Genomic DNA, 70247 nt, shown 5'->3' with positions numbered 1-70247 from the left:
GGACACCACCCTGGACATCACTCTTGTTAAATACTATTTACAGCACCACTGCTAAGAGTCAGAGCAGTCATTACTGATGGCTGAAGTATTTTGCAACAGTGAATGTTGAACATGTGATGTTTTAGGGAAAATAAAGATTCCATTAGCTGGTTTTAAATCACGGAATTCAAAACAACTGCTTTTTAATGGCTATTCTTCTGGCCCAAAGACAACATGTGAGCATACAGGCCTACACTATCAGTCAAAAAGTTTCACAATGTCATGAAAACAAATGCCATTTACCTGCCTGCTAGTTAGGTAAGTCAACCTAGGAATTTCGGAAAGTGACCCATTAGGCCTAGGCCTACCGCCCGTGCCCAATTTTTGTGTCGGCCTATGAGTCACTTAATATTCATTTAACCAATACGGCGGATTCCTAAGGAAATGCAAGCACCCAGCCCATTTGGGTATCTTACTATATTTGTACCAAAAATAACATTGTAGCCTACAGTGTTTTGAAGAGCAGTAAACAGTGTTGTAAGGCTGCGTGTACCGCTTCTTTACAGATCAGCTGGCTAACGCTGCTTTTGCCAGCTGCCCGTTACGTCAGGTCAAATTTTGTATCATTAATCATTTTATTCAGACGAGAAAGATACGTTTAGATTCCCATGTGAACAGTTTAGGAAAAAAGTACCTATTTTGAAATTTGCTTTGCCATTTTTTCTACTGTCCCAGAGTTGTTCCAGACATCATTCTATTGTGTCCTGGAAGCATTTTTTATGGTCCCCGGGACGTCGGGACATCGTTAATTTCGAGCCCTGAGCATACTTGAAACAAGATAAACTATTTAGCAATAATAATAAGTCATGGCGTTAGTATATAGAAGTGTACGGTATTTATACTGTAACCTCAAATGACCGTGCTTGCGGTCTCCAAAGACGCAAATGTATTTGACTTTTGACTGGCAGTTTAAAATGAGACCCTCTCAATAATTAACACCAGTGATGTCCCAGTTTTTTCTCTCTCACCAAATGTCTTTAACAACCTCAGTCTGTTTGGCTCCAACCTTCAATCAACTGACTCACTGACATTTGAGATTTCATCACCACCCCCCGCAAAATTTATACAAATAAAAAACCCAAAGATAAATCAGGATCAACGCTATTTCAACACCATTTCCCAGCATTATAACCAAAACAATGCTTTCTAGCCACACCTCGGCCCTTGGTTTTGCAAGACCTTATGTCCCCCTCAGGATGTCTCTGTAGTTGTTGAAGAAGTTGAAGGGGGCTATTCAGCCCTGGCCAAACTGCTGTCCCTTTGACCCTGCAGTTGTGAGTGCCAAACAATTATTGCACTTGAGGCACTAGCCTACAGCTATGAGACTTGCTAGCGCGCCATGCTGGTGGCTGTGCGCTGTGGCCAGTCCTCTGTGGTGGACGAGTGATTTGTTTGTGGGGCTCTGTGTTTACAGTCAATCGATAATCACTGTCGGTGACTGAGCCTCAGCATTTTGCTGTGGCCGACATTCTCTGACAGAAGACAAACTTAAGGGTTGAATAATTGAGTCAATACAGCAAATAAATGGACTGACAGAGAGAATCATGGGATAATCAACTCATGAGGAGTATAATTACCTCTCAATTAAACAAACAAACACAGAACTACGGGAACTGAAGCACAGAATGGAATCCCCCATGAAATAAATGCCCTTGACGTGTTCGCCGACAAATTGTTTACTCTACAGGCTGCAGTCATACCTAAAGAATTCACTCTGCTTGAGTCATTCAGACTCACCTGTCTGGCAGGACAGGTGGTGTTTCTGATGAGCACGCTGTGAGGCCCAAAAATGCTAGACAGACGCTGAAACCTACAACATACCTCTGAGCGGGTAAACACATAATGCTTTGCAGAATGGGTGTTCCCCAAAAATGTCACAACATAGTATGTGAAGGGAGATTTATTGATTTTTTTTTTACATATTCTTGGATTCTTTCCAATGGTGACCCAAATGCCACAACCCAAGCTCAAATAAATTTGAAGAGTGAATGCTAATGTCAATGCACAGCAATTGACAAATGAGTCTACAGAGACTTCCTGAGACTTTTTTCTAAGGAACAGAGTTATATAATTATACTGTTAACTGTTAAGCAGCTTTTGAAATAAGTCAAATCACTGTGTATACTGTACATGTGGAAACAATTTTAAATGTTAACCAATCTAAAAATGGCTAAGATTTAGTGGGAGACTACATGCAAAGCATATCTTGCACATAAGTGGAGACAATCAGAAATGCAGAGGGCATCTAATAACCATGCAGGGAAAGAACAACATATCTTTTTCTCTCTAAAGAAAAACAATGCCACCACTAAACCATTAACGTCTTCTTTGGTGATGGGATGATAGTAATCGGAGTCCAAAGTCATCATACAAAATCCACAAGGATCTAAACAGGAAATCTTTATTCCCACATTTAAGATCATATTTCCATACTGAGGTCGATAAGTATTTGGATATGGTCCTGGACCTTTAGACCCAGTCAAGCAATTACCCTCTCAACATCACCAGCTGATAAAGGTCTGTTTCCTGCCTTCAAACAAACCCCTCTATTTGGGAAGCAGTATGTCTCTCCTCACCAGATATTGGGCAAATGACAGACAGACAGAACAAAGGAAAGAAGTGTTCTCACCAGAAAATAGGACATACTGTTTAATGGGCTTCAAAGTCTAACATGGTGGGAAATTTAATATGGATCAAGTCACTCTTTGACATTCTTTCCCAAATGTTTGTCAGAGAGATGCTGATTTACAACACACTGCCAAGCTGTATGCTTTATTAAAAGTGAGAAATCACAGGTCACATATCTGGCCATATTGAAATGTATTCCACAAAAACCTTAAATGGACTAGTGGGTATTGCTGAGACAGGTGAAACCAATGACTCACAGTTCCAAGCAGCCTAGTTGAGACTGTGAGAAATAAGAGAAAGGAGACATGATAAAATGAGACAAATAAATAATTCTAATTCTGCTTCAGCCAAAATTATATTAGCCACACATAGTCTGTATATAAGCCTACTATGTATAACAGGCATTCAAGAAAACAGGACTTTTACTATGGCCAGCTTTCATTTGGTTTTCAATCCATCTCCACAAACAAATGTGCTCTTAAAACCGAAGTCATATGGCAGAGAGCCATAACACTCAGTCTATATGTGTACTACCAGTGCAGTCGACAGCGTAATAGCTTTAGCCATTACATCACCATAAGGAACCAATATACCAGCTCCATCAACTTGGAGTGCCTTGTCAAAATATGGGAAAACTTTCCATTTGCTATATGATGAGAGGGTCAGGCATGTGAGAACCTTCCACCTCTGAGCGCATTACATCAGGTTTGCCCAGTGATCTGAGCTCTACACCTGGAACCAGAGGGTTTCCTGGGGCAGGTCCCATGGGGTCATGTATGGAAAGACTGAGCTAGTGTCCACGGGATGGAAATCCAGTGCCATTCATTCCCCCCTGGGTCACTGGGTTCCTAACCTCCAGAAATATTCCCTGGTGTTTCCCCCGTCCGTCGGTCTGTCTGCCTGCCTCTCCATGTTTGCTATCTGTCTCCCCACTCTCTCAGGGCGTCACTGTGTTCACTGTGGTTCTCAAATGCTCTACACTAGTTAAATAAATGTTAAATTTAGCAGTTTGGGTCATACACACTCCATACACAGTCCATTATACCTCACAAACATGCACATTTCACAAATAACAGTACATTTTATTTTATTTTTCAAAAAGAAGTGATGTATAGTACTTCACACTAGTACTATGCTTCAATGTTTGTTTCACTTAAATGGAATTCAATAACATACAATTTAAATTTGTCATCATCAGACATAAAGACACTGATACAAAACACCCAATTGTTCCAATGAAGTTCTACTGGTTAATCCAACCAAACCACAGGAAACTAAAGGACTTGGAAGGTTCTGGAATTTGTCTGGAACCAAGCTGTCACAATGGCCTTAGAGATTGATAGCATTCAAATAGTTCAAAGTGACTAGGCCTTTTTATCTGACACTGGATATCTGCCTCTTTCCATTGCTTCAAACAAAATTGATGTCTGACAGGCTCTGATACATGTGATGTTGATGTCACAACAACATGATCAGTATCACAGCCCATCGGGCACAAGTCAGGGCATGTAGGTCTTTAGGGCCAACATGCTTCACCACCCAAAGGCAAATTGCTTTCCACTTACGAACCGACACCTAAACATGAGACACTAAAAGCACAGCACTGAAAGGTACTAAAAACATGACAGCAGCCATTCCTGTCAGAGCTGAAGCTGAGGGCGTTGTGCTGACCAGAGCTGCCTGTCCCTATTCATTCACTTGGGCTTTGAGGGCAGTTATGAATGGCATAAAGGGCCATTGAGACAGAGAAACCTCTATGACTATGTGTGGGGTTGGTATAGACTCCGCTTGGATGGCTGGTCTATAACGGACACACCTCAAGTTTACAGGCACCATTTCATGTTGCATGTTTTGCTAACAAATAACCCCTCTCTTTTAGGAGGGCCAGATTTCATCCACAGTAACGCTACCCACACGCTGGGGGAGTCAGTTAATTTCAGCCGAGGTATTTATTTGAATGCGGAGCTAAATACGCCGCATCACAGAGAGACTCTTCATTTGAAAAGTCTTCGGTTTTTTTTTCCAGTGGTGAAAAATGGAAGGGGTCACTCTGGTCCACCCTCCCCAGAATCTCATTAGGGCGCTGCACGTTTTGACGTCACTCTCGTACCACCTTGCCTCAAACAAAGAGCACTCAGTATGGACGCATATGCTGGAGCCGCTGCTCCACAAGCGGGTGGTTACGCGGAGAGCTACTGAACCAATCCTAGCAGCAGGCCTCAGGCACCTGGAAACACTGTTGCCAATAGCCACAGGTCAGCCTGTTTGAGTCCATAATGAATTGGAGTTAACTCATATTTCTGGAACTGTAATTGGGATGTTGGTTTACTGTCATGGGATTGTCAGTCAAAATTTGTAAATTTAGAGTCTTAGATGCAAGTGAAACATTTGTTAAACCAAATAGTCTGACATACATTTGCCACTGACCTTGATAATTCCATAAAGCATACTTTGGATTTGCAAAGACTAAAGCATTAAACAAATACACAATGTATTCTACGTATCTTATACTCTATATACATATCTAACCCTCTGACCAAAGGTATAGAGCTTCAATTTATTCTGTTCACACTTAATCTATTCTGTCCACCTTCAGTTTGTTCAAATAGAAGGAGATGACTTTCACACAAAAGACAACATTGTTAGATTTCCATTCAACCTTGTTATACCCACTATTGACTCTTCATGTCATAATTTAATATCATTAGTTGTGACATGAATACTACTATCAATGATTGTGTTGTTAATAACAATAACAGTTCTAAGAATAATACAGTAGGCCATCCCACTTTCTGACAGCCTATGCCTACTCAGACTTGGGGCTGAACCACACTGTCATCTTCCGTTTTAATAAATCACAATATCTTCTTGATAGAAATGAAGGAGAAGCAGTAAAATCCTATGATCAAAGCGAATTGTTAACTGTTGGTGGTGTGGAAGGGGAAGTCAGGAGTGAAATTGATTTGACACAGGTGGATGCATGTGGCGAGTCCATGGTTAAGAGCAGATCAAAGGTCACTGTTGAGGTAACATAGATGAGCCCCCCGTTTATAGCACAGGTGAAAGGTCAGTCACGCTGACCAGTGACCACAGGTCTAAATCATGAAGCAGTGACATGCATAGCATCAATGTTAACCTCAAAGCGTGTCAGTCACTGAGTTCAACTTGATACCTAAACCCTTGGTTACAAAACATGGCTGTGTGGGGGCGTTGATGGGCCAATCCACTAGAGGGCATGATGTACACATGAATAGCATTGTATACTAGTAGTAAGTATATTTGGAATCATAGTAATATCAGCTAAGCGTTATTTAAACAAGCACGTTATCACACAGGCATTATACACAAAAACTGAAGTGTCCCAGAAATCTATAGTAAAATCAACCTCAGATCAGCCATGCCACCGACAGCTGTCATGTTACAAGCTCCTTTACATCCTGCTTGAGCCCTAGAGGTTCGCCGGCTTTAACTCATTTAGCACTGCAGAATGCTCCATTCACCAGCCCAAGAAAGAGCTGCATTATTAATTTACACTATGACACACTCTGTGCCCCCAATATTTGTTTTACCAGCTGTTTCCTCCACCAAGCTTTCAAACGGCATTGAAGTGGGCTCTCTGTGCGTGCCCCCACCCAGTCCACTTGCCCCCCCACGCCCAAAAGAGCACACTCTGTCCCTGCGACGGGCTACAAGAAGCCTTTTCACTGGTGCGAGTGAGGGCTCCACTCACTCACTGGTTACACTGGAGCCAGCCAGTCTCATAATTCCTTGCGAGGACACAGGGGGAAATTGTCAGACTTTGTAAGGACAAAATAAAAAACAACTGGCGGAGTTAATTAGACTAATTGCAAATGCTGGATCAAGTTCTATGGTGCACCGCTGGATTGGGTGGATCAGATGAAGTGGGCTCATTCCTGTGCATTGGTGATTTATGGGTTTGACAGGACCCTGAAAATTAAACTGTTTTCTTTCCTACTCAATGATCTGCTTTGCTTTACAATAACTGGCTCATTCATGTGTTACATTCCAAGGCATATACTGGCACTTCATAATCTAAAATTCTTCTCAACTGTTATTGATTATGATAATGCCATCACTTTCTTGTGGAAGTCACTTTTCTATTGCTCAATAAGCGTCCCAGAAAACCTTGTTTTGAAAATAAACTTACTTGGGACATCTAATAAGAAACGAGCATATTTGCCAAAGATATAGAAACCATTAAAGAAAAGTAGATATTGACCATCATGGCATCTCTGATAATATACTGTTTGTTCAGTTACAATAAAGCAACACAAAACCTCTATGGGCTGTTCAATACACTAGCATATTGATTTGTAGGCTACTTAAGTGATGCTAAAACATTTTAAGATGAATTAGCGTTGGCTCAGAGAGAACAGAAAGGAATAGGCACAAATCAAGGTCAAAAAATAACCTTCAATCAACGTTAGAAATATTAGAGATAGTGATTACATTTCCCCTATGAGAAGGCAAAAAGAAACAACTCACCATAGAAAGTTGGGCTCCTAAAGCTGAGTAGGCTATGTGTTCTGCAGTGTGCAAGTGGGCATCCAAACTGAATGCTCTTTCTCAGTCGGAGGGGACCGACGTCACAGGCGGTGCAGCGAGTCCACAAAATTCTCCTAAGGTAGCCTACCTCTTCTGACTGGCCAAACTCTAACTGCCCTAAGACACACCCGATTACAGGAGGCGATCTTTTTTTTCTCTCTTAGGCTACTTCATTTTCCCGTTTTTCCAAGACATAGGATTTGAAAACCGACGTCACTAGTGGGCTACTTAAAAGTTACCTAGAACTTACTACATCAGTAGCATCCTTTGGTAGCCTGTTCGTCAATTCGCAAACAAGAAAAAATAAGTTTACACGGACATTTTCATGATTATCGTCGATGTTCTTCAGGTCCCCGAAATCTTGAAAACTGTAGTATCTTCTTAACTGTCTTAAAAACACTCAACAAGTGGGATACTAGCCTACTCTGTCTTCTCACATCTCCATCACGGCCATTTCAGTCCGTCATGTAGGCTTATCTTGCGCCAGAGGGCGATATTTTGTGAATTATGATAGGATACAGGCATCTTGTTGTTAAAGAATATGTATCAGATATACATAGTATTTCAATACTAGGAAATGCCGATTGATAAACAGCAGATGTAGCCTACAGATTGTTCATTATTTCTGAGAAATTACGCACTGTCTTATTCTCTCTCCGCCCTTCGCCTCTTGTCAGTGCTCTTTTTAAGTTGAACTAGGGTAGTGCTTAACTAGGCCTACTAAATACTACAAAGTATATTGTTAACTATTGTCTCACGGGGGAGGTCTTACATGATCTTATGTGATAATGTCAACAATATTCAAACCAAAACAACTGCACCCAGACTAAGCTATGACACTTTTAAACAAAAATGAGAAAAACAGTAGGCTAGGCTACAAAACATTATTGTTTAAAGAAAACATATAGGCTATACATAGCCTACTATGTGCAGTATAGTAGGCTATAGTTACATGTTAACTCTGTAACTCTCCTAGGCTACATATTACCATAAACTGAGTTATTCTACAAATCTGTCACTTGTGGTTTTGTATTCTTTGTGAGCATATGCCTGGACGTTTTTTTTCTGCACTTGTGCTATGATGTGAGGGAGGTGAAGAGTTGAGATACAACAAAGACCATTTTTCCTTTTCTCTGCATTCACCTGGGTATGACCCATTGTTTCTTTTTAGACCTCTAATTGCAGAAAGGGATATGACATCATGCTTAGATTGTGCTAGTCCGGTCCTTACACTATAAGTGGAGTGTTTAAGATCCAGTGCGAAATCACACATAGGCTGACCTTTCCTTGATTATTTCCCTAAACTGACTTCTCTAAAGCTTCTTAGCACAGTCCTCCACACCAGGCACTGGCCAGAGCGTAGAGCAGGATTCATCAGGGTTGAACAGTGCCTCTCTTTGAGTGATCCTGCCCTCTGCCTCTGGCTATTCACCACTGAGGTACACACTCTGTTGGCCCAAGTAGTGTGATTACAAACATCCTTCCCCGTTGGCCCCATCTGCAGAGATATGAACTCACACATGTGAAAAATGTTTGTTGACTCAGGCGGCGGGCAGCTCTCTCCAAGTACATCATGTTTGAGCCTGGAGTTTACTGATATAAATATGTCATTTGTTTCATAAATATCTTAATGTATATTTACTTTTGGAGTAATAATTTTGGAGTACATTCTGGTTTGTCTCTCTTTCTCTCTCTCTCTCTCTCTCTCTGTGTGTGGGTGACACTGTGTGTCTTCTTGTATGATAAATGTACAATGTCAGTAGCAGCAATAGAGTATCAAATGTTCCTAACTGGTCCATCTTTGTTGTAGCTTTTGCCATGCACACTGACTTGCATATGTCCCATATTCCCTACAGTGAGCTTGTCAAATGTCAACTGAACTCACAGTCAGTGCTGTATCTCTTAGACTCTCCTGTATATTTCAGTAAATAAACACAGATTTAAGATTCTAGAAGAACCTAGTAGCCCCTGCTGCCTCATACCCCTGTGGCGAGTGTCCTTGGGGGCTTCTCGGAACTTGCTGGCCAAAAAAGATTGGCACAGAGTAAAACGTTTCATGTTCTCCCAGGGTTGGACTGGACTTGAACCCCATGTGTGCACTTTCTGGATGGGGGGCGTATGAGTACCACTACTGTTTACAATCAGCGGGCTGCACAAAGACCCCATTTTGGGGGGTCTTGAAGCCATCGCAGGGGAGAGAAAAAGAAACACACACACACACACACCTCCCCCTGAAGGATTTCATCTGCGGTTCACCTAGAGCAGGCAGAGGCTCAAGGCTCAGGTTTTATTTGATAAAGCAGTCACTGTGTTTTCTCCACAAGGTTGGATTGATTTGGGAGAAATCCACTGATGGGAATTGCATCAGAGGCTGCTGTCAGTTAACTTTAACTTTACTCTCATGAGTCAAATTTTAGAGTCCTGGACACTCGAAGCAGAGAAGCTCTTTCTAAGTTCAGATGTTTTCTAGGTGGAAATATATCATATCAATGGCACATCATAAAGAAACATATCATTCTTATATAAAGTACAGCTTTCTCCTCATTTGTATCTTGTTCATCTGTAAATATATTCATATGTGTTTATGTGTAAATGTCAAGACATGGCAACTTGTTTAGCTCACAGCAGGAGACTTTATGACAAATTGGGTGTATGAAAGGGAGGTGGTTTACCTCCAGATTTTTTCGCTGAATGAACCTAATTGGTCCAAATAGCTACGGACAAAAAGAAAGTAGACTTTGTGACCAGAAAAGAGGGGGTGCTGAGCAGCATTTGGACTGAACGGTCAACAAACTATGTTGGGACACTGAAACACACCTCTGTGTATTTTGAGATCAGTCACCACACTCCAACCACTGGCTCTTGTAAGTTGTGTAATTCAACCAGTGTGTGTACCACAAGCCCATCTACATACTGCTTCGAGCACTAAGGACATCTTTCAGATCTTTCCTTCAAATGGGAATCTTGGTGTCACCTGCCGCAGCTTTGTCATCAGACAAATTGTATTGGCATAGGGAACAGACAAGGAACATACTGACAAATGGCACAGCACATTCCTTAGGTAAATATAATCTTAGGCCACACTAATTAAATCAGATTCATTTTATAGTTCATTTTCAACATTTTAGTGTGTCTGTATATTTCAGTAAGTGCAGTAAGTCTTTCAAGGCATAATACTGGCAGTTGGTATGACTTTGAGCAAAATTACTCACTCGTTTCTAGGGAAAGGGAAGCTTGTTTGTTGCCATGGGTGTTTGTCCAGCAGGATGGGAATGTTAATTGACTTTCGGAGTCAGCAGTTTTTCCGTGGACACGCCTGGTGAAACGCTGACACACAAGGTGCACTGATGACGGCCTGACGACGGAACAGCCACACTGGCTTTTCCACTCCGCCGCTGGACACACACGCCTCAAAAATCAACAAGTGCACTTCTGGCTGGACTGAAGGGGCCATTTGTGTGGACTTCCATGCTGGCCCGAGGTTGGCTAAAAACGTACAAGGGAACAACATTCCACAGGCGTGAGGGTTTTGCGATTTAAGCTGCACTAACAGAAGTGAGGCCAAAGTTAGTCAGTAGTAGGACCACAGAGGGGCACTAGTGAGTCACTCTCTCTGGGTGGTTTCAGTGTTCCATACTGTGTCCCTAAAGCAGCCTTGCTGACACACTAGGCTTCTTATGTTGCAGTACATGACAGAATGTTTCTCTGTTTGTAACTATGTTGTAATACAAGTACACCAAACTAAATTTCACACTACGGTCCACTTCACACAAGCTACAAAGCACATGGGGAGGTTCAGATGAGGACGTAATTATCAGACTCTTACTTTACCTTTCCTCTTCCGGGTGTATATCTCCCTGGTGCTCCAGAGGGTGCTTAAGGGAATGATTGGGGTATTTCCAGTGAGCTCATAACATATAGGCCTATCAGTGAGAACCAGCCGCTTCTCACAGCCTTATCTCGAAAGCAAAAGACATCAGGATATTGCTGCCTGATAGGGTGCCTGGCATCTCTGGCTATCTGGGGCAACAGGGGGCCAGAGAGACCCAAATGTTTTGCGATATGGGAAGAGGGGACCCTGGGGGAGCGTTTGTTGTCTGTGAACCGTCAATGTGATTTCTGCCCCAAGGTTCCTGTTTGGGCGAGTTGTGGCCCCATCACATCCTTCCTTTGGGCCAGCAGCGTAATTTTGACAGACAGCTCAGCCACGGCGAGGTTATCTGTCCCTGCTGTCGAGTCATATGCTTACAAAGAAGCAGCAGCCCACTCAAATTCCACCAGAGGTAAGCAATGATAACCTGCCTCACAGTAACAGAGGACAAAGCCTCAGAGATTTGGCAATGATATAGGGTCAGCACCCTTAAAATCAGATATCTTTGACATTCCAATAGTTTGGGATTTCTAATATCACATTAGTTGGTTTGCCTGTGCACATGCATCATTCTGGCTTAATTTCTTTTATTTTCTGTAAGTCTCTCTGGATTGAAGTGTAAAGGCTGAGTCCTTTCTATCACTGCATGGATTTTTTTCTGTTCTATTATTCTACATAGCAATCATCACTATCTCCTCTGAGACAGAAATACAAACAGACTTACATAGATGTCTCAGACAGGAGAGGGTGCTAATGTTCTCCTTTCTCCTTTCTCTACTCTACAGTGGCAGAAACTCAAAAGGCTACTCATTTGTTTTAATGTGGCATCCTCACACACACACACACACACACACACACACACACACACACACACACACACACACACACACACACACACACACACACATACACACACACACAGACACACACACAGAGAGAGAGAGAGAGATACACACACACACACAAGAAAAAAATCAATTCCTGTCATAATGCTGCATATTAATACATCTGCTAGCTTGGCTTTGATATGCAGAAATAAAGGGGCCTGCTTTCCCATTTTAAATACCTGATATTTGCTCTTGTGAGCAAAGCAAGTCAGAGACCAATCACCCAGCCTTTCATAACTGAACATGGGGGTCCTAGGTTGCTATACTGTCTCCATGGAACAACATCTGGTGAAATACTGTCTCTGTTTTGGTGAGTCAACCTGGGAGAAGCATGTCAGAGTCTTATTACTCGCCTAGGTTATCTCCAAGTACCCCACTGAATACTACTTCCTTGGAATGATTTTCTGAGGATAGTGTCAAGGACAAACTGCTGTAATAACCTACTGCTAATTGCCTACATATTAGCATGGGCAAGGCGAACTGTATGCCTAAGTATACAACATTTAAAGGGCAAACTCCTAGTTTCTGTTCTCTCAGGCACTTTTTCGGTTGTAAGTTAAGAGCTAGTAATTGGCTAAAGACTATTAATAGAAAAATTATTCATTAAGAAGAGAGGGAAAAAAATCCAGATTACATGCAGTGCCAGTAATTACCAGAGGACAATATGACATCATTCCACTGGTTAAATGAATGCGTCATGGTAACAATGATTTTTTGGAGATGATGAAAAAACTTGGTGTTGTTGTAGAGAACATAATACAAGTACAACAATTATGTAGCACTCAACAAGAGTCACAGCCCGCGTCCTACAGAGGCTTTGTTGCTGAAGGGGAACAAAAGGCTACTTTGCTAGCTTTGCAGTGCTCTGATAAGATTTTAATGATAATGTTTCACTTTGTTTTAAACCCATTCTCACACATATTCCATGGATGATTTTTCTATATGTGGTATTTGCTTGTTTTCACAGAAGAGCTCAGTTTTATCTGTAGGGGACTTGGTTTTGACTGCCAGCGTGGCCATCTAGTGTTTGTGTAAGAAATGTGTGGGAGCAGCTCATGTATTTTTCATGTATCGTCTGCGAGCTGGCCAAGGAACAGTGCCCTTCAGGTTCTCAACATTATCTGACTGCACAAGGAACCTAATAAGACATGCTCTTTTTCAGGTGCCAGGATGCATAACCACCATACCATGCAATGCCTTCCACAACAGGCTCAAACAGTCAGACTCACGCCTCCACTTTACTTGAATAGTTTCCTTCTCACTTGTAAGCCACTTTGTGTGAACCCATCTGCAAAATAAACAAATGAATGAATATACAATGCGACTGTTGCAACCTGCTGTTTTCCTTCATCCCCGAGAAAGCATTTAGTACCAGACACTCTGGCATTGTTTACCAATTCACAGCTCTGTCACCTGGGTGCAGAAGTCTGCACATGCTCTTTTGCACCTTTTCATGTGTTGACAGTCGACCACCTGTATTCCAGCTTGGTTTACAGCTGATGGTATGTGTGTGGGAGGCAGACCATTTGCAAGTCGATGTATTTGTGCCCCCCACACAAATCACAGAACGTATTCTTCTCACATATCCAGGAAAATGGTGAGAAGATTCATTTTACAACCTGGCTACCAACATCTAATCGACTACGCAGATGACATGGAAATGTAGATTTTTACCGCACAGCTGCATTATGTTAAATTGGAGAAATGTCTATATGTTTAGAAATTCACCTGACAGGGCTCTTATTCATAGACAATGCACCGTTTTTTTTTCTCCCTTTCATCATCTTTCTTTGGTCTTATTCTTCAAAAGCTATATTGCGTGAGGTGACAACACATCAGGAACAAGCACTGTGGTTCAAAGACTTTACCAACTGTGAAATCAAACAGATTTCAAGTCCATTTTTCCCCATTAACTCTTTAATGTAAGTTTTGGTTTAGTTAAAAGACTTAAATTAAACTAAACTTTCAGAATTTTTGGTAAACATATCTTGAATAACGTGGTAAGTAAACAGTTGCAGAAAACACACAATGCTTCTTCCAAAATACCTCACTTGTTTCATTTACAAAATAAGTCCTATGATTTCTGCAGTCATGTGGAGGACATGAATGTTTCTCAGTCATGTGGAGGACATTAATGTTTCTGCAGTCATGTGGAGGACATGAATGTTTCTGCAGTCATGTGGAGGACATTAATGTTTCTGCAGTCATGTGGAGGACATGAATGTTTCTCAGTCATGTGGAGGACATGAATGTTTCTGCAGTCATGTGGAGGACATGAATGTTTCTCAGTCATGTGGAGGACATGAATGTTTCTGCAGTCATGTGGAGGACATGAATGTTTCTGCAGTCATGTGGAGGACATGAATGTTTCTCAGTCATGTGGAGGACATTAATGTTTCTCAGGTTTTGTGCATGACTTTGCTGGCCTTGCACTATTTCAAGGAAGGCTTAAACAATTTGCTTCTCTGAAAACTCCCAGGGTCCCTCATGGGCGAAAATCAGTGACAACTTTCACATCCAATAAGTCAGGATCCAAGGAGAAACGGGTGTGGCCTCCAATTGATTGGCAGGTGGTGTCATCAGACGGAGCACAATTTGATTTGTCATTGATTTGGCCTTGAGAGACCCTCCTACTGTGAGGCCCTGTGCCACCTCATTAATTTAATCAGTTCCATCATTTAGGGTGTGCTGTTTCATAAACCTCATTTGAGACCTTGCAATTTGATATCTTCCAATTAACCCTAATCAGATCTAGTATGAATTAGACCATTTGCTAAATTACTTTTGTAATTTAATTCTGGTGACTGTTGACAGTATCCTATATTGCTTCAGTATTAGGCTCAGCTGGGTTCTTCATTGAAACAAAATATTAACATCACAAAGACGGTATTGCATATCAAATTCATATTTCAAAATGATAAGCAATGCACATTGTCAGAAAGCTGTCAACTTCATGAACAAAATTGATTAATAAAAATGATGAACACAACAGTCCAGGGTCATGACCTTAGATTAATTGCTTTTAATTTTCAGCTGTCCTAAGCTTAAATGTTGTACTTTACATAAGAGACAACAGAGGAAAACATTTTCACAGTAATTTATTTGCTAAGAAAATGGAATTTACTACCAGCGGTAATATATGTTTAAGTGTAAGATACTCGTCAAAGTGTCCAATTCAGCTTCAATTTCTTCTGATTGACAAAAATTATCTCATATAGATACTGCAGATTCTGGTATCAAAAGACAAGAAAACTTAGAAAAAACCAAACAGCTTCCTCTGGGAGTTATCTGCCAAGCAAGTCTTGTTCTTCATCCAGTTCCCAACTAATCCATTTAAAATGTAGCTATGATATAAATATATTCTAATGAGATTTAGAAAAAAAAAAACTTGACAGCTTTAAGTCAGAGATACCTCAATGTGGTGAAAAATTATTAGATAATATTCTGGTCACCCAAAAGACAGACCTTAGACCATGCAGTACATTGCCACCACAGATCAGGTTCCTTAAAACTATAGTTTTAGGTTGTATGGCTTTTAAGCCCCAGTTCTTAAGGTATTGAGCTCCACAGGATACCCCATTTATCACTGAACCCAGGTTCCAACAGACAAAAAAACAAACATCAAATGCACATGACAATGAAGCTACAAGGCAGCAAAAACATATATCTGAGCAAATTTTACAATGCTTGTATTGCCAAGCATGGAACTTATAACATGTTTGATTGAATTTAGAATTAAAACATGTATCAGTAGATTCAGTACACTATACTGTTGATATTGATGAAATACATTGAATCTATCAATAAGATTCATCTTTTGAAAAAGAGCAACAAAATACATCAAAAAAGCAAACATATATTGATTGATCTACTGGTCAATATGTAAAACACCCACAAAAGAGATGAAATCGGTAACTATTGATTGACCTGAGTTATAGAAATTGACTGAAAATAATGATGCAAAAAAAAGAAAAAAGCCAGTAGGACATTTACAGATCAAGACCTTAACAGTGGCATCATTACACCCACATTTGGATGATTTGATCCAGCTGAGATGGGAGAAATGCATCCCTTCCTCTGTTTGGCATTATGATTTGCATGCAGTTAGGAACATGTTACATTTTCAGTCTTCTTACTTCAGTCAAACTCAATGCAGCATTACAAATATACAGTTTATTGTTCAAGATTGCATATTAAAACAAAATACTGATTTTTTTAACCAATTAACCTATAAGCTCCAAAAACAGTATACAAAATACTGATAACTACTGAAATGCATGTTTTTAAACTTAAATGTAGTATTTCCATAGAATAATCTATGACACAGTAGCATAGTGTCACACCATCACTGCCTGACAATGCTTTCCTTTAACAATGAATTAGTTGACAACAAGAGACAAAAAGACCTCACAAGGAAATGACATCCTTGTGAACACAACAGTGATTGTATCAGTAAAAGTGAATCACTCAACAGACAAGTCTCACACCATCAAAGACTTTCAAAACATCCATAGAAAACCTGGAGCATATGCTCTAATTAAATTACATAAGAAAGGAACAAACAAGACATCACATCTGAATATAATGTCTGAACAGACAACCACAGAAGAACCATGTGTACAAGGGTTTTTTTACAGTCTCTGGGTGAAGAATGACAGCAGCTCACTACTCTTCTTCCTCTGTGCAACCAAGCAGTTCCGTCCGTAGTGCAATTCGACCGTACCATGACCACGGAATAATCCTGATGAACCTGGCATAGATGGGCGGGTCTATCGCATTCTTTCTGTGTGTTTCATTGTCAAAGTTACCTTGGAAAATCTGTTGAGGACACACAGATACAAAACAACAAGTCAACAACAACAGCTGAATTTTGATGTAGCAATGTAGAATTTGACTGCAGGTAGGTCTACATCATTTCTATATTATTTAAAGTAGACAATGCCTTTCTATATTGCAAACATATTTGTTTACAGTGTGCAAATCAGTGGACGTTTAAGCAAATCTCTACATCTTCAATACACAACAAAAAAAACAGGAAAATCACAGACTCTCTCAACACACTCTCTAATCAACTCACTCTCAACACACAAACATATTATAATGTATCCATCTATACTGCCAAGTAATGTCCTGTGAGATTCCCTTGTCATCCACATGATGGTGTTTCCAGTGTGAAAGTCATTTAAAGTCAGGTGAGCTTATTGCTCTGTGCCTTATCAGAGCTGCCAGGTCTCATTATAGAGGATAGTGGACTTATATTGATGGGCCGTCTCTCATTTGAGTGAGTGTGCATGTCTCTGTATGTGTGTGTGTGTGTGTGTTTGTGTGTGTGTGTGTATGTGTGTATGTGATTTGCAAAGTTGTGTATGTTTGTGTGCTCATACAAAATAGAGTGGGCGTTTGACTTTGAGACCATCTGGGTGTGAATGTGTATGCATTTAACTGTTTGAGAATGTGTGTGAGTGTGTGTGTGCGTGGTGGTGATGGTGGTGGAGGTGGCTGTGGTAGTTGGCTTGAGTGGCAATGGTGGTGGTCGTTCGAGAGAGAATTTTGGGGGGGGGGTCATCAGGAGTGGACAAGGACACCGGGGTCACACGTTTCCCTGGGAGTCCAAGCGAAGGCGCTGACCTTCATCAGCATGCCACAGACGGACCAGCCCGCCAGCTCTCCCACAGCTGGGAGACGGAGCACACGCACGCCGCGCGGCACACTTAATAAAGAGCCCTGGGCCTAGTTAAGAGGTCACCCTGCATGGAAATGAGCCACCACAATGCAATTATATTCTTTGCCCTATCTCCACTTTCCTCTCTTCTCTTTCTCAAAAAACCCTTACCCAAGGTTGGAAGGACAAGAGAAGTTTAATTCATGTTTATTACTTATGATAGAATAATTATTAAAAATATGATTTTACTGTAGGGTAGATTTTAATTTAGATAGGGCATTAAAAAGAGGATTACTTGTCACATTCGGTACAAACTGATTTGTAAATTACTTGTTGTACATTACAATAATGTCAATTCCAACAATCCAGTATGCAAAATTCCTACATTCAAAAAATTGCAATTGCAATTTTCTTCATTTGATAGTGTGATAGGATACAAACAAATTGGAAGCACTATTGGAAGAGTGTTTCATACAAACTGTTTAACTGTGGAAAGTATAAAATGTCCTTGAGGTTTCTCTGAAATATCAATATTTTTTGTGTTCTGGTACTTTCACTTTGCAAAAGGTTACACTCACAAAGCCAGCTTTTGTTTACATTCAAGGCAAGCCAAATGCACTTTGAAATTTTCACAGCTGCCACTGACAAAGACAAACAAATAGAAAATCTGCTAAATACGAATGGAAAAGTGAGGCACTACATTTCACACAAACTGTACATCAATAACAGGACACAAAATCAGTGCAGATCCACAGAGAGGACTATTAGCTTCTAGCACTAAACAACAAGGGAGCAGAGGACTCCTTTAAAGGGGATTCATTAAAGGCACCCAGCTTATCTTTTGATTTGACAGGTCACCACCATTAACTCCCAAACATCACCTTGAAACATCTTTGGAATTCAATAGGTCGGAAACATGACAGTTCAATCAATATATAAATGTCTCTGTCTCCATGACAACGGCGCTGCTCTTTGCTAGTTAGAGTATATTATGCTCAGTCTTGAAATCCCTGGACATGTGCAGTATTAATGATGGATGATGTTTCAAACATGCAAATATATACAGAGGAGTATAATCTCATAGAAAAGATATGCTTGGTAACCTTCATGAATACTACAGTCCCATTCGCAATGAGCAGTTATACAATATAACTGAAAAATACGAAGCAGATGGTGGTATTAATGATAAACCTTTGAGATATTAATGATAAACCTTTCTGTGCCTTCTAGTCTAGAACGTGATAGAAAAATTAATAGATGCTCTAATTAAACCTGAAGCACACCTTTTTTAAAATAGCAAATAGACATGATGGTGTGTTGAGAGGGAATCTTAATGAATATTTCAATAGAGAAAAGGTGTGCCCTGCACATTCCCTTCCACACAGTTAAGAGTACAAAACAGGGTTTCTGCCCTCTGCGAAATAGCTGAAGACCACACTTTCAAGGTGTGGCCAGAAGCGCGAGGAGAAATCTCCAGTTTTCCGCAGGCACAAGTCACGCTTGACTGCTGTTTCTGGTGAAGCGTTTCTCTGATAAGCTTTTGTCACATCAGCTTATACTTGTGTGTGCAGGACTGCTGCCAGAGAAGGGGAAGAACAGAAGTGATAACTTCCTGGCAAAGGTGGAGAGAGAAAAGAGCCTGTCAAAAAAAGTGCTGACGGGCATAAATATTCTTCAAAGCAGCTGATCTCACCTCCTCGCTGGTGATGATGCGGGGAGGTGTGCTGTATTTATGGTGCGTCTAAAAATTCTGAATTTAATTCTTCACTTCATTGCACCTCTTCTCGTTTGTCCGATCGGCAGGGCACAGAGATTTGCTGCGCGATGGAAAGATTAATTTTTCCCTGTCAGACGACTAAGAGCAACACTTAACTGAAACAGTCCTATGCCTTTTAATTAGCGATGCTAAAAGTGATATGCACCCACCCAAAAGCAAGCGACGTACGCCTGATAAATGGGACAGGAGGGAGAAAGAATGGACTCATTTGAGAATGTGTTGTGAGAGCAACTGGAATACATTACCTTGTCCTTTTGTTGCGACTCATCCTGGTATACTATCCATTTCTCACCATCACTGCTGAAAGCCAACTTGTAGGAGCCAACAAACTGCACACGGCCAAAATACTTGGAACCTTGGGTGATGATGCCGGTCACTTTGGTGGGGAGCAGCATGTCCACCTGATGGAAATGGCGAAGCTTTAGACAAGGTCCATCTACTACTCCATTTACATGCATACAACTACAGTCTGAAGCGGAAGGAGGAAATCATTTATACTGCTGATTTCTTGGATGTGTTCTGCATTTATATCAACAGTGCATAAATGCAGAACACATCTAAGAAATCTTCAATTAAAGTCATGCTTCGAATAAAAAAGGATAAGTTTCAAATGACTATCATTAGACAGAGTATGTGAAGACCAGTAGCAAAAACAACAAAGACGTGTTGTTGAATGTGCCAGAGCGGAGGGAGGGGGACTGGTGATCTAAGGACATGGAGGAAATTAGGGATGAGAAAAAGCAATGTGAGGCCCCTAAGTAGATTTGCGCTTCAGTGGTTTATTTTTGTACACATGTAGATGTGTGAATAATTGTGGCTTGGGGATTGTTATTCAATTGGCTTTTCGAAGAATTTTCAGGATTGTATCCAAGTGAAACGCTTCATGTTTATGCACATTAGAGCGAGGGAATAGCAGTTACAATGACGATGATTAATGTTTAGCGGGTCTGCGATTCTAAGCAACAGGTGATGTTTTATAACAACATGCCCTGTGTTTCAAAGGGAACTGCCTCATTAGTGAAAGGCTATTAAAAGCTACTTTTGCTAGGTTTGCTTGTTGACTGAAAATGCCTCACTCACTATGCCATTTAATGGGTTCGGAAAATGGTACGTATCACTCTGCATTTCATATAATGGGCAAATGGATGGTCAGAAAGGATGCCTGCTGAGCATGTCTCCTTTGTGATAATCTTTTCTGTGATTCCACATGTGATAAAAACATCTCTATATTAGTTACTGTGTAGCTGGGCAAGGTTAAATGGACAGCTGTGGTTGCTGAGGGAAAGCTGAGGGAGCTTTACTGTATTGCTTATTTCTTCCCCCTTATAAGGACTTCTCCCTCACTGTTCTTATATTCATACCAGGGCCTTTGTTGTCTCAAGTCATTCAATTAAATTCACTGAAATCAACTGTTAGAAAGACAGGCTATGCCAATATAGTTTATTGATTACATGTTTCTACATCTATATACGAATCATTCATTATAGGACATATTGCTTACTTGTAGCCATTGTGACTGGTCATTGGCTGCAGATGCCCAGGCGTTAACCTTGCCCGGTTTGTCCAAGCGGGCCTTTCCTGGGGCCCAGGAGAACGCGTCCATGTTCAGCGTCTGAAAGCTACTGGACGAGCTGATCTGGAAATCTTGGATGTGTCCTGTCTTCATCCCCATTGGCTCAGAACATCCTTTGTCATTACAATAAGAAGACAATAGAATTGTTAAGCGCTCTCTCTATTGTCTCTTGCTGTCAAAGGGGGTCCTTGATGGAGGAGGCGTTTGTGACTGACCTGTGAGTTCGCAGCCCAGCAGCTCCATGCGAAGGGTGCAATGTCCCCTGCAGACTTGTGGGTAAATGCGGATAAATTGTGCTTCAATTGGTGGTGTGAAGGAGTTTGCGGAAGGGGTGTTATTATCCACGTTTCCTAAGAATTCCTTGGGTTTGGGGTGGGGGTGGGGGAGATGAATATGTTATGAACACATGGCTTCGTAAACCAAACTATGATGGCAACAATAATGTAGTCAACAACATAGCATTACACACATTTTGCATGACAACAACAACATGCTATAGCTATGGTAATTCAGTAAAATGTTCTACTCATCAAAACAACAACATGAAAATAAAATTCAACATCAGCAATTTTCACCTACTGAGCATGTACTATATGTCATTGACATACAAAATAGGTGATATCTCATACTTGAATAATTGGCCAAGAATTAAATGTTCCATCCTATGTCACTTCTAACTACACTGACAGTGAGGTGACAGGTCAAAAATTATCACATCTTATACATGCAAATCTCTAAATTAAGCCATTCCACGTGCACTATAATGGAGGTGAATGGACAAGAGGAGTGCTTCACTTTCCGTATCAAAACATTCCTGTACAAAATGTTCTGAGCAAGCAGGACTTCACAGAGGGAAATGCTCTTTAGAGGAATAACAATGTCCTCCTTAAGGGACACAGGAGCTCACCATGTCCTGACGCGTTCCCCTGTCAATATACATGCTCCACCTCTCCCCATCCTGACTGAAAGCCACTCTGTAGGACTTGACATACTCCGGCTTGCCCATCCTCTTGGCCCCTTGTGTTATCACACCTGTTATCCTCATCCTCCGCAGCAGATTGACCTAAACACAGATAGGAGATGACTGATAAGTGATGACTGACCGATGCAATCTGATATGAAAGTACAGGATGACCCTTAATGAGTTACAGCACGATATACGTTTTCCTGTTAATGCCAGTTAATGTAGTACATACTGTGCAGTGCATTACATAAAAACATATGTGAATCCCCATGACTAAACCTGATAACCGGCCATTAAGTCCACTTTGACATACCGCTGTACATCCCCTGTCACAAAGCCAGCTAGCCCTCAAAGCAAGCTCAGAGCAACACACCCAGGTAAACAACACTGACACTGGTGGTTTTGTGTCTATAGCTCACGGCTTTGGATAAACGCTGGCCAATTTGCTCATTACATGTGCTAAGGACATCAGTGTGCCCCCACAGTGTTCACTCTGTGTTTGCTAATCAGATTTCGCCCAAAGCAACCTTTACACCGTCCTAAACAAGGCGAAGCTTTGATGCTATTTGTGCTTAAAATAGAAACCACTGACTCATGGAGATGGTTTGCCACGTTGCAACTTTTCTGAGAAAAAAAAAAGAAACTATTATATATTGATGTTTTTGGCACATGGAACTCTAATGTCATTACAAACCTATAAAGTTGTCTTAAAATGTGACAAACTGATAGGAAAGATTTACAATCTGACTCTCATGAAGACTTATGAATGGTTAGAGAGTAGCCGGAACCACTTCAAGCCTTGTATTGTTAGTTAGATGTCTAATGACCACAATGCGTCTTTGCACTAAGCACATTCAAATATGTACTTCTACAAAAGCAGGTATGATTTTTACAAAATCATCTTTTGAAAAGAGCACCTTACCATAATTTCCCAACTATTAGCCAAGGCTTATACATTGATTTTGCAAAATTTCTTCAGCTATGAGGTTAATACACAGGGGCAGTTAATATGGCATTAATATGGTTTTGTTTCTTTTAACTTGCATGAAACACAGTCCTGCGGCTTATACACAATGCGGCTAATACACAGGATATTACTGTATTGGTCCAAGTGACCTTACCTGAATCCACGGCCAGCGGTCGTTCTCAGCAGCACTCCAGGCGTTGACTAGGCCCTTCCTGTTGAGGCGGGCAAAGTAAGGGTACCACTTCTGCATGCCAAGCACGGCTCGTTGGGTAGATGAGGCTGTTATCTGCTGGTTTGAGATGATGCCGCCCTCCATTCCCAAAGGTCCAGAGCATTCTAGGTGAGACCAACACACGCCCATGCACACACGCGCACAAATACCATACATGAGCACAGCAGGATGAGGAGTGGGGATAAAAGAAGAAAGAAAAACAGAAAAAACAAATATATACATTAATATGGATAAGGATCTTTGCTAAAATAGAAAAGAGATATACAAAGAGACTGGAATACGGGAGGGGAGGGGGGGTATCAGCATTGATACAATAAATTATCTCTGTGTACCACAGCATGGCTTGGCCTTGACTGGTGAGAGATCGTCGATTCTGCTGTCAATCGTCCCAGTCACTGATAACGTATCGGCCTCTGATTTGCAGTCTTTTGCCAACTTGCCCTCGTCCATCGTATCAGGATAACCTGACTGGTTGAGGCCTGCATCCTTGCTCTCGTCTATGAAGGATGTATCCCTGCTGCGGCTGTACAGCGACAGATCTGCATCCCTGCTTTCGTTCCTCGAAAAGGCGTCCCTGCTAGTGATCGACACGCCATCTTCACTCGAGCGCGTATCCTTCCGTTTGGTCACCTCAATGTCGTTTGTCCAGATGCCACTCAGATCGGGGTCTGTTTGCACGGCCTTTTCGTGGTCAGTCGTGGAGTTTTGGACGTCTCCATTGTCCAGGCACAGAGACGTCTGGGACTTGGAGGGGAAGAGGACCTTCAGGCTCGCTCTCAGGGAGCTTCGGCTCCCCTGCTTGGACAGCATCGCAACACCACTCCCTGGCCAGGTTGGCAACTTTAAATACCCTCCTCAGAAAAACACGTAACCGAAAGAGCATGCCTCCAATCTGGGGGCTAATTCAATTGCAAGCCTGTGGATGTGTTGCAGCTTGCACCATCCTATTTTTTCCCCCTTGCAAATTATCCCCAAGAAATGTTACTGCAGTAAAGACACGGTCTGTTATGTCTATAAGAACACATTTCTAAAATCTTTAAAGTGGAATTGGCTTTAAAGTGCACTCTATGGAAAATGTGATATATGGTGAAGACACATACCACTGGTTTAAAGGGGGAATTAAATATTTCACATAATTTAGAGGACACGGCTCAGCAATCAGATGTTCCGTACTGAACCGTGTTGATGTTTTGCATGGTTTCACCAGAAAAGCTCGCCGACTAGCTGACTGCAGCTTTTCCTGAGTCACGCAGCCAGTGAACAATGACATCTCTCTGACAGTCTCCTTTTTTTACAAAGCTTTTCTCTGCAGCATAAGTCATGTCTTTGCGATGGGAAGAAGATGAAATGGCCTTTCAAGTGATTCAGAAGGCAATAAATGGCATAAAAAGTAAGAGATCTCTGTTTGAAAGAGGTATTAAATTAGTATATTTTAGATACAGTACTTACTGTACTGACAGTTCCTGCCCATGAATTTTCCTGGGCATTCACAGGTATAGTTGGCCTCCAAATCTGTGCAGATGCCTCCATTTTTGCAAGGGTTTTTTGCACACTCATTTACATCTGCAAAAAAAGATTACCACATTTAAATATACACAAGATACACTTTATATGAACTGTACTGAAGAACTGACTTCTGGCCTCACAAAAGCACAGATGATTTTGCCGAAATTTGGCCGTTTACACTCAAACTCTCACTCCTAGAAATGATCACATCTCTGTAGTCTAGCAGAGCCACACCAGGTTGCCAATTACAGCGAAAGAGTCAAAATGAAAGCTGCAGTCGTAACAGACACGGAAACAGCAGTCTGCAAGCTCCACACAGACACATCATGACATTTTATTTTCCCCAAACCAGCCAATTAACAGCCACACTCGGCACGATTCAAAGAGAATATGGCTTCTTCTTTTCGTTCTGGTCCTCTGCAACATAGTAACTGGCAATCCCCTGCCGCTCAGCTTTTTGTTGCGTCTATATGTTTCTGTCGTCGCCCAAAACGGTGTCAGTTTGGCCTCATTTGTCTCTGTCGGAGAGAAGGAGAGAAACAGACCTGTGGCTCGGAGGGGGGTCCTCGGTAGACAGCTGTCATGTGTGATTCATGAGGATGCTTAGGGCGTGCAGAGCGGACTCTGTCCCGCAGGTCCGGCCTGGACAACTAACGCTTGACTTCAGCAGCAGGAAGGCTTTAAAGCATATCCATTCACAGCCATCGGGGCCGTTCGGAGGACCCTGCCTGGGTGTGTGGGGAAGCCACGAGCTGCAGCTCTCGGCTTAGTGAGGTTTTTGTGTGTGGTGAAAAACACCAGAGACTTGTTATGGAGGACGACTCGTGTGAGCACTCATGCAGAAATCACCAGGCTCAGTGGTGGCAAAGTTTTCTTCTCTCCACCGAGCCCACACTGTGAGCCGCTGTTGCCTAGAATCTTTCACAACAGACTCCCCCACATCCACCCCATGGGAGACCCCACGCTGTGACATGCCACTGGAGGGCAACAGAAGCTGCCATGGCAGGACGATAACACAGATTCATGTGCTGGACTCAGCTTTTCTTCAGCAATGCAAGCATCAACTGCCCAAAAGCATGGGCATGTATGGATATTGTTTTAGAACCCCTTCATATATCATGATTAAATACATGAAATGATGTTCAATTAGAAATGAACTGCTCAGATAGTTTAATATCAGATAATGGCACATAAAACATGTTTTGAGTCCTACATAAAGAGTAGTAAAAGACTAAAACAAAACGTTAATATGAGTAAAGTAATGGATGTGGAAAAGTGATACCTTAATGTATTTTGTAACAATCCCACTGGCATTGACAATGTGCCAATATGCTACCGTTACATCAGATATTTGAGGTAGCATTCTTATTGGCATCTTTGCGGTAAGACCAAAGTCTGAGTAATGGATTGACTAATGGACATCTCAATGGATTAATCAAAGGCTTTGCCAGACAGAATATTAGTCCTTGTGTGTGGTGGTTTTATTCATCACTATCCCACTAAAGTTCAATATTTCACACCCTCAAGGCTTAGTCAAATTAAATTTGTTATTCCAAAAAACATTCATCAAACTGTGATCGGTGTGAATATACCTACATACAGGTCTACCAGCTGTATCCAAGCAACAGGATTTAGCGACTCTGGAGAGATATCAATGTGGAATGCAATGCAACAAGTCCTTTTTCTCTAGTAAATATTTGCCAGCTGCATAAGTAGCTACGGATCCAGCTAACCAAATAGAGCTGGAGAATAATACGCCCTGTAGTCCCTTATTTATTGATAACAGCACTGAAAACCAAATGTTTGTCAGTCACTGAGCATATTTCTGCAATGCTCGCATACTCAATAGCTGACATTTTCACAAGGTTTTTTACATTGAAAAAACAATATCTTCCTTGCACAGTACTCAATGATATTACATATTTAGAAAGACATATTAAGAAATGTGATATTTACAGAGATTAGAAGTACATTTAAACATTTCTTTTTCTTTTCTTTGTTTATAGCTTCTTCATTCTTCCGCTAGAACAAAAAGGAAAGAAAAACACAATGACACAAAAACCTGTTGTGTTGAGTAGGCGGCTGGTTACTGCTCTCATTACCAAAAAGGTCAGGTGCAGAACAGCTATGCCTGACTGTCTGAAACTGATTACCTTCTGGAGGTCGGTCTCTGCTACAGCCTTACAAGGCTCATCTGAGCCGTGCAAACATAATTGCGTTACTCCATGGAGGAAGAACCACACATTTCCATGAAACCCCCCTCCGGAGCGCTCTCCAGGAAACATCTACCTGGCTGCGGGCGTATGATTCACGTATGTATTACCTTCCCTGATGGATGGCGAGCGAGATAATCATAGCCACATGTCAGGAGAGATATAGACACAACATCTCTCTCTTTTTGCTGCCGTTGTATACGCCAGCCTGTAATGCAATAGAAGCCATGCCACCAGGAGCTCTCCGAGCGAAGCCATTAAGATGGCTCCACGACCTCCATCCACAGCCATGGGTATGTAGTTGCAGAGATGAATGACTTCAGTGTTTGCCCTGCACAGCGGGACCCGCTGTATGGAGCGCAGCTCATCATAATGGCTAATCCACCAGACAGAGGTTCCCTAGGCCATCAGGCTGTAGGGAGAGGATCTTCATCAGGCCGGTATCGCTTGCCGTGAATCGGGATGAAACAACTCAATTAAAGCGTCACTCCTGGCCTCGATTCACTGTGTTTCTGCTAGCTGCTGTTCAATCTGTTACACAGTTGGCCTCGGAGGACTTTGCTTTAGCGATTGTGGCATCTTTGCATGAAATATAGACCATGGCAAGCAGCAGGCAGAGGGAACGAAGAAAATTAAGGTCACCGATGCAAGTGTTAACCGTGGGCCTCATTGGAGCTCTGGATAGAAGTGGCATACTTTCCTTGACGGGGAGATGCATGCATAATGCATACCATGTGAGATATGTCTCTATTCTGGAGGAAGGGAGCAATAAAAGGCCTCTTGGAAAGGCAACCCCAGAAGAGTACTCAGTTCTCCAGTATGTTAACAACCCTAGAATCCTAGTCCTAGAATCATGCTTATTATTTTTTGCATGCTTGATAGGATAACACTGAACCTGATTGAAGAACCTTGATTTTCCAGAAACAAGTCCTTTTTTTGAGCCAAAAGCAAGTCATGTGGGAGCTGGTCTTATCTAGGAATCATCCAAGATGTTTGTGCTGCTATCACATGAAGTGGACTGAAGACTTTCATCATTTTGTCTTTGACTACAGAGGGATGATGGACTGTGAACAACTGATTTTATCCTCATTAGTTTGTTAGCACTGAGAACATAGGGCAGGATCAAAAGAAGAGCAAGAACTAACAGCATAAATGATTAAACAACAGCAGTTGAATACCAGAAAAATATAAATGCAAAAATAGAACCAACACAAAGGTAACACAGAGGAGATACATGTATTCTTAGTCCAGATATTCATAAGACTTACTGTGTTGACAGTGGAGTCCATTGAAGCCAGGTGGACATTTGCACAGATATCCACCAAAGGAGTCTCCCCTTTGCTTTTCATTGGTCTCACAAACTCCTCCACTGTGACAAGGGTTTGGATGGCAAGATCCTACACAGGAGAAAGAAATGTTCAATCACATCACTGAATTCTAGTGTACACAAGCTGCACACTGAAGGTTTAACACACTGAGAGAAATATCTGCTGAAATGAAGTAAGCTACTGAGCAAGGCTGAATCAGTTTCACAGGAGTGATTAATGGTGAACTGCCAGACCGCCTTGGACTCTGCCATTATTCTTCAAACAAATGAGGCCTAGGATTTAGGAAATCCTGCCCGTTAGGGGAAGAATTACTGTTACGGCCAGTTAATGAGTATTCGTGCATTTATTTACCCAAATAAATACTCTGTGAGAGATAAGGAAAGAAAAATCCTGTGAAAGAAACAATAGCTAACTCTTTGGGAAAGAGCCTCACAATTAGGAACAATTACAATGACCACATCAAAGCACAGTATACAAAGAGGTCAGTGTGGGTCATTGGCATTAATCATTTTCTTTGTGAAGCTTTACAGTACTTAAGGGGCACCAACAGCCATGACACTAATGAGTCTTCTTAACTTCAGTGCACATATGCGATATAGCACACTGCCTTTGGTCAACACAACTGTCAGCTAGCTTCTATTTTCAGCTAACCCTTTAGCTATTGCCTTTCATAGTACAGTCTAAAGAAAAGCACAGGACAGACGGTTTCTGCACTTCAGGAATGTTGTTTCCCTGCTGTATAGTCTGCCTGTGCCTTTGACTGCCCTAGCACAGACTGCTCTTACAGAAACCTTCAGGTATACTGCATGATTCAATATGAAGACTGAGCAGAGCAGCATATGAATCAAACCATCCAACTCACAATTGTATCAGATGCATATAGCAGGGGTGGTAAAGTAATTTACTCAGAACTGATGTGCTGTCGATCATAACTCATGTTCATAGGTTATGAAGTTGTCAGTTGTATTGTTAATGCTGTTTTGAGTATTAAAATGCCCAGAGCAAAACCATGTATCAAAATCACAGTTATGCTCTGTGTGGAGACATTTGCAAACAGAACTGAAATGAGGAAAAAATGTGCTGGGAATGAAATGGATGGTAAACACACCTCCTCCAGTTGGTTCCTCCCAATCTGAAGCTGCGAGGAAGAGAATGAGACCTAGCTGTTAAAGACCGTTAAACACAAGCATCTGACTTACAATCTCTATACTCATGTGTTTCTATTTATATCATTACAGTTCAGACACATTAACGCATCAAATTCATGTATGCATAAACATGCATTTGTATTCTCTGGATGTAATGTGAAGATAATGGTGCTGCCACGATTAGTCGACTTAGTCAACGTAATCGACCATGAAAATTAGTCGACGGCAATTTTTTTAGTCAACGTGTCATTATAATTTTGACCGCCTATTTATTTTTGGTTTCCCATCTCAAATGGCTCACTGTAATGTTATTAACTCTTGAGAAGTACAATGACTATCTTGGGATGCTAAACAGGCAACTTACTTGGCAGTCATGTTTTAAAGCCCGCCATGCACGCAAGTGTAAACGCGAGCTGCATATAGCATGCCTGCCTGTTTTCAGAGCGATTCAGGCAGAGCTAAGTGGGGGCAGCTAAGCTAAGCGTAGTAGGCTAGTAGGCTCTGACTAATATTGTATTGTGGAAATTGCAATTAATGAAATGAAGAGAGTGTCTCACGTTGACAACGAAACAACATTCACAGAACAAGTAGCACAAGCATATATGTAGGTGTAAGGTGTATAAGTAAGGAGATACATGTCAATAACACAGCATGGTGAATTATGTCCATAGTGTCCACTACAGTGTCCACAAAACTTTACTAAAACTATACTATAGCCTAATGTGTCAACTACAGTGTACTATAGCACTATAGCCTAATATGTCCACTACAGTATACTATAGCCCAGTGTTTTTCAACCTTTTTTGTGCCACGGCACACTTTTGACACTTAAAATGTCCCACGGCACACTAACATCCTGTGTGAAGAAAAAATAAACATACCATAGCCTAAAATTTCAAATAATACACAGATATGGCCTTATTATGGCTTCTATGCAAGACCTGCTCAATAAAACAAGCACCTTCTGTGTCATTTGTAGGTGACTATCTAATTTAATTGTTGTTATGAACTGGATATGTGATGAATCTGTGAATACTGGATATGGGGGCCCCATTGTACAATGCCTGCATACCACAAATAGTGCAATCATACAATCAATGAGAGCATGTGGTTATAAATTCTTTGATGCAACAGTTGCTTTTCTGGACCAGTGAGTGACATTTGGGTAATTTTCTGCGGCACACCTGATGATCTCTCACGGCACACTAGTGTGCCCCGGCACAGTGGTTGAAAAACACTGCTATAGCCTAATGTGTCCACTACAGTGTACTATACCCTATTGTGTCCACTACAGTATACTATAGCCTAATGGAAATGCAGATACTTACACTTAGATTGCTAATACATAATGATTTTGAACAGTTGTACTTAAGAAGTACTTAATGAGCTTCTAATAAAAGTAGGCTGGTATATGTTTTATGGCTTGGCCCTTCAGTTGAGTTCAAGATAAAATGGAAAATGGCACAACGAAATAAAAACCTTTTTTTTTTTTAATTAGTCGTTTAGGTTAGTCGACTAATCTAAAAAATTAGTCGTAAGAAAATTAGTCGTTAGTGGCAGCACAAGAAGATAACTCCTGTAGCATTGTATGATTATTTGTATGGTACAGACCACAACAATAAAACAAACATAACCAGGAAGTTCAAGGAAATGACCAAGCCAAACATGTTGCTGCAACTGGCTTTAACAACCCTGTGTTTAATCTTGGCAATAGCTCACACAGTAAACACCTCCGCCTGTCAAGCTGTCTGTATAGGTGGTGAGCTCATACTCACATGTCAAACCGAGCTCGTCTGACAGCGAACTGAAACAGTCTTCCCCATTTTCACACAGAGCAGGCTCACACACATTCCCTGCTGAAGAGGACAGGAGGGGAGAATGAATCTGCTTATCACAAAGGGGACACTTGCCACACCACAGCCCCTGAAGCAAACAAATGAAAGATGCCGTACTGCTCATTAAATCACCTGCAGCCGAGATTAAGTCATTCACCATGAAACATGGCCTGGATTTTGCAAGATATGTTACCAAAGTCATCTTATAAATCCAACATACAGTATATGTGTGATGTGTTCTTTGTTTTACCTTTTTGCTTGTGAAGAAACTAGAGACTGTGCTCTAAATCAGTTTCAGACTTGTCTGCATGTCCTTATGTGCTTCTATCTTCTCCAGGGTTTACATCTCTATCTATGCGGGGTAACATTTCCAGATTTGTTTCCCTGTAGAACCACTGGCCTCCTCGTGCAGCCAAACACCCGCTGAGGGACTGCGCTCACACTACAAAGCTGATGCGCCTCAGAACTTAAAAGACCTCTATCCTCTCATTGCACTGTTTTGAAATCCTTAAAAGATCTGTGAGTGTCGAGGTCATGCAAAAAATGTGCTCCCTTTTGGGAGCGCAGGATAGGAACCGGCAAAGAAGATGTTTTCTTTTTAGCAAGACGAAGGTAAAAAAAGTCCACTGCGACCCAAGGGAGGTGGAACTCAATGCACATTTGCATGTCACAAAGACTCCTTGGAGTCCATGAGTTAAAGCTCCTTGCCACCCGCGTTGAGCTGAGTTTGTGTTATCATGTGGAGGATAGTCACTCTCTCACTGAAATACTCCCTGTTGCCAAAGACATGCACGAGAATTACTTGGAATGCATCAACATTACTAATGATGAAGGCGTCTGCATTCAATTATTGAATCAAACTGTTTTGGACTAAAAACGGCCTACGTGGCAGCCTGATTTCACTTCAGTCAGATAGATAAAAAAGTAAAAAGGTGCCTTCCTGTGTGGAAAAACTTTAGTTTGAGTCATCTTCAGAGGTGTGACGGTAGGGGTATCTTGAGGTAAAATGGCTAAAGAGACTCCTTTGAGCCACTCTGTTTTTTTTTTTAGATGCCACAGAAGGTAAAAATGTAATAATGCTTGAACTGAATTACCGTGCACACATGGGACTGTGGCCAATCTTTTCACTTTTAATCTCCTTCCAGAGGTGCTTAATCCCAATATTTAATTACATATTATACTGTATCAAAAAAGTTGGGACATTGTTTGAAGTGTGAATAAATACACAAGGTGATCATCTACAAATCTCATAAACCTATATATAATTGCAAAAAGGACATATACAATATATTGAATGTTGAAACTGACCAATTTGATTATTTCATGGAAAATATTTGCTCATTTTGAATTTGATGCCAGCAACACATCTCAATAAAGATGGGATGGGACCAACAAAAGGCTGGAAATGTTGTGTAATGCAAAATAAAAAACAAGGAGGAGCATTTCACAGCTAATTAGGTTAACTGTCTCCATGATTGGGTGTAAAAAGAGCATCACTGAGTGGCAGTCTCCCAGATGTAAAGATGCTGAGGTATTCATCACTTCTGTGACTTCTGTGACAATTCTGTGTGGGCAAATAATGCATCAGTACAACAATAATGCTCCTCAATGTGAAATAGCGAAGAATTGGGAGATTTCATCATCTATAGTACATAATATCATTAGAACATTTAGAGAAATCTTTGTAAAGAAAGGACAGGGCTGAAAAACAATACTGGATGGTTTGGGGTCTCAGATGGTACTGTATTAAAAACAGACCTGTTTCTGTAAAGAAAAGCATTGTATGGGCTCAGGCTCTAATGGCTCTGATAACCATTGTTGACAACACACCACAGTTTGATCCTCCTTCCACATGTACAAGCTACAGTAAACCTCTACCATGCAAAGATGAAATCATAAAGAAATGCCTCCGTCTTATCTGGGCCTGAGCTCATTTAAGATGGACTGAGGCAAAATGAAGAACTGCACTCAAAATGTACCATTCTTTTTGGAAATCACTCTGCATCCTCTGGGCTAAAGAGAAGAGGAATCATCCAACTTGCTTTTAGTGCACAGTTCAAAAGTGAGCAACCATGATGTTATGGGGGTGCATTAGTGCCTAGTGCATAATGGTCAGCTTGCACATCTGGAAAGGCACAATTAATGCTGAATGATGTATAGGTTTTGAGCTACATATGCTGCTATCCAGACAACGACATTTTCAGAGAAGACCTTGAAACCAATCTGCATTCTACATATATTACAACAGTATGGGTCCATACAAGCAGCCTGGAAAAATCCAAACTCATTTACGAAGTGAACAGAGTCTGGTGACTCATGATTGGGATTTGTTTCCAACACTTGCATTGCGATGGGCACTAACTTTGAAATCGCTGGTCCAGCCTTACCAATCACATTGATCCATTTTTTGATGTTTACAGGTGTTGCTGCTTCCGTTTATCACAATAAGTTTCGGTTTCGTCTGCCCGTCTCGTCGTTGACTGGCCTGACATGTTTCTTGTCTAAGAGAAACGGTTATGATGGTGTTCCAGACTAGATCTCCCTGAAGGAAGATCTGAGGCCAGGCTACCATACAAGAGTCCAGGTGCTAAAATGGCCTATCTACAGTCCCGATCAGTCACATTGAGTGCATCATGGAATGAAAAAGTGAAGAAACCTGACTGTCAAGCAGCTGAAGTCGAATATCTTCTGAGTTCCCATTTCACTGTTGTTAAAGGTGCAGTCAGTGACTGTGCATGATGTTATGTTTGTTTAAGTTTCTATGGTGGGAAATAAGGCCCTTATCCCAACTCTTTTGAGAAGTGTTGCTGGCATCAAATTCAAAATGAACATATATCTTCTTAAAAACAATAACATTTGTATTCCATCAATTGATATGTTGTCTTTGCACTATTCTCAATTAAATACAGGGTTTACATCATTCTGTTTTTATTCACATTTTACACAACATCCATTTCTTGGGGTTGTGTATCAAAACATGCAGCAATGCGCAGATCTGGTTGAACATAATCTAACGTAATCTACTTTTGCACAATGCAAACACTCCTTGTGTTAAACGTAGGCTACACAGTGTACACAGTGAACGGCATGAGAGTGCACTGACGGAAGTTAGGCCTATGCAGGTTGAAACAGCATGTTTGTTGTCATCTAGTTTCAAGCTAAAAGCAATGCATGATAGCAGACAGTGACCTCTCTTGCCACAAACACCTCAGCAATAAAACAATGAAACAGGTTCAGATATAGTGAATGCCGAATTCCCATCTCAGCTTTTTCAACATTGGCATTACATTTAGGCTACTCAAATTCCTCATAGCGTACTGTTAGGCATTTTTAGCCTGCAGCCTACACAATGCTCCTGGCACTTGGATTTTAAACAGTAGCCTAACATTAACCTACGGCGGCGTTATCTAACGCGTCTTAAATGTTGAAGGCTCGTGTGTAAACCTAATCAATAGCCTAGATCGAAAGTTCAAAGGACGAATGCCCTCTCAAATTAGACATGTCCCTCCCTGGCGAAAGAGTGTTGAGGACAGTATTCACTGGCAAAGTAGCCTAGTCTCACCCTTCAGTGCTTTAACACTCACAAAATAAACTGAGACAAACTCAGTTAAGAATAGTCTTGGCAACACTCCCTAAAATCAAGAATATATATATAGCCTACTCTGCGGCGGTGTAGGCTACGCTACCACTACACGCCGCGCAGCTGTGGCCAATTTCTCGGATGCGATTTCCCGGTGGTGCTGAGGCTGAGTTTGACCTCAACTCAGACAAAGAAATGTTGATGAACTCTTCGAACAAAGAAATGTGGTCTTCCAGTCTCAAACATGCAAACAATCAATGCTGAGACCAAAAAAGGCTCACCTTTACTTACGCCATAGCTTTCATTTCTGTCTAGTAACACTCTCGTTAATAGTTAATGAAGGATGGACAGAGGAACAACATAAGGCGCCAAATAGGCTAATGCTGAAAATATGCAGACTAGCTTCCCTTTTTTCCAACGACATGCAGATAGGCTACGTCGTCTTCATTTTAAGAGGCGCATAAAGTGTCAGAACTTAGAAGCTACCACGTGTGTTTTTGTTTAATTGTTTTAAGAACATTGCAATGGACTTCTGAAAGTCTGAGTAGCCTACATGTGGATTGGATTGAGAAGCAGGTTAAGGTAAAAGCACTTATATATATCACCGGCTAAGCTAAATAGGCTATATAACATCTCAAAAATGTTCACAATACACTCACCATTTTTCGGATGTGGGACAATCTTGCCAATGCAAAGAAACACTAAAAATAAAGGTAACAAGTCGCACACACTTCGCCATATCATTTTCATCATAGACTAATAAATCCCCCTAACGATACGATTTCGTCACTCGGATGATGTTCCTAGAAGTTTTCCGTCGCTTGCAGGTGCAGTATCCTAGGATGTTATAGAGGAGATGCTGCTAGATCCGCCTCTCATCTTACTGCAGTGTGGTTGGTGCACAGGACAGAGGACACGCGTCTTTGGATTGTTCTAAATCAGATGCGCGGACCAAAGCAGGCTATGGCAAATCAAAAGTGCATCCGACCAAGCCGGCAAGATGAGGCTAAACACAGTCGTTTTTTAATCATTCACTATCATCATTAAGCCTATAATGGTTATAACATCATCATACTGTACACCACTCTGGACAAAGCTTTTTCAAAGCAAGTTGTGTTATTTTCAACACATTGTATAACCAATTTTTTTTTTTAAACTGTGTTGTCCATATCTGGACACAGAGATGTGTTAAAACAACTCGAATGGTGTTGTTTTCAGCACATTCGGTTTAAGAGTGTATTGTGACAACCTTTTCAAACAGTTCACAGGAAATACCTGATCCATGTATCGTTTGGCAATTTGTATGTTGTGCTGCATGTTGGCTCATTTGTTTTCAGTCCAACAGGCCTACAAGGTGAAGACATTGTAAAGGCTTCTGCTACATTGCAGGTCAGTGTGTTTCATTAGGCTTGGTGTGTTCACAGTTGTAGGGTACCATATGCAAGTGAGTTCATGTGTTGCAAAATGTCTAAATGCCGCTTTCACATAGGTCAGAAGTGCCAGTTGATCTTTGTGTCTGCTCATTAACTCCAGATTGATGTGAAATTACAATGTTGACTTTATTGACTCTTTGTTTTAGAAGGGTCCATGTATTACCCTGATCGGCACGCAAATATTGAACTGTCTCTACATGTCCATACTGAAGAAGATAGGGCAGTCCAATTTACTGGTTATCACAGTAATTGAGCCAAGGCCAGCTATGCATGTGCCTCTGACAGATTGGTGACCTGGCTGATGGTGCCGGGGGGGAGAAAGGATAAGACTTCCTGTTTACTAATGAGAACAGAATATAAGACTTGCTAATTTTGAATGCTGGGCTCCTCATTCAGTCAGTCAGGCCTAAAGAAAACACTGTGGAAATCGGACACCCTTTTTCTCTCCGTCTCTCTGTTGTCTTTCTGTTTGTCTGTCTGACTGACTTTGTGAGTCTTTTTTGATGTGTATCAGTTTGAGAATATGCAGTGAAAACAAAAATGACATTGTATATTCAGCTGTGACAACCTGAAAGTGTGGGTCAATGACAGATGCTGTCCATGTGCCAAAAATATATATGTTTATGATGTGTTCATGCAATTTCCTCAGAATTAGCTTCACTGTTTCACTAATATCTAATACTAATACACTAATATCACTTGTTAAACTAAGTCAGCATTCATTAAAAAAGACACCACTTCTCTACTCATCCAAAGTGAGAATCCAAATAAAGGCAAATAGACCAAAAATATACTTAAAAAAAGAATTACGGCAAACAACTCATGCAGCCTCCATCTTGTTTTGCTCTAAATCCCCACTCCAAGAGCTCTGAAAACACTGAATACACACAGAAAGACATGTTGGCCTGACTTGTCAGGTTAGGAGGTAGAAGATAATAGAGAGGTATCCTCACAGTCCGACTGGAAAATAGGTTAATAAGAATCAGAGGACAGAATTCCCTCTGCTTATTCCCTTGAAGTGATTAGGTTGAAGTACTGTTCTCACACAGCATATTTCATTAGGAGAAACACCTGAAATAAGAGGGTGATGAGATTGTTTTTTTGGTCATATTAGGCCTCATATTTTGTTGTTTACTAGTAGCCTTTGGCCTGTTACCTAAAACCTGCAGCTGTGTTAAGGGCAATTCCATGAAAAATTAAATTTTTTGTAACATCCATAACGCCAATAAAATGTGATATGGTATGATGTGAATGATTACATGAACTTTGAGCATTTGCTATTTTTGGCTGAAGAATGTACATGAGAAAAAATGCACAAAAAATTAATATCATTCACATCATACAAATGCCAAGGCATTTCACTGGCGTTGTGGATGTGACAAAAAGTAAATTTTCCGTGGAATTGCCCTTAATCTCTATTTCCATTCCTATGCTATTTCCTGATGTGCTAATTCAGTACATTGTTTGGTTATGAAATGTGAAAGATCTTTAAAGATTATTTAAAGAAGCATTTATGGGCTATTTACACACTCTAGCCACCCCCCCCCCCCTTCCCACACAGCACAGCACTCAATCAGTGCACACCTACAGAAAGTAGTACATGGGTAATGAGTAACGTGATTGGATCAGGGGCGTAGCCAGATGAGGGGCCGAGGGTGGCACAGGAAACTGCTGGGGGGGGGGGGGTATTCGCGCAGTTACTTAATCGCAAATACAAATTTGCACAAATAATCGTGCACAGTTCATTTTGTGACTTTTATATTCATTTCATCCTCCTTGGCTATGCCACTGGATGGTGGGTGTGCGTTGTGTGTGAGGGACACAGAAATTCTGATTGGTTAGCTTTATAGTCGGGGGTGCTGTGCTTCTTGTGCACCAGGCATGCTCACCAATCAGGGGTGGCACAAATTAAAGAGACATTTGGAATATTGAACTGAATCAATTCATTGAGATTCAAAAATCATATCACAAATCTCAATCGCGAAATTTGTCATAACAGTCGCAATTACATTTTCCCCAAATTGTGCAGCCATACCCCAACCTTTGTGTTGGAAAGGGTGAGGTGGAGACCTGGCCATGGGAGGGACTGTGCATACCCACTGATGTCATCATCTTGCTCTGATCTTGATCTTGCTCTGATCTTGATCATTCGATGATCGAATGACCCCCCCCCCCCCCCCCCCCCACACACACACACACACACAAACTCTTCAAAACCCTCGGCATACAAATTCACTCTTAGAATCCTTTCCCAATGGTACCATCTACTGGAGAAAAGGAAACTTGCACAAATTAAAGTTAGCGCTGAACTTCCATGACCTCACTAAAACTGTCTGAGGAAGAAAGGATGAGACAACAGTGAGGAATACACTTGGAGTTTTCACCATAATTATCAGAATAAAAGGTCAATGGACTAAAGACTTAAATAAAACTACAATGAAATATTAATTACCCTATCTTATTAGTAACCATTAGGGGGCGATGAGATTACTTTCCCTCCCTATTGTATTGAAACGGGCACGCGCTGGAAGGATAATACAAGAGCAGGGGCAAGAACTAGGAGAGGGAGGGTGCAGCCGTGACCGAGTGACACCAACTATGTTATAAGCTAGCAAAGTTACTGCGAGGTGGACAACTATTAATCGTCGAATGAATCAGTGTGTCTGTTTTAAAGTTTTGAGACATGTTCAAGAATATACGACTGGTAAGACGCTCTGAAATGCAACGGATGGTTGGAAGAAACGTTGTCAAAACATAGAAGGTTTTGACCAGCTTCTGTTAACGGAGCGCACAGATTGTACTTGGCTAGGTAGTAACTTTTCTGGCTAAGTTACCTAGCGGATAGCTAGATAAATGGCAAGTAAAGTCAAGATAGCTAGCCAGCTAGCAAGCTGTTAGCTGTGGGACAAGTGGACTGCACCTCCAACTTACGTTAGGAGAGAAAACAAAGCAACACTATCAAATATGTTGCCGCGAGAAATGTTGCTTTAAAACTATAGTTTTAATAATGCAAACTTAGCAGCCGTACTGACATTCATCATGAAGACTTAAAACTTGCGTCCCGTGTACTTGCTAGAGCAATCAAAGTTATCACCTAGCACGCTATTTAGCTAGCTCACTTTAAGTAGCTGAGAGTGGGTTGCTGCTGAAGTCGAGAGTCTGTTCCGGAGTTGTTGAAAAGTTGTCAGAGTTTAGAGACACAGTACTACTAGTACTCCACATAAAAGACTAACTTAGTGAGACGTTTTGACCGAAGAAAAATGATGGCAACAGATGACGGCGGTGAGGAGACGGACCCTGCTTCTGTGATGACACAGATAGATGGCGGAGGAATATTGGACACAGCCCGTTTTGCGTTTTGTACAAAGCCGAGGATTCGGATGCCGGAGACGGGCCCGACCTTAACTATGGACACTAACCGCTCCTTAGGGTCACCAGAAGTGTCTCATCAGATGACGATAGACTGGTCAGGGGTGGAATCGAAAACGGGACCAGCTTCACACATTCTTAAAGATGGGAACAGGGTGACAGATTCCTCATCGGAGGGCAGTGGTGGTCGGATATTACCCAACACCGCAAGTCCGGATGGCAGCGCTGCCCTTCCCTCGGTGCCACCGCCCCGCACTTGTGGGATATTGGGAACAGTGGATGAAGGAGATGGGTTGGACGGCCAAGAATATGAAGAAGAGGAAGTTGTCTTCTCCCTCACCGCCCCTCCACTTAATCAGTGAGTTAATTAAGTTTTAATTATCCATGCTCATAAATCCTAAGTATAGTTTTTGTGGTGGGGATATATTTCACTCTAGTTGATAAAACAGATGATCACGAAACGATTGGAGGTGGCGTGCAGGTCTAAAGGACAGAAAGCCTGAAAGTAACTATCGATTTGTAGTTTCCACGGGGATTAGGGAGGGATTTTGGGTTTAGCCTATTACATCTGAAAACTCAATCTCAAGGCCAACACTTTAAATCCTCCATTTGTGTCTAGAGGTTATAATATTAATAATAATAATCAGAAAGAAGCCTATTTTTTCCCCTCTGATTACCATGGTCCCTGTTATGACAGGTGGTATCATGGGAAACTGGATCGGACCATGGCGGAGGAGAGATTGCAGCAGGCCCGGAACCCTGGCAGCTATCTCATCAGGGAGAGCGACCGGCGGCCTGGCTCCTTTGTGCTGTCCTTCCTCAGTATGACCAATGTGGTGAACCACTTCAGGTGCAGCTGCGCATGGACCTTATGCATGCACACATGCACACACACACACACACACACACACACACACACACACACACACACACTCACTCATACACATGAAGGCACGATTTATAATGCTTAACTGGTTTCAAGTATCTTAACACACAAGGAATATAGAATAGCAACATCTTGTTATATAGTGGCCTAGGTAGGGGAACATAGAACATGGAACATAGAACATGGAAAACATAGCCGAACATCATCTGCATCCCATGTATCGTCTGCGGTTTTGTATTAAGGACTCTACTCAGCTTTTGAAATCAATCCCAACATCAGGCCTGTAATTTCCTTGCCCTTTGCCTGTGCAGGATCATTGCCATGTGTGGAGACTACTACATAGGAGGCCGACGGTTCTCCTCCCTACCTGACTTGATTGGCTATTACAGCTACGTCTCCTGTTTGCTTAAAGGAGAGAACCTCTTATATCCAGTGGCGCCTCCTGAGGTAAATGTTTGACTTTTCTGTGATTGTTCTAAGTCTATCGGCATAATTACAGTATTTTCTGAGCAATGTTTAAGTATATGTATACTTACATAATGAGTAAGTTGACATTTATGTTGACACCTTCTGTATGAAAGTTCAGTAAAGCTCAAATAGAGCTTTGTGAAATAAGCAAAGGACTGTATGTTGTCAGTAGGCACAGAAGGTCCCTTGGTTTGTGGTGGGAATTCTATGTTAATATGTGGTATAAATTGTTTTGTAGCCAGTGGAGCATCGCAGAAGAGTGCGAGCAATATTGCCATACACCAAAGTGCCTGAAACTCCAGAAATCAGGTAAGATAGTATAGAACATGTTATTGCTGCTTTATGTATATGCCACTTTGGCTAAAGGGCACTCAGTGCTTGTTTCAGATGGTATTTTGTACTTAATCATAATAATAGTAATGAAACTGAAACTTGTGATCGTTATACACTGTTTTTCCTAGAGTCACATTTGCTTGTTCCATCTGTTTGGCTTGTGTAGTTTCCTGAAAGGGGACATGTTTATTGTTCACAATGAACTGGAAGACAGTTGGATGTGGGTGACAAATGTTCGCACAGATGAGCAGGGGCTGATTGTGGAGGCTCTGGTGGAAGAAGTGGTTTGTAATCTCAGTCTTGTCTGTTTACCAAATTAACCACACTGCCTAATGGCCCAGTATTATGACATTAGACCACAGCGCACTTCCTTTTACTGGTCAGGTCAGTGGGGATGTGACCTTTTAACATGGTACAATTTTCTTTTTTAAGGCAAAAGAAGAAGATCCACATGAAGGAAAAGTGTAGGTGTTCTTTTCTTGCTGTCTGTTATATAGCAGAGGCCAGCTAAAGTTAAGCATTGTGTTTGTGTGAAGCTTTTAGTGGTTGGTATGATGTGTTTACTGACATGCTTTTAATGTTTAATTGTTTGGGAGTTTTGTTGACTCTATTTTGACCTTGGCTGTAACTCTATAGATGGTATCATGGGAAGATCAACAAGCAAGAAGCCTACAATCTACTTATGAATGGTAAACCACTTGAACAAATTCAGTATACAAACCTACTGTAAAAATACAGTTACTTAATCACCTGATTTGTTTGACCCTGGATGAATGTTGTTGTTGTTGTTGTTGTTGTTGTTTAGTTGGGCAGGTGTGCAGTTTTCTAGTGCGGCCTTCAGACAGCACCCCAGGGGACTACTCTCTCTTTTTCCGAACCAATGAGAACATTCAGCGCTTCAAAATCTGCCCCACTCCCAGCAACCAGTTCATGATGGGTGGCAGATATTACAGCAGGTCAGAAGCACTGGTCATTTTTAGAGCTTTCTTAGTTAGGAGGTCTTATAACCTGAGCAAAGTTGACGAATACATTTCAGATTGTAAATAAGTAATCAAAAAAGGTAAAAGGATTGTTGTAAAAGGATTGTTGTTAGTCGTGGATTCTTTTAATGGGTAACTCAGTGTATTTTCAAATGATGGGAAGTTTATTCTTTTTATTTGCCAGGTGGTTTATCCTTTAGTGCGCTGTAATAAAACTGGAAAGATTATCTCTGAAGCATTATGACTGGTCCATTGTTGTGCATACTGCATAATTGACCTTTTTGGCAATTTCCAGTTGCATGGTTTGGCATTGTATTGCTGCTTAGCATGATTCTGCCAAGGTGTACAATTTATTCTGATGGGGTGACTCTGTCTCATGTCAACAGTATTGATGCTATCATTGACCACTACAAAAGAGAGCAGATTGTAGAGGGCTACTACCTGAGAGAACCTGTATCTATCCAGGTGAGTCACAGACCCTAAACTGATGATGTGCAGACAAGTCCTAAATTTCCATTTGATATTTTCCTGTCATATTCTGTCATATTTTGACACTCGTTCCAGGATTTGGAGTTGTTTTAGACTCTTTGCTGTTATGATACCTGTTTGATTTTGACATTGTACCCCAGCACCACCAGCATTTACTGTCGGACATCATGGATGGCAAAGAGATCTACAACACCATCCGTCGCAAGACAAAAGATGCTTTCTATAAGAACATTGTGAAAAAAGGGTATCTTCTCTTCAACAAAGGTATTTGGACTTTTAAATCCACGTTTAGATCATAATGAACGTCTTTGCAAAGGCCTGTGGTCAGGCAGAGGTGAACGTTCTAAGCCCTCAACCCTCTGTTCCACCAGGCAAAGGTAAGCAGCGGTGGAAGAACCTTTACTTCATCCTAGAGGGGAACGACTCCCAGCTCATCTACTTTGAGAGTGAGAAGAGAGCCACTAAGCCAAAAGGGCTGATTGACCTCAGCGTGTGCTCCGTGTATAATGTCCACGACAGTATGTTTGGCAGGTGAGGTCCACATCTTTATTCACCACAGAAAGGGATGGTTGTGTATTTGATTTGGCTTTTATTTCAGAGATAGAAACTTTTGCCTTGACATAGTATCATTGTCTAAAAAATAAAATTGCTCTAACATTCTTATGGTATGTGTGGTATATAGGGCTGTCACTTTACGTTCGAAAATCGATTGCACAATCGATTGGACCAACCAACACAAGTTTCGAAAACTAAAATAGGGAATCGATTTTAACCAAGTATGTACACTATTAATTTTAAACGAATTAAACAAATGAAAAAGATAGATGTAACAAAACTCAGGAACAAGCAGAAAAATAACAAAGAATTCCGAAGTGCAGTAAGCATTGCGAAAGCTAAAAAGAAAATTCCCACCAATTTTACGCACCGGAAACAGCTTTTTCAATCGGCTGCTGTGCTGCTGGTGTTTTGCCAAAAAATTGAGGACAACGCGATCAACCTGTGCGACATGAGAGATACGAGTGATAGGCCCTAATAACTTGAGGAGTTAGATATGGAACCACTTCGGGCTTTGGGTATATCAAACTATGGAGAAGGACAAAGCGGTATGCAAACTGAGCAGTCGTGAGTTCTACGTAGGTGAAATTTGTTTGACATTTCTAATTGTAAACGCAGCCACGTTGAAGCCTGCAGTAATGTTTTTCACTGATGTTATGGCAGTCCACTCTGCTTATTGTTTTTCGAGAATGTTGCACTCCTGTTTGTCATTGTGCACGAAACTTAACGCCATTGTGCGTCTTCAAGCGCCCCCTTTACGTTCGTCCTAATGCCTGTTAGTTGTTCGTGGATTGTCCTATATTTGGTGTTGAAAATTGAAACGTCTTTAGACATGAAAAATCGATTTTACAATCGATTCAATGAACAATTATGTCTCAAGAATCTAACAGTTTTTTCACAAAAGTGACAGCCCTAGTGGTATATGCTATATTGTGTATATAAAATGTTGTGTTTGTACTTAAAAGTTACAAGTTGTAGTTTTTCCCCCAAGGCCAAACTGTTTCCAGTTGGTTGACCAGCACTTCGAAGAGCAGTACATCTTTTACTTTGCAGGAGAAACTCCTGAACAAGCACAGGTGAGCTCTGATTTTAGATGTATCTGGTGTAATGTATCATGCAAATAATCCAGCAATTCCCTTGAGGATTTACATGTGGCGGCAAATTTTTTTTTACTGTAACAGGACTGGATGAAGTGCTTGCAAACCTTCTGCAACAACCTCAAAAAACCTACGCAGCCCTCCTCTAATAAGCGCCTCCGCCAGGTAATCTGACCTCCTCGTCACCACTCAGATTGGCTGTGAGATTTGCGTCCTGATTTGACGGGATTTGACCATTTGCTGTTGGTACTCTCTCTCACATGTTGCTCTTTTACTTCTGCTGCTGTTGCAGGTCAGCAGCTTGCTCTTGAACGTGGAGGAGGCCCATAAATTACCCAGCAAGCATTTCAACAACGCCTACTGTAACATTTACCTGAACAGTGTCCAGGTGGCCAAGACCCACCCTCGAGAGGGTCTGAATCCTGTGTGGACTGAGGAGTTCCTCTTTGAGTATGCTCTTTAATCTTCACCATCCACATTCCTGTCTCCCACTAAGCTTCTGCCTATCATACATCAGTTAGAAGATGATTTAATCCAAAATGACACATATCATGGCATTGATACACACTACAGTAATCCACACAGTGATACAACAATTTATGATCACAGTTAAGCAAAATAAATAGTCTTTGGTTTGTTAGATGCCACTGTAGTGTAAAAGTGGAAAATTACACAAATGTTGCCTGAATCGTGTGTTTTTATTTTGTATATGGAATATAATTGAGTGCAGTGATTGCTAGCACCTCAGACCACGCTAATAGTGAGCCAAACAGATCAACCATGGGCATGAATGTAAAATGCATTTTTAAATTTAATAAAAAAAAAATTAAACTCCTTTGCTTGCATGCTTGCATAACTCATGACTCTTTCATTCCACCCTTCCTCAGTGACCTCTCGAGTGATATCAACAGATTTGAGATCAGTTTGAGCAACAAGACCAAGAAGAGCAAAGAGAGTGATATCTGTGAGTATCTCAATCGTGTCTCCTGTTTTATGGTCCGTGGTTGTTTTCAAAGAGTCGCATAAACAATAGTTCTTCATTTCATGCCTGGGATTTATATGCCATTTAATTTGATCTGGCAGTGGAGGATAGCAAATTGTATGTTGTAAACTAACAACTGAAGGACTTGGATGGCTTGTGTGGTTCTAAGGAACATTGTTGTTGTACCATTGTAGTCTTGACTTCCCCCTCGTTGGATCCTGCGCCCCTGTATTTAGCCATGTCTATGTAATTGCTCTGCCTGTGTCAGGACTGTTTTCAGTTAGATCATGTATTCTCCCCTCCTCACCCCCCCTACAGTGTTCATGGTCTGCCAGCTGTGCCATCTGCAGCGGGGCAAGATGATTGATGAGTGGTTCCAACTGAGCTCACACGTGGCTCTGAAGCCCGGCACAGAGACCAGCTCACTCAGGGTCCGGGCCCGCTACTCCATGGAGAAGATCATGCCTGAGGAAGAGTACAATGATTTCAAAGAGGTAATAGACTCCAGTCAGTCCTCATGATTTGTGCTCAGTTTCACACCTTTGACCTGGTTTCATCCTGATGGAGGCCGATATATTGGCAGTGATGTAGACACACAGAGATGCAGTATGTAATACATTACTACATTGTTAGCCCATTGCTCACATAAAAAAAATTTCAACAGTGGCCATCAAGACTTACAAAATGTATAAGATTCATTCATATATACAACAACAACACGTTACATTTTTATAGCGCTTTTCTAGACACTTAAAGTGCTTCACAGTGATGTGTAGCACCCACCTGGGTGATGCACGCCAGCCATTATGCGCCAGAACGCTCACTACACACCAACTGTATACTGCATATTGTGTATAGGTTATGGTTTGATGAGTAATCTGTAATGTAGGGTTGATGCATTTATGCTCCCTATGCTCATGGTTGGCTGACTGAATGACATTATGGGCTCTAATTTGAAAGAGGTGCATTGCAATGCATAACCCTGCCCCGCACAAACTAATGCTGATTTAATTATTGGGCAGAAACATCTTGCTAATTTTTAAAGAGCAACACAAGATGCTCCCTTTCAGGCTCTAAGAACTTAGTATCAGGAACACAATGTTTTACAGTATTAACATGCATTCAAATGTTCCTACAGCTGATTCTGTTGAAGGAGTTCCATGTGATCAATGCACTGGCCCACGTGTGTGGACAGGACCGGACTCTCCTGGCCAGCATCCTGCTGCGCATCTTCAGGCACGAGAAGATGGAGGCTCCTCTACTCAGGGCACTTAATGACCGGGAGATCAGCATGGAGGGTAGGCGTCTCTTTCACCTTCCATTAGGCACTTGAAATTGATAAAACTCAAAGTGTTAAATTGCTTGGATTTCCTGCGAGAGCTACTTAGACAACATAAACATCTCTGTTTTGTAGACTGTTCAGTTTGATTTAATAGGATTTTTAGAGGTTTACCAAGTGACCATGTTAACAAATTTTCCTTGAACGTTTTGGAGAGCTACTCAGAAACAGCTACCTGTTAGAGACCCCTGTGTTTGATAGGAGTAAGTGCTATTGAGGAGTAAGTGCTCTACTGAATATTACTCTTTTCTTGCTATCTTTCAGATGAGGCTTCCACACTCTTTCGTGCCACAACACTGGCTAGCACATTAATGGAGCAATATATGAAGGCCACGGCCACTGCTTTTGTGCACCATGCACTCAAAAACACCATACTAAAGATTATGGAGTGTAAACAGTCCTGTGAGGTGGGTCATTCTTTATGACGTGTCGTCGAGTTTTCAGTTCAGCATTTTGTTGGGTAAATAGTAGTGGTCCAACATATTGATTAAAATGTCATAGTAGATTGGTGGTAGATTCAGTTCTTTTTGAAATTGAACTCTGATTGTATGTGTGTCATGCATGATAAGCTATTCCCACTCTTGCTCGTTGAACCATGCCTACCCTTAAGGCAGCTCCTAATGTATGGCTTCATCTATCCCCAATTCAGTTAAATCCCTCAAAGATGGAGAAGAATGAGGATGTGAATGTGAATTTGAATCATCTCTTGAATCTTGTGTCTGAACTGGTGGAGAAAATTTTTATGGCTGCTGAGATTCTTCCTCCGTAAGTAGACCAGGTTTCATAATCCTATTGGTGGTAATACTGAGGCCTGTGTAGTTGAACATTTTCTTCAATGTCAACTTTTATCCCACAGGACCCTGAGGTTCATTTATGGGTGTTTACAAACATTTGTTCAACAGAAATGGCCACTGAATGTCACAATGAGAACAAGGGTTGTGAGGTAAGTGTCTGTTTGATCTGGATTGACAGGAGTCAATTATCTTTGTTGCCAAACACAGTCCGCTAGTGTTGTGTTTTGATTATTACTAACTAGTGCAGTGCCCGTTCAAACATGTTATTCCTGTAGAACATCAGTAGCCCAATTACGTGCTTTAAAAATAGGATGATGGCGAAAATATCGTTCCAGCTAAGTATTCAATAATGATTAGCCTACTGAATATTATATTATAATACATAAGTCTATAATAAATGTGCAGTGAGCAGAATTTAGGCATGGCTGCATGTAACATTTTTTACAGATCAAAATGACATAAACATAACAGCTGTTTTCAGTTAAGGGCAGCTATATGTTTATTGTTAATCCTATTGACAAACCATTTTGTAGAATGATTGTCGTATGAAATATGCAACGATGTGACTCAGAAACAATCTCTGGTAATATGCAACGATGTGACTCAGAAACAATCTGACATCACACTCTGTCTGCCACTTATTGTCTGTAGCTGATCAAAATGACATAAGCCTAAAGCTTTGATGTAAGGCTATATGTTTAGCCTATTGAATAACTTAATGATATGGAAGACAAACCATTTTGTAGAAAGATTCATCATCATATGAGATTTGCAACTATGTGAAAAAAAGTATTTGGTAGCATAAGTACCATGTCGCTCTGTCTGCCACTCATTGTCTGTAGCTGTGTGGCATTCTGAAACGTCCTTAAATTCGGGACCATTAGCCTATGGCTCGTTTCAATTGCGCTGTGTGAGGAGATGATCTTTGGCATTTCTTATCCAAACAACGTACACAACAAACAACACCTGCCAAGTTTAAAATCAATTGGATGAACGGTTCGACAGATATGCGAATAACTCCCAAACACACAGACGAGGGAGTGGCAACGGTAGAGCGGCGAAAGCCAACGCGTACTTCTTTTACCGATATATTTAACGAAATATTTTGCATTTCTTATCCAATCAATGTCAAACTTAGCACTGCACTTACTCGTTCCCCTTAGCAAGACACCTGCCAAGTTGGAAATCAATCGGTCGAACAGTTCGACAGTTATGCGAACTGACACATACGCAGACAAACGCTCCTGTAATTTATAGATAGATAATAATACTATGAGTGCTTAGTATTATTAGCACTCATCGTCCCATATTTTCTGTCTGCTTGGTTGTTCACAGCGAGTTGTTCCTAATGAAAGCAAATGTTTCTTTTTCAGTGGATTTGTCTTCCTCAGGCTGATCTGCCCTGCTATTGTCAACCCAAGAATATTTAACATAATCACTGGTAAGACTGCAATTTCACAATTTGAGTGAGTGAGAGCGAGCAAGAGAAAGTGATGAGGCTCTGAGAGAACTCCTCAGATAATGATTGTCAAGTCCTAAACTAAACTTTTTAACTGGGGATCTCTGTCTATAGAGAGAATGAGTTCATTTATTCGCCTTAATCTCCCCTGGAAAGTCCTGTGGTCTAGATAGAAGAATGAGTTCAGTCTCCTTACAGGTGTTCTGTCCATTTCAATGTACAGTATGTTTCTTTATATCTCTGGGGCATTATGACTACGACCTTAACTTTATAACGTTAACTTGCAAGCTGCTGACAACACTATTAAGAACTTTATTGAAACCTTTGCCCTCATGTTGTTTGAAGATCCTCCCTCACCTACTGCCTCACGGACCCTCACGTTGGTCGCCAAAGCTGTGCAGAACCTGGCCAATCTGGTCGAGTTTGGAACCAAGGTATGATGAAAACACACATCCCTCTGCCTTTCTCTGTGGAATATAGATTGAGATTAAGCTTGTTGTGTTATGGATTGTTGATACAGGAGCCATATATGGAGGGCGTGAACCCTTTCATCAAGAGCAACAAGGACAGAATGATTAGGTTTCTGGATGAGCTTGGGGTAGGCCGTTCATATTGACTCAAACTGGAAAATAAGTCTTGTGCTCCCTCACTCACTCACTCACTTGCATACGCACACACACACACACACACACACACACACACACATACACACATACACACACACATACACACACTCAATCACTCACATACGGACACACTCACTCACTCACTTGCATACACACACACACTCTTTCTCACTCACTCGTGTATGCACTCACTCACATAGGCACACACTTTCTCATACGCATAGGCCCACACACACAGGTGTTCACGCTATCACACAGAAACACACACGTTCAAAAACACAGATGAACTCTCTCTCTCTCATACACAAGTAATTCTTGACCCCTTCACCCTAAACCTGGTGATGTATTTGTTTTGTCATGAGCAGAATGTGCCTGAGCTACCTGACACTACAGAGCACTTTATAACGGACCTGCCACGGGACCTGGCTGCACTTCACCAGCTGTGTGTCAGCCACTCCGATGAGCTGCGCACGCTTAGCAACGAACGTGGAGTCCAGCAGGTACCACCACCTCTTTATTCATTCTTAGGTGCTCTTAAGTGTTCTTATGTAGTTCTTATTACTTCAAAGGTTTAAGAATTGAGTGTCAAATGTCTAAGATGTAGGATATGCAAGAGTGGATTTATACACAACAAATGAAGTTGGAGTCTCCTGGTAGAGCTTCAAACAGAATATAAAAGTGATACTGTAGATTAAATCAGCCCTTTTCACCATTGATGAATTGTTGATGTCTTTGCAAACAGTTTCAGGAAATATAGATGTTATCTGATGCATGAGCAGCCTTGCTCTGACACTCACAAACGCCTCTTCACTTTCATTCTTACAGCACATCTTGAAAAAGCTTCTGGCAATCACTGAGCTTCTTCAGCAAAGGCAGGTTCACTATGCACCTTCCAACAGCAACAGATAGGAGGCGCCATTGTCTCTTACACATCACTGTCACAAAACCAAACTGACCCTTTATCCAAAAGAACGGTCTTACAGAGACAATATGCAAAAATGACAGCAGTCCCTCTGTGACTGTTGAAAGCCATGGGTACACACATCTCAAAGATATCTATTTGCCATTGTGTATCCTGGTCCATGACATTTGAAATGTCGTCAAAGACATGCTGTGGGCCTTAATGCTTTATGTATGGTGTCTGACTGATTCCTGATTAGGACAATGCATGCACAAGTGCCTAGACCAACTCTTAATTAACTATATGTTATTTTGTGTTTTATATCTATTTTATATAGGAAGGGTATATTGCGAAAAGAAGCTATTTTGTATCAAAACAATTTTCATGTTGTAATCAAGATATCAAACTAGATGAAGTGTAAAAGACCTAAGATTTTTTTTTTTGAAGATTTTTAAAATTATTATTTCAATTATACTTTTGTCTTCTATGAATTTGAATTCTCTCATACGACGGCGTATAATGACATGAAGCCCAAGCACAAAGATACAGAGCTGAAATGCACATTATCACATCTGACAAGAAACGTCTTCTATCAGGAATGCATGCACTCATTCTGCTTTTTGTAAAATATTATATATGATCTTTTTGTAATGTATTTGGAAATAAATCTGAGTGCAATCTTTTTTCAAAACTTAGATTCGTTTAATTTTTTATTTATTCACATCAAATTGTATTGATTCACATCATGTCAACTGATGTGATGTGTCCGCCTTACAAGCAGAACATATAAAATGAGACCTCATTAGATGTTCTATCCACGAAAACACTGTGCTCTCCCTCTTGTTCAATCGGTGCGTTTTTCTAAAGTTGCATTAATCCAGCATAATAAAGACAGTCGCACTCTGAAACGCTCTTATTGTCTTTTAATATCAATATATTCTTTTAATATATATCTAGGGAAGCCATAAGCTGATGAAGGCTTAATGGCCGAAATGTTTCTAACCCCTGTCGCTACTGCAAATACAGTAGATACATATTTGACTCATTTTCTGATCTGTAAAGGGGTGGGAAAGTATGGCCATCATTTTGGCCACTTAAAGGGTCAACTTCCATAGGTGCTTTCCAGTTGCACTCCTAGCAGATAACTATGCATATTTTCTTGCACTTGATCCCAAGGTACTTTCACTACCATTGGAATAGACCTGCTATCCTGTTCAGGAAACACCTGATAATTTTGTTGACAAACCTTTAGCCTTACTTTGTAATATTCAAAATGAGGGCATAGTAACTGCACTTGCGGCGGATTTTGTGCAGGATAATGCTAGGATAATGTTACTGCATCTTCTCCTGTTTGTGTTGAGAACTGCTAAGGTGGTATATGCCTCACATAGTGTTGCATAGCTGACTAGCTCAAGGTCAAAAATATCTCCAATGGTTCACAATTGAAACACACTAGAAAATAAGTGTGGGTGTCCAACACACGGTAAGTGTAGATTTGAGAAGGCAAGATGGCAAAGATTTGTGTGCCTCTTTGGTCCCTCGGAGCCATCAATTCTTCTCTGATCCTTCTTAGCTCTTGAATGTTTAGACCTCTAGACTGAAGCAGCTTTTAACTCTTAGCTATTGTTTGTGGATTCTTCTGGTGGGTAGTATGTTAGGGTGTTTGTGTGATTTGTCTGCTAAGGTGTTTATGTGATGATTTGTCTGCTAAGAGGGTGTTTGTGTGATGATTTGTCTGCTAAAGATTTGATCCAGTATGCTGAGTTTGGGGCTCTCAAGCTGATATGTCAGAGGTTAATTTGGAGGTTTTTGATGTTGCCTGAGTCTTCAAGGCAGTCAGTAACAGGGTTGCTTCCTTATTAGGCTTACACGCTATTATTGATGAGTCAAGGTATCCTGACTATCAGAAAGCTGTTTTTTAAGATTCAAGGCAGACTTGCTTGGTTGAGTTCACTGATCCATACTGCCTTACCAGGGAAACAGGTTAATTCAAGAACAGCTATTGCCACAGGCACCTCTCAGTATCCATAGTTTGTTTGCCCAAGGCTCTGTCTGAGGCCTGGTTTGTGCCTAGCAGATTCCACATAATGAGCAGTGCAGTGCTTACACAGGAACTGTTTGATGGGCCACTCCTTTATAGTGATGCTTACGCCAAATTTGAAACACAGCATGCAGAATTGTTTTCTTTATTCTGGTTTACAACTATAGTTGTGTAAAATTTGCACAATTGATTTATTAAGTGAACAGTATTTTATGTCTTTTAGTCTATTAATAGACTAATAATAGGGTTCAGTGCAATGTCAGAGTTTTTTTTTAATGTGTATATATATATATGTTCCAGATCAGGTACTTCTTAAATCGGGGCTTTGAGGCAGTGAGGGTGATGTTATGAAATAATGTAGGTATGTTCTAGTTGTACAGCAGATGGAGAGCAACTACAGCTTCTAACTTCAACAACGGCCGTCACCAGTGTGGTTTTGAGGTCATGTGACATGGTGATGTTCCACAGCGGCGGCAAAAGTCTGGCAATTTCTAACAAGCATGCATTATATTAAGTCAGCCGACGAAGTCGCTACATGGCGCCGCTTTAAGTCAAATGCACCTATTGATATATGTCTGCTGGTAAGGTGAGTCACCCAAGTGACAGAAATCACACCATTTTCAGAGCATCCTGAGGTCAAAGTGTCTGTTGTCAGAGCAGCTGCTTGGTTGTTTAAGCACAGACCTAGCATGAGTCAAAAATCCTAGTTTTTTTGCAAATCTACATGCAAATGCACTGTTTCTTAAAGCATGTTGTGAGATGCTTTGTTGCTGAGATGAGTGATCTCATACTTTCAATAAAAACACAGATAGCAGTTTAACAATGGTAACAATGAGGGGCACAGACATATTTAGGGCCTTCTGAAATGTCGAGGGGGCACTAGACCCTTCCCTTTAACTCATTGCCTTACCCCAATCAACAAAAAATTCATGATTCCATCTTCATTTCTCTATAGGTCATCATTACGGTACAACTTGGCAGTCAGTTCTGTCACTTTCCAATTAGGAATTATTTTCTTCCCATCAATATATGAAATTATAAAAACATGGATACTCAGTTTGGGGTCTTGACGTGCGTCTAAAGTCACCATATCGGAGCGGTCAAGATCTGTATAGAGAGACTTCTGGAAAACCAACTGTACATTTCTTAATTCTGATTTTTTTTGTTTTGTTCAAAATAATACAATTTTGATAATAAACTAGATGTACCGCAGAGCGGTACAAAATATGACCGCCGCCCAGTCCAGCACATTTTTTCCACAAAAATAAATCACGCTGAAAGGCCTATATGATTCTAACTGTCTCACTAAATTGCATTATCCACACTCAATTCTCACTGATATCTGCTAGACAACAAGTACCAAAACATGATTAGTTCATAGATTTCACATGTAAAATTCATTTTATACAACCCCACCTCCATCTTGCCTGTTCATAATTCTGAGAAATTCTTGAATTGTGTGCATGTGTGCATGTACATGTTTATGTTATGTGTGTGGGTGTGTGTGTGTGTGTGTGTGTGTGCGTGCTTGTGTGTGTGCCTGCGTATGTGCCTGTGCATGCAAGCGTACATATGTCTACTGTGTGAGTATGTGCCATACGTATGATTACTGTGAATGTATGTGTGTGTGTATATCTGTTTGTGCACATGTGTGCACATGAAATGGGTTAACATGACCCCTGGAGGCAAACATACGGAAAAAAATGGTCATCTGAGAACTGTGTCTGCCCTATCCTCCTTTCGGGGTGTCCAGTCCAGCGGGGGGGCTACAGATCAAAACGAAAAACGACGGTTCCATGCTATCCATGTGGGGTTACATGCCCACCAAGTTTTGTGTACCCCAGTCTTTCAGTGTCCCGGGAATCCTTGTTGGTGTACGTCACTAAATGTACACATGCATTATTTTATTGTAAGGCCCCCCATGAACGAAAGTACACAAAACTTGGCATGCATTCGGAGGGTGTCATAATGATCCTACACTTTTAATTTCGTGCAGTTTTGACCTTGTCAGCCAGAGATATTGTGATGAAAACACCTCATTTTTTGCTTTTTAATTTTTAACTAGGTGGCGCTATACATGAAATAAGTGGTAATGGGATGGGTTGACATGCCCCCTTAAGACCAACATACATAAAAAAGGTGGACCTCCTAGGCCCTACGGTTCTCGAGATATTCACAGAAAACTGTCTCCGGCCACCTACAGGCCAGTTGGTGTATAGTAACATAAATTAATTTATTGTGTGGCCCCCCATGAACGGAATTCCACGAAACTTGGTGTGCATACAGAGGGTGTCATAATGATCCTACACTTCCAATTTCGTGCAGTTTTGACTATGTTAGGTCACAGATACCTGCGATTACAACACCTCATTTTTACTTTTTTGTGTTTAACTAGGTGGCGCTATACATGAAATGAGTGGTTATGGAATGGGTTGACATGGCCCCTTGAGATCAACATACAAAAAAAAAAATGGTCCTCCTAAACCCTACGGTTCTCGAGATATTCACAGAAAACTGTGTCTGCCCTACCCTCCTTTCGGGGGGTCCAGTCCAGCGGGGGGGGCTACAGATCAAAACGAAAAACGATGGTTCCATGCTATCCATGTGGGGTTACATGCCCACCAAGTTTCGTGTACCCCGGTCTTTCAGTGTCCCGGGAATCATTGACGGAAATTTGGGCATGCGAAAAAAAAAAAAAAAGAAATTCTGACTAAACCTATATGACCGTCGCTTCGCTGCGCGGCAGTCATAATAATAAATATAGTATTTCATTGGGCACTAGTGATGGTTGCATATAATGTAGCCATATGTTTCATGGATCCAAACGCCTTTTTGAAATGCCAAGGGCTGTTTGTTTATTTATTTATTTATTTATTTATTTTTATTTTTTTATTGACCTCACAATGCATTGTCAGTGTCTTTAGAAATAAAAACAGAATGAAATGAACTAAACTACAATATCCCAATACTTACCACAAAAACATTTAGTGCAGGGTGTCAGAAAACTATGAATTTTGTTTCATTTTTAAAAAGCACTCTTTTAGGTCTGATCCAAACACTCTGGTCCCAAATCATTTTTCAGTGATGAATGAATTTAGGAAATATGGCCATATACATCAAACAGAAATAAATTGCAGCTTCTATGGGTCTCAAATCATCTCAAGGCCCTTGGACACATCCCAATAAGATGTCAACTGTCATGGCTAGGGAGAGGTGTGGCGTCTGGTCAAATCAAATGAAAAAGGCCCATAATCTTAAACTGAGAGTGGCATTACTCACACCGCACCCCTCCCAGCCACACAAACATGTGTTGGTCCCAGCAGTGGCAGTTGATTTATCAGTTACCAGGGAGACAAGATCAGCCAGTCCTAGTGTATTTGTCACATGAGTTATTGGCGCCAGTGCCTACCAGCTGTCATTACAAGGAGCTCACATTTCAGGTCCCTTCGGCTAAATAACCAATACCCTCCAGAGTTCCTAGTTTTCAGAAATAATCCAAGTCTATCCTCTATCTCTCTAGGCCTGAGTGTCCCCTGGTTCTTCTGTATAAATCCCCTTTGTTTCCTATTGATAGTACATTATGTCACATTCAAGCAACAAAACCAGTCCCATCATTGTGGCCCTTTTTTTACTGTTAGAATCATGCAGTATAAATAAACACTGAAAATGGTGTGGCTCATAGTGTGTTGACCAGCTGTAAGAATGCACTTCATGACATCCACTCTCACTTTTTACACATAGCAGGCTGATTACTCCTTGACACATCATTCCTTCATGGCATAGCTATGCACGGAGGCCTTTGGTAGTTTCATGGATTGATGTAACTGTTCAACTAAACAGTGATTTCTGTAAGTAGCTCCAGCCATTCATCTCCTTAAAATGCAAGACCCTATCACTCAAGCTATTTGACTCGAGAAGGTTTACCGCCACTAGATGGTGTTAGAGTAAATGTTTTAGGGTGATAAGAAACGTGACACTTGAAATGATGTATAAAGGCTCTTGGCTGGATTGCTATTTTCACTTTGATGTGGCATGCTGTCTGACGGTGTGGTATGGTGATCAGATGGACTCTGCCGGGCACATGCTAACAGTGTTTTGTTTAATGGATTACAGAAGGCAATACCATTGCCACTTTACTAGCACTGATGCCATATCATCTATTCTCAGTTGCAGAATAGTCCCAAATATTTACAGATGTGTCGGACATTCGGGTTGGCTAGAGTTCATGATATTTCCTACTAGCTACTCAGTGTTTGTCCTTATGATCCCTTTCTGTCTCTGTGTGGCGTACAAAGCAGTGCTTGTTATATTTGCAGTTATGCAACTGCAGTTACAGTTATGATACATAATATAATATTAACTTGCATGACATTCTTGTCTGCTAAAGCTTTTAAAAACATTTTCATCTGAGGCTGTATGAAGTATTCAGCATGTGTGTTGATAGTAGGCTACACTTATTTTCCTTCCAAAGTCAACTCGCAAATCTTTGACTCTCTTGTTCGACATTCCTTATGATTGAATTGTCAGCTATGCAAAATATATTGACCAAAGCATATCAAATGTTAATCTAGTCCAAAGAAACTAAAACGGCTTGAAACCCGTTGCGTTTCCGCGGTTCACCACACGATGTCATCACACCCTGCTCTTGCACCGCGATGCCTGTGGTTGTACACTGCAGGAAGCAGTGATTTGTTTATTTTGCAGTAGGTTCAGTTCTCAAACTACACCAGGCAGGTGTTGATCATCTCAGTCGGAAAAACCTGGCCATTTAAACTTGATATTCAAAGGCTGATCTTTAGACTTTGGATTTTGGATTTTTTTTAAAAATGATATCGCCTTAAGATATTAGTGAAAGAATAGCCTTTTGTAAATTTAAAACTGTTATGTTCGTCGCTCTTCCAGTATTGATTAGGCTACTTTATTGTCCATTGGACTATGCATGACACTTGGACTATGCACGGACACTTAAACTAGCATATTGAATTTGAATATATCATGGTCAATGAAAAACGAATAGATTTATTAAATTAATTTGATGTGGATATTAACATATTTGCATGCCATTTTAGTTAGTATTTCACTAGTTAATTTAGTAGCCTAACCTATTTGCATTCGACTATATGCATTTTAGTTGAGCTGGTATGAATTATAGAATAAATCCTAATGGATTTTTAGATAAAGCCAACATATCTGAAAATGAATTTTCGTCTGGAATAAAACTGGATTTAATGTGTGTGTTTTTGAAAAGCATGCAATTGTAATTAATTAACCTAATAATGATGACATCCAAGAAAACAACATAACTAGAGAGAAAATGCAACAGCATTATGGGCTTCACAAGTTCCAATAATGCAACAACTAGCTGTTGTATGTCAATGGTCTAGAATCTATGTGATAGCGGGATGCAAAGTGCACGAGCGATTCCTCCATAAGAGCTTGCTTTCATGATTTAACAGACTACCGCATATACGAATATTGTTTTAGTAAAAAAAATAAAAATAAATAACACTAAACCAAAATGATGGAACCATAGCTCTTAATTTATAAAGCCCATAATAAATCAAAGCAATTCCGGTCTCCGCATTGGTGCCATGCCTAAGAACTCTAGGCCTAGGAAGTTGTGATCCATTCTACCTTCTGCAATGGTCAGTATTTTAAAAGAAAATATCCACTAAATTATCTTTAATTCGGTGTAGTCTATACTGCCATAATTTGTATGGAAACCGAGTTGGGCCAGTGTCACATGACTATCACACAGATGTCCTTTTATTTTTAAAATCTCAAATTGACTAGATTGATTTTGTCCCCTTTTTGTTTTTAATAGCCGCTCGAACGGCAACTCTTTTAATGTGCAAATGAAAGCCATGATGGAGAGCCAATGAGGACACACTCCTAAATTCAGTTGGCAATCTCAGTTGACACGCATCCTACGTCACAGGAGATTTACCCAATCGCATCCGAATGACTCCCACTACTTTCTGCGCCACATTCTCAAACTTTTGACTTTTGCAGCAAACGACAGCCGGCTGATGAAAATGTTTTATTATCCTCAAGATCTTCATGTGCACCACCTAGAAAGGCTGTCTTTTTATTTAAAGATATAAAAGCGTTGAACAATAACGTCCTCTGCGCTAAAGCGGTGCTCTCAAGTGACTGGAGAGGTTGTGGATCCACTTCATTAGAATGCCATATCTTCAAGATCTGCAAGATTGAAGTGCAAGGATCGGGATTCTTTACCTATTGGGATGCTTATGAAGATTGTCTCTTAATACACTTGGAACTCAATATCAAGATTTACTAACAGATTCTTGTAGCAAAAACTGGATTGTTTTATTTTCCCCTTTTGCTATAGCACGATTTCTTTTCACATTTAGGAGCGTTGCTTGTGTTTTCAAAGCCTCAGTATAGCACAATCCACTTGCTGCGTTAGGTCAGAGTTTTATAACTTGTTTGGGAAGTTGTGATTTTTAAAGGATTTCGATTCTATTCCCGAGCGAAATCCTCTCGGTAATGTTAGCGGTGGGGCAGATGGACGGGTCTCGCCAGAGCGCTTTCCTCCTCAGCACCCCGCCACTAGCTGCTTTACATAGTATGACCGAAATGAAGACGCCTCTATATCCAGCTTACCCGCTATCTTCCGGCGGGCCTGCATCATCCACTTCTCCGACAGCTACCTCTCCAAATCCTGGTGGTATTCCTGTATCTTCTCCAGGAATTAAAACATCATCTGGACTTTCATCCATCGCATCGCATCATCACCATAATTGTTCGGCTGCCACCCCGCACGGAATAAACGATATACTGAGCCGCCCCTCGATCCTCGCCGCAGGGGCTGCGGCTGCCGTGGCTGCAACCTCTTCTGCTGGAATTCTGTCTGGACTGCCCCGCTTCAGCAGCCTGAGTCCTCCACCTCCGCACGGCCTGTATTTCAGCCCAGGCGCCGCGGCAGTGGCTGTAGCTCGTTACCCGAAGCCTTTGACAGATCTCCCTGGGAGGACCCCGATCTTTTGGCCCGGAGTCATGCAAAGCCCTCACTGGAGAGACGCCAGGTTCGCCTGTTCACCTCGTAAGTAACTGAAGTTTCTTGTCTGTTTTCTTTTACGAACATACTCTATTCATAAGGGCATATAACAGCACAAATTCTAATATAGACGTATACTAAATAACGTAAATAAAATAAATTTTAATACTCAATCATGGGTGTAGCCTATCTTACCAGTGTTAGCGCAGTCCGTCATACAGCTTGTTTACTATTGGTAGTTTGACACTCAAGTCAAGTTATGGCTTGTTAGTTTATATCTAAGCATTTTTAATTTATCAACCTAATTTACCTTCGCAGATCAAAATTCTGTTCTGTTGGATAAAGATGGCAAGAGGAAGCATACACGTCCCACGTTTTCAGGACAGCAGATATTCGCCCTGGAAAAGACTTTTGAGCAAACAAAATACCTAGCAGGACCAGAGAGAGCACGCCTGGCCTACTCTTTGGGAATGACAGAGAGCCAAGTCAAGGTAAGATCCATTTTCTTAATAACAGCAAGAATACAAGGCCACGAGGTCGATTTTGTTACAGAACCAATGGCTTGCTTTTGTAAATAACACATCCACAATTGTCATGACACATTTGCTCTTGTAAATGACTCACACATCCGGAATTAGTAACACATTTGGTCTTCTAAATAACATACACATACGGGAATATTACAACATATTTGTCCAGGGAAATAGTCAATCCCAGCCTAATACTATGGTCTCTCTGCACCCCTTTATAAAGATGTTTCAGATAGTGTAAATATATGCAATTGCTTTGTTAAAGTAAGCGAAAGCTAAATAATGTGTAAAACAGGAAAACCTAAAAATGTCTTGCATGTTTCCATGATTTCTGTTTTGAGGGGGCTTGACAAGATGACCCATGTATATTTAGGCCTAGTCTATTTTTCAGTAATTTTTCAGTTTTATTATATCCTACATTTTATTTGGTTATTTTTGTTGTTAAGGGGAATATTTTCCAGCACATACCGCTAATCCTTTAAAACGTTGACATCAATAAACAAGCAATTTGTTTACACCCGAATAGTCTGTCAGCCTGTAATCTGGACACATAGTCTATAGGCATACATTTCCAGTGCTTTGCTTGGTAATATTTATAGGTCACATTCACTTCATTTGAATATTTGTGCTCATTGCGATGTTTCTTTTAATTTGGACAGGTATGGTTCCAGAATCGCAGAACGAAGTGGAGGAAAAAGCATGCGGCTGAGATGGCTTCTGCCAAGAAGAAGCAAGACTCGGAGACAGAGAGGCTGAAAGGTGCCTCCGAGAACGAAGATGACGATGATGACTACAACAAACCTTTAGATCCCAACTCAGACGACGAGAAAATAACACAGCTACTGAAAAAACATAAACCAAACTCTGCCCTTATTATCCACACCTCAGAGAACGAGAGTTCTTAGAGGGTGAAGATGGCGCAGTTTAGTCTTTTTTTTTTTTTTTTTTAAATGAGGATTTGAGTGATGCACTGATTTGAGTAGGGTCTCATTTTACCACGTATAAAATTCCATTTGCACATGGGAAGGAGACCGGCTCAGAGGAATATGCATTGTTTTTATGCTGAGGAGTGTGGGTTGCACTCTACGATGTTGTACAGACGTTTCAACGCGAAGAAGACACTTGTTCTTGTAAATACCAACGTGAGTTGTACTGAATAGAAATTATATTACTGTGAATATTTATGTGTAAAATACCGTTTTTGTACAGGACACATCTGAGTCTATTCATCTCTGCCATTTAAAATACGTTTTGAAATTCGGAATTTGTATTAATGTTCTTTTTGTTCCTTCTAAGAGGGGTTTTAAAGACATTGTCCACCTTTTTAAAATAATACCCTCAACAAAAATGACAGATTGGGAAAACCGGCGATTGTTCACTTTATTAATTTTCAACTGACTAGTTTGCAGAAGGCCACGAGTTCCACGTGTAAATAAATAGGTGAAAATGAGAAACGACGTGTAACAAGTAAAATATATTTGTAATATAAATGCATTCGTCGCCCACTGTTATGAGGTTTTCTTTTCATTCATGATCAATACTTAATTTATATAATATTTTCAGTTTGTAACAGTGTTAAGATCCTGCAGAATTGCGCATTGCAGGCTCGTATGTATTGCACTTTTATTTAATAAAAAGTAATTTGAAAATTGCTTTGATTTCATTATAATTTCACGTTTCGGTTGAAATAATGTATAACAGTTATCCACTGAGTAAGGAGAATTCATGTTAAATCAACAGAATTAAATCAAATTATTAGGCTAATATCAGCTAAAATATTAGGCTGCCAGGAGCCTTTTTGTCCTTTTTTTGGAATGTAATTTCACACACCATTGTAGGCTACTGCAAGAGGTTGGCTGTAATTTATTCCAGATATTATTTTGATGAACTATGGAGTCGTCTGGCCTACTGTGTTTTGGAATTGATCAGAGACGACTTTTTATATTGACCTAGATACAGTTATTGGTGCAGGATCATCGGTGCACTTAGATGCAGGAATGAAACAAGTTAAGAAGATTTAGGTCTAGTTTATTTCGGTTTACGAGAAATTCTCTGGCTACATCGTGACTTTAAAGAAATGCACTCCGCAATGTCAACATGTAGTGATCCGAATGATTACATCAGCCTGTTCTTTGAAAATTGAAAATCACTCACCCGCTCCTCACTCAACTGGTAAATATTTAATTTATCTAATGCAACTGTAAAAGATGCACCGCTCTCCAAGTGCGGCTGGAGAGCATCAGCTGCGATTGAAAACGCATATGCCCTGCTGGTCGTCTTATTTTCCTTCATTATAACCTGAAGGTCGAGAGATGGGAGGCTTTCATTGTGGGTTAAAGGAGAATGACAAGTGACCACTTTTTATATTAACCTAAGGCAATCATAAATAACGAATACTTTTCAAGGTGCATTTTAAGATAGTCATTTGTCATCGGTCATTTAGTAATTGATTACACATATATTGCAGCAACGACAGATCAGTCTTGGCTGTGAGCTACCCAAGGTAGTGTGACAGTGTAATCAGGCCTATTTTATTTATTTATATTGACATGGACTAACTGATGTTATAGTGCCATATATGCTGATTCAGTGCAAGGGGCTGATGCTTCAGGCGATTATTATTATTGTCAAGCTATAATAATAATAATAATAATAATAATAATAATAAGGATAATACATTGCAATGTGTAGACATGTCTGCAGGTTGGCTCCATAATTGATATTTTTAACATTCAATGTTCCCCAATAAATAACGTTGTGTTTCTTTTAATTGAAGTTAAAATATTCTTCTGTCTAGCAAAAAGACGATAAAGGCAATACTAAAAAAGTAATGACTTTTGAAAAATATTAGGTTTGGCCTGCTGTGTGAATATATCCGCATCGCTCAGTTTTATTATAGGACTCTAAATCTCAGCGGTACACTATATCATAGTTCAGCCGAGGAAGAGCAATATATTTCACAGAATGTTACACTTATCATATATGTAGGTATACATACATTTACCTATATTTGGAGGTCTCTCAAATATGCAAAGGTCATATTTACTGAGCGACTGAGATGGCATAACGTGCCGTCAAATGGTGTCAGCCCTTTTGGGAGTCCTTGTTGGTGTGAACCACTGGTAAGTGGTGGGTCGACGCAATATCCTTGACATACAGAGGTGAGTTATAGTTTTTGATCTGGGACAGTTATTTAATGCAGAGCACAAGGTGCTGATTGGCTGACCTTTGGCATTTGTCTTGCGTCTTTGCAGGCCTGCGATAACTGAGCCCGATGGCCAATCGACGGACAGGAGAGCTCTAATGAAGGGTAGGCATTTACCCATAAACACACTACATTAGGACGCATGCGGAGATCATTTTAAGAAATGTTAGCCAACCATCTGTTGTCGTATTTGCGCGCGTGGACTGATAAGTATCTGTGGTCTCTCTGTTCGCCTCTCTTGTCAGTTAGTTCAGCCTGTTAGTTTAAGCTAACGTAGCTTTGCTGTCAGTACCGTCAGAGCGCCTGTCTCCTCATCGCATGTTTCAGATTATACGCATGCCAATAAGTTGACAAACTGAATACAATTTGTATTTTCCTGTTGATGCAGAATGGAACACAGAGGTCATATAGAATGGCCATTAGTATTCCAACTGTCATATTTTGTGTGCGGACATCTCTCGTTTTTCAGTTGGTCTCAAATGCATTCCGACATATTTTTTTAAGAGAGAGCACATGCTCAGTTCGTTGAAACCTTGCGCATCCAATAAATATTTTTTCAGTAATAGCAAGCGCACTTTTCAAACTATCATGTATTTACAAATTGCCAGTGAAGTATTGTTTTAATAAAATTATACAGCAACACAGACAGTATGGGTTAGATGGAAAACATTCCTTTCAGATCCTCATGTAAATTATGTGTCATTTTTTTGTTGTTGGACACAAGTTATGACTCTGTAGTATTTATTTCCTGTCTTGATGACCAAAAATAATCCAAAGGAATTGGGAACACATGCTCTTGTTAGACCCTAACAATGATCACTGCCATGAATAAAATGGTTAACACGACCAACCACTCCATTTTTATTAAATGGAGTGCAGCTGTAGCCTCAAGTCAGTGTAACTATTTCAGATGGAGGCAATATGAGAAAGTGTCATGTTAGTGCTTCAAAAAACGTGATTGTTCCACAATGTAACTGGCATTAGGCTGCCACAGGGGTCATTGTGGTCCACTACTTGTCATTCTAGCAGCTGCTGGTTTTCAATTTCTCTTTAATGCCTTTGCCATAATGTCACCTAGCATCGCAGCGCCTTGTCCTGACCACCCCACCAAATGGGGTTTGAGTGTGAAAATTAAATGGAGGCTCCTCATGAAGCCATTGTAGTATTTATACAACACATTACTCTATTGACTGCTCTTTGGAAGATTTGTAGATATTTCTTTTCATTCCATCACTGAGACAATTATAAATACATTATTTATTTCCGTCTCTGTACATTTGCATAATCAATTCTGCCTGCTAATTGTGTGTTACACTTGCTGTGTGTGTGGACTCCTGAACTGTAATAACCAATGGTCCGGTTACACAACGCAGTGACTCTCAAATGACCTATCTTTGTTTTCCTGTACTTAGGTGAGGACTGATAGAAATCCTTACTATAAACTTAATATATTAATAAGTAGTCCTTTTATTTAAGAGGTTTTTTGTATCTTCCTATAAACAAAGGATATATTTTTGCTACAATAGAGCACTTTGTAGTATCTTTAGAAATGTTCATATACATTTGACCCTGGAAAACATTTAAAACAAGCTTAGTTTATTTGGACCCACACACAGATCTGTGTTTAATCAAAACAAATATGATTGGAACCAGCACCACTTGCCCACTTTACTCCTACCCTTACTGGTGTCTTAAAACCACCCCACTATTGCATTTATTTCAGATGATCTTCAGTTCATATTTTAATCTTTGTGTACTGTTTCATTACAGTTTAATTCCAAACAAATAGCCACAGTGACCTCTAAAATAGTTAGATTGTTTTATTTGGAAGGCAATTTATATCCAACAAATCTGAGAGACTCACATTTTGTAATTCAAACCCTCTGTCCAACCCAACCCAACCCAACTGTAACTCTCTTTCCCACCCTGTCTGTGCTGTGGGAAGCAGTGAGCGTTTTGTGTTTTTGGAGGGTGACGTTGGCCGGCATGATCGAAGAGGAAATATGATCCATCGGTGGCGTCCAGGTGTTGTGAACATGGGTTCCAGGCCTGAGGGATCTGCTGGAGCATCTGCTGAGTGACTGTGCGGCGGGTGTGGCGACATCGCCGCCGCCAAGCAGAGGCACAGCAGCACAGCTGGCCAGATGCTGCCGGGTCACCAGTGCACTCCCGTGAAACGCTCGCTTGAGGAAAAGGTTAATTAGTCGAGAAATAACGGCACGGCAGCTCTGTGTCCTCGCACACCGAGCACCTCTCCGAGGAGAAAGCGTTCACATCCTGGTAGATTATACTGTAGAGAATTCATTTTGGTTATGAATAGCGAACTATAAAATTACCAACCATGTGACTGATTGTTTACCTTGTTTGGAATTGAGATGAACATTTGTGTGACATTATTTAGTAAATTAGGTGGCAGTAAATTAGCAGTTACTGTCACTATCTGGATAATGCTTAGCAACAGACCTCATTCATGTGAGGAGAATTTTTTTTTTGAAATCCTGCCTCTAGTGTCACTAAACAAAGCACTGCCTATTCAAACAACAGGTTTCATGGTTGACAATGGAATTTTTCCCTGCCGGAACGATCCAACGTTTAGCAGAGGCAAGTAATGTGCTTTATCTGTGTGAAGGCTCCACTGATGCGCTCTCAGCAGAGCTTGTTCGACACGAGATTACACACACAAGGCCATGTGTCACCCGAGACGCCATCCCGTTGGAATGAATGCGGCCGCACATATGCCCGGGCCCTTATCTCACTCTGGCCCGTTCGCAGGCTCCCTGATAAGGAGCACCTTGGGATTGCCCATTGTGAATAATCAAGTGGGCGGCACACGGTGGTTTCTATTGGCCGCCTGTTGGATCCCAGAGCAACACTGCTGCTGTGGTTAGGAGCTGGAGCTGTTCCACACTGCATGTGTCTTTCCCCATCCTTAGAATAACCCCCCCCCCCCCCGCCTTTTTTTTTATGTTGGCGGGATTGAATTATCTGTTTGATATGACTTAATCTGTTTTAGTTAAGTGTATCTCAAAGGCACAGAACAATTTATCACTCGGTCTTGTGACATTGTTCCACCCCCAGGGCTTGATGGCTTAATAGCTGAAGGTTTACTAGAAGTTTTATTTCTTGATCACTGGAGCAAAAGAGTGCCACTGTTGGCCAATTATGTATATAACAGTGTCAGAGGTGTGTTGATAGGGCTTCACCTGATCTTGATGTGTGTGGGATGCGTTTGGGTTTGTGTACATTGGCTTGTTAATCTTATTTAGAGAATCGGATAATGTGGTGATGCCTATGAGATCTTGGCTTTGATCTGCAGGCTTTGTGCTCAAGAGACATATGTGAGATTGGAGACCTCTCTTCATAATCTGCTATAATCTTCTTTAATGAGGTTGTTTTTTCTTCTTCTTTCTGTTCTCTGACAGAGCCTCACCTGGATTGTGACTTGCAAACAGATCTATGTGTGATGAGACAGTTCAACAGTTAACCACCCTAATCCTGCTATACTGCCCTCACTCAGATAGCATCACCCCACAACAAAGAGCCTTTAATCACCAGCCTTTTCCTTTCACTCACATCATGGGGTTTTTTCTCTACTCTGTTGGATTCGTCGGATTCTCCTTAAATTCCTACTTTATTGTTCCATAACTGCACACCAATAAATAAATAAGTGCCATTCGTGAACCCAAACAGTGTGATTAATGAGAGGACTAAAGTTTGTCAGGGCCTCGTTCAAAGGCCCTTTCCTACAGTCAGGGTTGCCAGTTTGTTAAAGACTTTGTCATTTTTGCCCCCCCCCCCCCCCCTTTAGCAGACAGAGGGCCAAGGGTGGGGTTGATGGGAATAATGACAAAATGAGCACCTTCTGCAGACGACTCAGGCCATGAGAAAGAATTACCCCCACTGGCTGAGTCTTTTGTCCTGAATTTTATTAGCACTAGCTGTGCTAAAATAACCTGTTAACACGTATCATATTGCCGCCATAATAACCTCCTCAATCATATTTTAAAAGTCATGTCAAGCTGGCCCAGTATAATTCATCTTTATGCAAATATATCAGTGTAAGCCCATTAGTGTATATTGCTTAAAGGGTTTCTTGTATTTAAATGCATTCTTCTCACATTTTTTCCCCTTTCTTTTTTGTTCTTCTGATGCTCAGAACCAATAAAACATGATCCCTATTGCTCAAGAATTATAGCAACTATTAGCGTAACATATGGACAGCATGCACTCTGAAAATAAAAACCAACAGATAAAGTAGCAGGGGTCGTGCAGGGGTGCAAACACTTAGGAAAATGGCAGTGAAGTAATAGATTTCCCCCTGGCTGTCTGAGCAGCGCCCGGCCTGCCGCTGAAATCAAAGCCTTATTATACATGCATTTGCGGCCATAGCGGGGTTCAGGATGTGCGGCCCTCGCTCACCGGCACAAGAGTTATAGGTGCCACAAAGAGTGCCAAAGTAATGAATTAAGGAGACAATAAAAAGGTGATAAAGTGCATTCTGCTTGTATTATGTCTTTAATGAAATTAAAAGGCGTGAGAGCGCGCAAGCCGGTGGGCTTGTCACGTTTACGGGGACTGTGTGTCTGTGTCGGCTGATGGGATTGTGTTAGGAGAGACACGTCGGGGAGGCTGGAGGAAGGAGCTCACCTCGAGATCCAGCGGCAGAGGAGAGTGATGAGCTCTTAAGGTGTTTGCAGTGGTATGAAAATAGGAGTTTAATCAGTGATTGGTTCGGAATACATTAGTGCCAATTAAAAACATTGAAATCAGAATATATCAAAATGTCACCTGTTAGACTTTTTAGTTTGTCCCTTTAATCAGTGCTGAAAACAATGTCTTTGGGCCCATATCCAGATGCGGTATCTTCATAATATTTACGTCTGGCTTGGTCTAGTAGGTAATGTGATGCATTTATGATCCCTGAGTAGCCACCCAGTGGAGAGTATTATATTTAGCCAAAGCAGACCTGTCTAAAAATTACATCTTCTGAGACCAGAGCCACACACCACCAGCACAGGCCTTGATTGCCCCTCCGCCCTGATTATCCGTCGTTTAAAGGTTTATCAAAGCCAGTGGATCCTGTCATGCCCGCGTGAGTGGCGGATTTTTCTTTTTTATGGTGCCATTAATTTCGTGCGGATCATTAGCCCCCATACGTATCCATGTTTTGACAAATGTAACTAGTGAATTATGTACATAATGCGCCGTGCCCTGCTCCTGAATGCATCACATGATAAACAGGGACTGCTCTGGCATATTACCCAAATGTGTTTCAGGGGGTGTCTCCCCCTGCCTCGTCACTCCATTACTGCGACAGCTCACTCAATAGCGACTGGCTGACACATGTGACCACTGACAGGGTGGCATTGTGAGTGGTGGGGCGCCCTGGGTAACAGCATTAAATGTTGGGACTCCATGATGAATGATAAAAAAGTGAACATCATCATGCATGGAGGGGTGTCTTTGTCATACCCAGCTTTTTTTTTTTTTTGAGTGATGCGTTTCATGATTTAATTGTTTCCATTTTGAATCATGCGAATTTGAATGGGATGTGGAGCTGCAAGGTTTATCATCATAATTTAATTGAGTGTACATGACATTATTGTCATTTGAATCTGCAAACTGTTTTGTAGTCCGTATGCACTGCATTAAATGAATACTGTCTTATGTTTTTTTCATGATGAAAGAGATAAATAATATTGTTGTGCATCACTTTTCTCGGAGTGTTAGTTTGAACTTGAGAGAAAATAGTTAGATCGCTTTTCTGTGGTAAGGTCATCTGTCCATCAGCGCTTCACTTGGTTTAAAGTTCACATGGTGGCATTATCTTATTGCACTAATATGAAGTTTCACCATAGGGCACCAGTAGATGAATACTTTAAAGAACTTAGTCTTTAATACTCTTAAAAGAGAAACAGGGCATGAAACACCTGTCATATTGATATTAATATTTACATTGATTTGTAACCTTATAATGGAATGTAATAATAAATTAAAAAAAACATGCAGGTGCTCTTACAATGGTATCAGTTCATTCTTGCTATGAAGGTAGGTACTCCTTCAAAAGAGATTATTGAAAGCTATGGCAAACAAATTATTCCACTATTTTAGTAATGTTATGATAGCATATTTGACGATGGACTGAGGTGGAGAGTCACCGTTCAAATGCAAGAGAGCAGCCCTGTCCCCTAGGTAGAGATTCTAATATCCTGTGATTCATGTCCACCTCGCCGACTTTATTGCAGGGGCGAGACCTTAAGTAAGAGGCAGAGGCTGAACTCGGCACAGCCTCACTTTACCCCATGCACTAATACCTAAAATGCTTCTTATGACCTACTTATGAAGTCTATCTTTGAAAGTGTATTGATCAGAATGCCAAATCGTAGGATGCCTCATCATGCAGAATTGTGTGTGGTAGGGGAACAATTGAGGAGGGGAGGCTTAAGTGCATTGGCCTGACCCCACGGCTTGCCTCCCTCGAAGTCACCCCATGACCAGTGCTCAGACTGGCCCTCTTTGTCAAAAGTCAGAGGTCAAACCGTCCACCCAAGGTCACTTATCTCCAGCATTGTCAGGAGGTTAATTCAATCTGTGGACAACGGCAGTATATACATAGCGGGGAATGAAATCCTTTTAAAAAGAGCCGCGATTTCTAACTGGAGGCAGAGGCAGTGAAATTGAATATAGCTTCTGATTTTACTGCCAGAGTTGTTTTTGTGCGTATTTAATCAATGCTTAAGGCTCATAATGCCCCTGCAGGTCAGCGCCTGGGTTATTTCCATAATCAATGACAAAGGGACCTCAAGTTCAGCAGGGTTATGATCCTATTCCTCCCTCCTCATTTTTCATGGAGTTATTTATTGCCATGACGCCCATCAAATAGTGAAAATGACAAGCGACTGCCTGAGCTGTCGGCTGAGGACGCTCGGCTTTAGGCCGTTGCCCCGGGTTACGGCGGCTCTT

At 41.0% G+C, this 70247-nt stretch overlaps 4 protein-coding genes across 4 annotated transcripts in view; 2 read left to right on the top strand and 2 right to left on the bottom strand.

Moving 5' to 3' along the window:
- The window catches only part of hapln1b (hyaluronan and proteoglycan link protein 1b), an 18265-nt gene extending 10997 nt beyond the window's left edge, over positions 1 to 7268 (bottom strand). Inside the window, exon 1 of the mRNA XM_076284537.1 lies at positions 7174 to 7268. The gene's annotated coding sequence lies outside the window, so the exon portion shown is untranslated. The remainder of the gene's footprint in view (positions 1 to 7173) is intronic.
- A 9388-nt stretch (positions 7269 to 16656) lies between these two features.
- Positions 16657 to 35520, bottom strand: edil3b (EGF-like repeats and discoidin I-like domains 3b). Its single transcript, XM_076283419.1, has 11 exons — positions 35436 to 35520; positions 31137 to 31217; positions 29322 to 29351; positions 28154 to 28282; positions 24616 to 24729; positions 23089 to 23270; positions 21911 to 22066; positions 21219 to 21363; positions 20932 to 21116; positions 19676 to 19831; positions 16657 to 16809 (listed from the first exon to the last, which is right to left on the bottom strand). The coding sequence occupies exons 1-11, from the start codon at positions 35518 to 35520 to the stop codon at positions 16657 to 16659; spliced, it is 1416 nt and encodes a 471-aa protein (XP_076139534.1).
- Positions 35521 to 38765: 3245 nt separating this feature from the next.
- rasa1b (RAS p21 protein activator (GTPase activating protein) 1b) lies at positions 38766 to 51182 on the top strand. Its single transcript, XM_076284536.1, has 25 exons — positions 38766 to 39936; positions 40276 to 40428; positions 40776 to 40911; positions 41171 to 41241; positions 41432 to 41549; positions 41698 to 41729; positions 41902 to 41954; positions 42071 to 42221; positions 42632 to 42710; positions 42875 to 42998; positions 43106 to 43265; positions 44281 to 44365; positions 44471 to 44551; positions 44679 to 44836; positions 45274 to 45350; positions 45687 to 45862; positions 46507 to 46666; positions 46972 to 47114; positions 47357 to 47472; positions 47564 to 47650; positions 48875 to 48942; positions 49306 to 49394; positions 49481 to 49558; positions 49952 to 50086; positions 50412 to 51182. Exons 1-25 carry the CDS (start codon positions 39470 to 39472, stop codon positions 50493 to 50495), a joined length of 3081 nt encoding a protein of 1026 aa, XP_076140651.1. The 5' UTR covers positions 38766 to 39469; the 3' UTR covers positions 50496 to 51182.
- A 7113-nt stretch (positions 51183 to 58295) lies between these two features.
- Positions 58296 to 60984, top strand: nkx6.1 (NK6 homeobox 1). Its single transcript, XM_076283301.1, has 4 exons — positions 58296 to 59217; positions 59302 to 59594; positions 59868 to 60040; positions 60739 to 60984. Exons 1-4 carry the CDS (start codon positions 59039 to 59041, stop codon positions 60982 to 60984), a joined length of 891 nt encoding a protein of 296 aa, XP_076139416.1. The 5' UTR covers positions 58296 to 59038.
- The last annotated feature ends 9263 nt before the right edge of the window (positions 60985 to 70247 follow it).

This window comes from Alosa pseudoharengus, unplaced genomic scaffold (assembly GCF_046254945.1).
Source record: "Alosa pseudoharengus isolate Yale_2024_CS ecotype anadromous, Long Island Sound unplaced genomic scaffold, YU_APseudo_1.1 YU_APseudo_1.1_scf_14, whole genome shotgun sequence".
Lineage (NCBI taxonomy): Eukaryota > Metazoa > Chordata > Actinopteri > Clupeiformes > Clupeidae > Alosa > Alosa pseudoharengus.
The sequence above is the reverse complement of the archived record's forward strand: the minus strand, read 5'-3'. Positions and strand labels throughout refer to the sequence as shown.

Excerpts from the sequence above, each read along its gene's own strand:
- edil3b (XM_076283419.1), bottom strand. The coding sequence starts at position 35,520 with ATGATATGGCGAAGTGTGTGCGACTTGTTACCTTTATTTTTAGTGTTT. Across the intron at positions 29,352-31,136 it reads AGACGAGCTCGGTTTGACAT|CTTCAGATTGGGAGGAACCA; the intron begins GTGAGTATGAGC and ends TCTTCCTCGCAG. Across the intron at positions 16,810-19,675 it reads AGTCGCAACAAAAGGACAAG|ATTTTCCAAGGTAACTTTGA; the intron begins GTAATGTATTCC and ends TGTCCTCAACAG.
- rasa1b (XM_076284536.1), top strand. The coding sequence starts at position 39,470 with ATGATGGCAACAGATGACGGCGGTGAGGAGACGGACCCTGCTTCTGTG. Across the intron at positions 41,730-41,901 it reads GATCCACATGAAGGAAAAGT|ATGGTATCATGGGAAGATCA; the intron begins GTAGGTGTTCTT and ends GTAACTCTATAG. Across the intron at positions 49,559-49,951 it reads GGTTTCTGGATGAGCTTGGG|AATGTGCCTGAGCTACCTGA; the intron begins GTAGGCCGTTCA and ends TGTCATGAGCAG.
- nkx6.1 (XM_076283301.1), top strand. The coding sequence starts at position 59,039 with ATGTTAGCGGTGGGGCAGATGGACGGGTCTCGCCAGAGCGCTTTCCTC. Across the intron at positions 59,218-59,301 it reads GCTACCTCTCCAAATCCTGG|TGCCACCCCGCACGGAATAA; the intron begins TGGTATTCCTGT and ends TAATTGTTCGGC. Across the intron at positions 60,041-60,738 it reads TGACAGAGAGCCAAGTCAAG|GTATGGTTCCAGAATCGCAG; the intron begins GTAAGATCCATT and ends TAATTTGGACAG.